General features: G+C 36.5%; 2 protein-coding genes across 3 annotated transcripts; both read left to right on the plus strand.

The window, feature by feature from the left end:
* Window positions 1–9250: 9250 nt before the first annotated feature.
* On the plus strand, window positions 9251–29824 carry LOC132305254 (protein FRIGIDA-ESSENTIAL 1-like). 2 transcript variants are annotated; one of them, XM_059802927.1, is made up of 5 exons: window positions 9251–9554; window positions 26877–27378; window positions 27545–27780; window positions 27865–29456; window positions 29538–29824. In XM_059802927.1, exons 1-5 carry the CDS (start codon window positions 9311–9313, stop codon window positions 29565–29567), a joined length of 2604 nt encoding a protein of 867 aa, XP_059658910.1. In that variant the 5' UTR covers window positions 9251–9310; the 3' UTR covers window positions 29568–29824. The 2 variants fall into 2 exon arrangements, with proteins under 2 accessions (XP_059658910.1, XP_059658917.1); XM_059802934.1 differs by having other exon boundaries at window positions 27554–27780.
* An 8522-nt stretch (window positions 29825–38346) lies between these two features.
* On the plus strand, window positions 38347–41231 carry LOC132306739 (dormancy-associated protein 1-like). The gene is made up of 3 exons (XM_059804312.1): window positions 38347–38563; window positions 39465–39687; window positions 40901–41231. Exons 1-3 carry the CDS (start codon window positions 38458–38460, stop codon window positions 40935–40937), a joined length of 366 nt encoding a protein of 121 aa, XP_059660295.1. The 5' UTR covers window positions 38347–38457; the 3' UTR covers window positions 40938–41231.
* The last annotated feature ends 30858 nt before the right edge of the window (window positions 41232–72089 follow it).

Here is a 72089-nt window from a genome sequence, read left to right on the forward strand (position 1 = left end):
AAACCCTAGGCAACCGTATGACTTGTATATTTATAAGCAATTCCAAACTTTAATTCTAATTAAAACCCTAGACTGTAATTTAATCGGCCCATAGAAAACCTAGGTTATAATACATAATAGATACCTGTATGCCATCTCTAAGAAAACCCTAATAAAAAAAACGTATTTAAATCCTTATTTATCTTCATTACATAATTAACTTATTCAAAATCAATAATTTACAAATAATTCAATTAATAAAAACAATAATAAATCCACGTTAGATAATTAAAACATTCAATTAAAATAAACACAACAATTTAATTAAACAAAACAACTAAATAAAAATAATCAAGGAATTCATTTAACTCAAATAATTCAAATAACTCAAATAATTGCAAATAAACAAGCAACCAAACAATTTAAATAATTAAAAATATAAGTAAATACTTAATTAAAATACTAGGACTATCCTCTTAAAATTAGTGGTATTATAGTGAACACGTGCAATGATGGAGACCCTTGGAATCACCAAAGAACCCTACATGATGTAACTAGATAAGAAAATAAAGGTGTGTGATAGGGGAGAGAACTCAGGTAGAGGCGTCAAAAGTGCATGAGGCACTTGGAACTTTTATTTATAAAAGTCTTGAGATAGGTGGGAGAGATCATTTCAAAGTCTTGCTTATGCACCTTAGTAGATCTTCTTTAAAGCGTGTCATGCTCTTCGCTAAGGTTTTAGGCTAATAATTCATGATTAAATGACCTTCCCAACTAGCCCCTAATTCAATTCAACATGTCATGACAAACTTTTTATTTTTTTTTGGATTTTAAAGCGACTGAAATAAATTAGTATAAAGTAGGAATTTACAATGTGGGCCATTAGGCCATGCCATGAAGTCCATTTGGACCGAGAAAACAAGCCCAAGAGGGCCAACAAGAGAGAAACCCAACCCAAAAACTAATAACCTACATTAACAGTTTTAAGAAACTGTTAAAAAAGGGTGTTAGTGAGCAAATTCGGTGACTAAGCAAGAAATCCCAGCAAGAAGGGGACCAACCAAACGAGAGCTAGTCCGGAAGCCTTAGAGGGGGGCTACAGCGAGAAGGGGACATATTCCAGTCGGTAAGGATCCTTCTGGACACTGAGCAGTCTTTAGAAATCCCAATTTCAGAATTGAAGTCACAGTATTGCAAATTTTCTGGAGGACGATCCTCTGTGTGAAGTGTTTCTGCTTGAAAACCCTTTCGTTCCATTCCTCCCAAGTGTGGTAGACCATGGCTGAGAAACATATCTTGCGAATGAAGTTCATAGGAGTCTTCCTCTTCCAATTGCTGCTAATCCAAGAAATTAAGGTTTTCCAATCTGTGATTGAAGTGTTGAACTTGCATTTGATCTTAAGGAACCTCCAAATTTGGGATATGAAACAACAGTTGATGAACAAATGATCGTGTGATTCGGGGCTATTATGGCAGAGATAACACAGATTGTGGTGCTTTGCCATAGATTTGTAATCCAATGTTGGGAGCCTACCTTGCACTACCAACCATAAATTAAACTTCATACGAGGGATTGTAGAGGAGTGCCAAACAAGGCTGAACCATGGAACAGGATCAAAGCGAGGAGCCAAGAATAATGATATGTGCTTCAAGTGGAATTGACCTGAGGAAGATGCAGTCCAGTGCTTTGTATCAGACCTTGAAAGACATGACTGGTGGAGAAGGAGGAGCTCAGGGATGGCAGCAATGAATGAAGGTGGGAAGGACCATGATGAGGAAGTTAATAACTTGTCCACTGTGCTATCCTCACTTATTCTAGCATCTGTGAGTAGTGCAATTGGGAATCTAGAACAAAGAGGGCCACCAGGTGCCCAGTTGTCCCACCAGAAGTAAGTATCTCTACCATTACCAATGTTGTGCTTGATTAACATTCTTGCATGGTATCTAAGTTGTAAAATTTTCCTCTATCTCCATGAGCATGGAGATGGGATCCTTATAGTTTAGAAATTTCTTGATCTGATTAGGTGAGTTTTACACCATTTGATCCATAACCTATCATTATTATCAGAGTGTTGCTCCCATATGAGTCTCAAGATTCCAGCTTTATTAGAGAGTTCAAGATTTGGAATGCCTAAACCCCCCAATTCCTTGGGCTTGCAGACCTTACTCCACCTCACCTTAGCTCTACTTGCTTTCATTTCTAGCCCTGACCATAGGAAGGACCTGAAAATCTTGTTGAGTTCATCAATAACAGCCTTTGGGAGAATGAAAATTCCACTCCAGTAAATTTAAGTGGACACAAGGACTGTTTTAACAAGTTGTAGTCTCCCTGCATATGACAGTAACCTAGAAGTCCAATGAGAGATTCTATGTGTAATTTTTTCAATGAGAATGCTACAATGTGAAGCTTTGAGACTGGTTGTGATCAAGGGCACCCCCAAGTATTTGACTGGGAGAGAGCCAACCCCAATACCAAGTAAATCTGATATTAATAACTCTGTATGCGGATCAATGCCTGAGTAGAAGACTATGCTTTTTGTGAGGTTGATTTCTAGGCCAGACATAGAACAAAAGTGGTCCATGGCACATTTGAGTATTGATACAGAAATAATGTCACCATGGCAAAGTAGAAGTAAGTCATCAGCATAAGATAAATGGGTGATTTTGTGAGCTCCACATCTCCAGTGGTACTTGAAAGCAGTGGCTCTCTCTACATAGTTGTTAATGATTGATGACAAGGCATTTATAACAATGACAAATAGAAAAGGGGATTTAAGATCACCTTGTCTGAGCCCTCTTCTCCCTTTGAAAAAACCATGAAATTCACCATTAATAGCAGTGGTGAAAGAGGGTAAGGAAATGCAAGCCTGTATGAGCTGGATGAATTTTTGTGGAAAATTGAGTAGTGTAAGACATGAGATGATGAAATCCCATTTTACAGAATCAAAAGCGTTCCTAAGATCAATCTTGATTGCGCATATGGCAGGTGAAAAATCCTTGTGATAACCCCTGAGAAACTCATGTGCCAAGAGTATTGGATCACTGATTTTCCTCCCTTTAATGAAAGCTACTTGTGAAGGGTCAATTATATGTGGTAGAGTGGCCTGCAGCTTGGTTGCCAAGAGCTTAGCAATGCATTTATAAACTATGTTGCAACAGGAAATTGGTCTATAATCATGGATGGGGAGGGATTTTGGCATTTTGGGACTAGAGAGATGTAGGTGCTGTTGGACTCAGACAATAACTTTCCATTCCTGAAAAATTCTGAAATTGCAGAAAGGATAGATCTTCTAACTATGTGCCAAACTTTGTGAAAGAAGGATGCATTATAGCCATCAGGGGCAGGAGCTTTGCCTCTGTGAAGCTGGAACATGCAACTTTGTATGTCCAAATGAGAGGGGATTTTTTCCAAATAGGAGAGAAGATGATGGGGAACATGTTTGGTGAAAAACTGCTGCAGATATGATGTATGATGAGTTGATGGTGGAGAGCAACCAAGCAGACTTTGGAAATGTGCAACCACCACTTGAATAATTGTATCCTAGTCTTCGATGACTTGACCATCCTCCAGAGTAAGTGAGATAATTTTGTTCCTGTTGTTTCTGGATGAAAAGCTTTTGTGGAAGTAAGAGGAATTACAATCTCCTAGCTTCAACCATATCATTCTAGACTTTTGTCTGAGAATATCTTCTTGAGTTTTGGCTAGCAACAAAAATTCATTGGTTAGGGCTCTTTCCATCATTCTAAGGTTACAATCATTGGGATTGTGATCAAGATCAATTTGACATGAGTCCAGCTCCATTTTGACAGCAAGTGACTTAGAATCAATATCGGAAAATTCTTTTCTACAGTTGAGCCTGAGTGAGTGCTCGAGGAGTTTGAGTTTCTGTACCACTTGAAACATGGTTGTACCTCTGATGTAGGTGATCCAAACACTATGAACAGATGGAAAAAACTGAGGATGTGAGCTCCAGGCATTGAAAAATCTGAAGGGTGTACATATTTTTGGAAGGTTGAGCTCCATTGTTACTAAGATGGGACTATGGTCAGATATCCCAGGAGTGAGGAAGCTACATTCTGAGTGTGGAAAAGCTGTAGTCCACATTTGGTTAACTAAAGCTCTATCTAGCTTTTTGGTAACACATGCAGGTCCTATGCTCCTATTAGACCAGGAGTAGAGGATCCCATTGAACTTTAAGTCCTCGAGCTTAGCTTCTTGTAAGCATTCCTTGAAGGCAGTGATTGCTGGGCACCATCTTAAGGAACCACCATAAGTTTAACCCACATTAGGGATGATATTGAAGTCTCCCATTAGTAACCAAGGAGAATAAGAGAAGATGCCAGCATGGTGTATAATGTTCTCCCACAGGTGCTGCCTTTCATTAACACAGTTAGAAGCATATATGAAAGTAGTAAAAAAGCTGGTGCTAAGACCAATGATGCTAATGCTGCAGTGAATGGCTTGACCATTCATGTCAATGACAGAGAGATTAATAAGGTCAGGATTCCACATGATCCAAATTCTACCCAAGTGTGAGTAGTCATAGTTGTGAACTATAGACCACTTTGGGGCTATAAATTTATGAATAGAGTCAACTTTAGCAGGGGAGACCTTTGTCTCTACAATTGAAACTATATCAAGCTTCTTATCAGAGATAAGCCTCTTGATCTCTAACTGCTTAGAGGGTTGATATAGCCCTCTAATATTCCATGCGAGGAGAAATAACATAAAGGGGGAGGGTTCGGGGAACCTTTATGAGATCTGTGATCTAGTACTAGACCTTCAGATATCAACTCAATGTTGCTGAGAGATTTCCTTCTAGCAGCTTCTTTCATGCTTCTGACAGTTAGATTGTCCTTCTTCTCTATTGAAGATGTTCCACATTCAGCTGGAGAAGTGACTGGGGATGCAAGGGTATGACATTTTCCCACAATTCTATGATGCAGCTGTAATTTACCCTTCTTTGTGTAGTATGGAAATGTGGAGGGAGAGCCATTCCTGGAACCAGAAACTGTGATTAAGGATGGAGGGCTGCATTGTGAGAAATTGAGTTTTTTACTGCTGAGTGGTGAATGAGTAGGTGTATGAGGTGAATTAGGGTTGGGAGGGGTTGAGAATGTGTTGTATACCACTATGCCTGATGAGGGTGTAGTGAGATCATGGGAAGGTGAAGATGTGGTGTTTGATAATGGTGAGAACTGGTTGGTATTGGTGATGATAGGGGCTACCAGTGGTGAGGTTTGTAATGTGTGTGGTTTAGCTCTTTTTTTCTTTCTCACTGTAATCCAGTCATTGGTTGTGGGGTTTATAGCTGGGGTATTATCTTTGGGAGATTGTGGACAGATCCCTGGAGCAGTAGCTATGTTCTTGCCTTTGTGGTTGGGTGGATTGAGAATGTTGAGTGGACAATGCTCCTCAGTGTGGTTCAGTTGGTTACACCTGGTGCAAAGCTTAGGGAGCCATTGGTATTCAATTGCTATCTGTTCCCAGTTATTGTCCTCTAACTTGATCTGTATTTCTTTCAACAAAGGTTTGGAAAGGTTAAGGTTTTCACAAATCCTTGCAAATTTGAGCTTGGTTATGGACTCTGTAGCTTGATCAGCATAAAAGGGCTCCCCCACTGAGCTTACAATGAGGCTAAGACCCTTGGCAGTCCAATATTGTATGGGAACATTGTGGAATTTGATCCATGTAGGGATACACCCATGCTGCTCAAAGTTGGATTAAGACTGCTGCTTCCATTTCCTTAGGGAGAAAGGGTGACCAGCAATGGACCATGGTCCCAATAAGAGAACATTATCAGCTTCAGAGTTAGAATTGAATCTGAAAATTTAAGAATTTTTGTCTCCTAAGATGGTGTGTGTCAGGCCATGAGTTTTCCAGATTTTTAATGCTGCAGCTTGGATGACTTTGAATGGTATTCTTTTATGTATGGAGATTCTTATAAGGTGGTTTGCATTCCAGAAACTGTGGCATTCTTTTGCAACCTTAATTGGGGGTTCAATGAGGGTAGGAGAGTCAATGGGAGGAGGTAAGTATTCAAAATTCATTTTTGTTTTGTTATGCGTGACCACTTCAGACCAAAGTTTTCTTTTCTGAGTTATCTCTTGAGGTTTTGTCTGAAGGGTAATGGGGTGTTCAGTTGGTAAATTTGTTTGTTAGGTAGTGAGTTGTTCAATAGGTAAATTGGCAGATGTGCCATGTGGTTTTGTTAGGTTGGGGTTGACTAGTGATGTCAATGGTTGCTGTAGATGAATAGGGTCTGATGTAAAGGTGTGAATATGTGTGATAGGAGTAGCCATGTTTGGGTTATGTAAAGGGGTGTCCTGCAATGCTGATGCACCAATGCCAAGAGTATTCGAATTCAAATTTAAATTTAAATTCAAACCTGGGTCCACCATGGTAGTCTGGCCGTTGTGTGTGGTGGTAGGAGTGGCTGTGGTGGTTGTTGAGGGTGGCTGCAGCCCCTTCTGAGTTCTGCCTGTGTTGATACATGGACCTTCAATGGTTGTAATGCCAAATCGACCTGCACTTGGGAGTGTTTTCTCTGTGACCAAATGAGTTGTAGATGTGGATACTGCATTGAGTTGATTTGTGATGGTGGTTTCTGGATTTGTGGTCCTTGTGGAAGTCTTCTGTGCTTTGACCATTTCAAGCTCTGATCTAAGCTCAAAAATTGTTTTCTTCATATCATTGTACATATCAAGAGCTCTTCCTAAGTTTTCATCCTTCCATTGTAATTGCTCTGTGAGTCTTTCAATCTGATGACCTGGTGAGCTGTAGAGTTTTGGATTGAAATTCTTTGGTATGTATCTACTGTTTTTGTTTGGGTGTGGTGGTCTGTTAGCTGGTGCATGTGATGGCTTAATTTTCTTTGTAGTGATAGTGTTGTGGTTGAAGGTGGATGTAAGTAACCTGATGGGCTTTGTGATGGGTGGGGGGAAATGAGAAGGAGCCTTCCCATTAAAAGAAGGGAGAATGGGGGGAGGGTAAATTTCAGTAGATAAGTTTGGAAGAGGTGGTTTAGGATTATGAACCTTGTGAGTGCTGAACTTTTGAGCCGAGGAGACTTGCGATGAGCATGGTGGATAGATAGGGTTATCATGGTGCTGAGGGAGTGGTTTTATATGATTAGGGATGGGGTTTGTCACTGATGGAGAAGCTTCATGGTGAGTTGGTGTCTTAGATGTTGGTGAGTTAGTGTCTTAGGTGTAGGCTTACTGAATTACCCAACCTCAATAAATAATCGATGTGATTCATTGTCTATCAGGGGCAATAAATTTTAGGTGCCGGGGGTGGCAGATTTGAACTATGTAAAATTTTATAAATGGATTGTACTAATCATACTACATATACCTCGAGAAAAATCACATATGAGAAAAAGTACAACTTAATAAATAAACGAAAAATTGTAAAAAGAAACAATAAGTTGCAAGTAAAAAAGATAAAAAAAAATTTACTTTATCAATTGTTTGGATATTTTTAAAATCTAATTTTTTGAAAAAAAAATTGGAATACTTTGTTTCCACTTAGGATAGATATACTTAGATGAAAGATTAAAAAAAAAAAATTGATCTTTAACCATCCAAAATATTTTAAGTTTAAATTAAACAAGATTATTATAAAGAACTTGTCGTTTAGAAAGTGACAATTAAGAGTACAAGAATATATGATATTTTTATTGTTATTAAAGATCTTATCTTCCTTCCCACTATTCATAGGACTCGCCAATAAAGATTGTTATATAATTTTATTACTTTTTTCTTGCACACAACATTTTATATAAAAATATCTGACAAAATTTCATACATTTTTATTAACATCAGACAACATTAGTATTTTTTTATCTTATTTTTTTTTTTTCATTATAGAAATTGTACATGTGTATACATATGTAAATAAAATAATAATGTGTTGCGGTAATGACTATAATAATAATAAACTTAAATTTTTATTTCATAATATTTGACCTTTCAAAAGTACAACTAAAGGGATCCAAGTTGAAAATTTCGGTGAGATACAAACTAAATTAATTTTCAAAATTTATATTTTGGGGACTAATTTTAAACTCTTTATTTTGAGTCAATATATAAGTGTTTTAGAAAAAACTCTCTATAAGTGTTTATCTCATACAAACTGAGGATATACTTGCCATGTTTTACTTGTGCGAAGGAACTTGATCATGTGATACTTTCAATGTAATATCGGGTTCTATTTCTATGACGGGAATTCCTTTCTATTTCTATGACGGGAATTCCTCAAAGTTTTTAAATAATTATCTGAATTTGTTTAACTCGATCTCATTAACATTCCTTTTATTTATAGGAGATGAAAGTGCTGGTTGATACTTGATAATTCTATTTAGTACTTAATTCTTAATTAATTATGTGGTCGAACTACTTACAGAATAAGTGTCACTTTAAAAAAAAAAAAAATACATAAGTGAAAAAAACTTCACTTATTATTGAACACGGAGCCCTTAAATTTCATTTTTAAAAAAAATATTAATTTATAATTAGCACTTAAAACTTTAATACATAAAATTTACCAAGAGCCTTGTAATATGATTGTACTTCCTAAAAAAGTGGAGGGTTCAGGTCCATATAAGAGTTATGTGTGAACATATTTATTGATAATGAAAATAAAATTTAAAGTTCAATTCATAAAAATTTCTCTACCATATATACTCAATTTTACTATTAAACATCAAGTGTTTGAGTCCTACATTTTTTACTCCCTACATTTTGTTTTAAGCGAAAAACATTATCTGTATGTATATATATATATATATATATATATAGAAGAATACACAAAAATTGTATCATTTTACTTTCTTCCTTTTCGTTTTTACATAAGTAATGTTTAACAATTAGGCTCCGTATTTTTAAAATTTTTTATTTTTTATTTTTGGGTATTTAATTATCGTAAAATATTTAGAAAGAAAAAAAATATTAAAATTTAACAACAATAACTTATTTATCAATTTTCAATAAGTTATTTTACATGTCAATTAGAAGTAAACTTTTGTCAAATACCGATAAAATAAAAATAAAAAAATATTTTATCCTAAAAAAAAATAATTAAAAAAAAAATATTTTACGCCAAAACAAACACAAATAGAGCGTTAATGTTTTAAAATTTTCACAATATGATTTTACTGGTCTAATAATCTTTATTTCGCTCAATATTCAATAGATAGGAGACGGCAAATCAACACTGCACACATAGATATAATATACAGTATATTATATACATATATATACCTCACTCCACCGAATAGCGTTGCCTCAAAGTGCCAAAAGCTGTGCCCCAAAACAGGGCTAGAGCCTAATGCCTTCATCGGACGACAACCGCCGCCGCCTCATCGCCGCTGCAGATCCGCCGGAAAAGGGCTCCGATTCTAAAGCCGAGCCCGAAATCGATGATGATGATGACGATGAATATGAATATGAAGAAATAGAAGAAGAAGTGGAGGTGGAGGAGGAGGTAGAAGTAGAAGTAGAAGAAGAAGACGACGACGACGACGAGATAGGTGAAGATTTATCAGATTCACCCATCGATGAAGATAGAAAAGGTCAGTTAATCCATCGCTGAAAACGCCTGTTCTTTTTCTTGAGAATTCGATTATATATCAAAAATTTATGGAGGGATTTTATCTTATTTTTTGTTTTGTATCATTGATTATGCAAAATGTTGTTGCTATAATCTATGTTTTTTTTGTTATTTTTTTTGATGTTCTGATTTTTTTAAGTCCACGATTATTTCCTTGTCTAGCAAGCATGTGATATATGAATTTGTTTTGGAGAACAATGAAATGCTAACATACAAATGCCTATTTGATTTGGAAATTTGAGTCTGTTTGGTTCAGAATCATGTGCAAGCTTGCTACTTAAGCAAATTGGTTCATATTATACTGTTCCTATTTTAGCTTGATTTACTTGAGATTTGAAATGAATTTGTTAAGTAATCTGACCAAATCGATTTCTGGAGTGTACTTACATTGACTCCACATTTTGAATTTTGAATGTTGTATGGTGGAATAGCTAATGTGCATTTATCAAGTTGGTTTGGCTAGTGTAATTGGGAAGTTTTTGTCTGTGTTTTATCTGTCTCTAGAAGAGGCTAATTTTTTTGTCCTGGTTATGCTTATTATCCAATCAGTTTTGGAATAATCCCATCATACCAAAAATAAAATAAAATGGAGCCTTAGTTATTTTAATGGACATTCCAAGGAGAGACCCCTCTCTCTCCCCCCCCTCCACCCCCCAAAAAAAAAAAAAAAAAAAAAAGAGGCAGCTGAAGAGTGACAATTCTTGGGAAGAAGAGATGTTCCTCGATTGCAGCTTTTACTATTTGACTCATTCCGCTTCTTGTTTTAGATAAGACACCTGGAAGGTGATTGGCGATGGAAAATAGACACATTGAAGGTAATTGGTGATGGAAAATTAGACACATGGAAGGTGATTGGCGTTTGAAATTAGACAGATGGAAGGTGATGAGCGATGGAAAATTAATGGATGCAGCAAATTTCTGTGGTCGGCTTTATTGTTTATCAAAGTCCTCCTAGCAAGCAGGAGAGAGAGAGAGAGAGAGAGAGAGAGAACCAAATTCTAGAAAGTACCTTGGGAGAGAACTAGTTGCGTTATCTGTTCTATAGATGTACACGTTTTTTTATGAGTGATCCCCATGAAGTTAGAAAGCTATAAAAGTTAGGAACATTCTATATGGCATCTGATATATTCTTATACAAAAACTTGCATTAGTTACTTAATATTAATTGAAACCCTAAAGGAAAAACTTTTAGGTGTTTCTTTTATTTATAAAGTGGTCTCTAACTGCATTTTTTTTTTTTTAAAAAACCGATCTAGGTTCAAAATTATGATCCTTTATTGAGATAATTGAACTGGCGTTTCCTTGTTCGGGGAACTTTTACCTTGTTTTGATTCTTTTGAATTATTGGATTTAGATGTTTACTTTCTTGATCCTTAGTCCTTCCAGAACGGTCATCCTTTATTTTTTTTTCCCTGTGATTTATTTCTTTGAAAATGAAAGGTTGATCCTCGCATGACTCTTTGGATTGAAGGAGTTCCATTAATTCCAAATATTTTTCCTTTTGAAGTGGAAAGTTGCTTCAATTGCATCTTCTTGATTTTTATTTAAAAAATATACTTAAGAAGTTTTTCTGGTTTATGATTGCAATTAACCCTAGACCTTCCCATGTGAAATGAATCAATACTTTCTGCTTAAGCTCAATCGTAGAATATTACATACAAGTTTATGATTCAATTAGGAAAAGAGGAGTTTTAGTGGAATAGAACATCTGTTTTTGAGCCAGGAGCACCTTCTCTCCTACGTAAAATGATTGATTATTTACCGAATTGAATAAAAAATAAATGAAGAATAATTTGAGTTGTTTGGCTTGTATTTGGTTGGGATTTGAAGGGGCAAGAAAGATGAGAAGTCCGCCCCCCCCCCCCCCCCCTCTCTCTCTTCCTGATAAGTAAGATTAAATAAAATAGTGCTCAAAAGGGGAGTGCGTCCTGAGAACAAAAGCGAGACAAAGAATCTAGAAAATGCACTATATCCCCTACTGATTTACAATTCCATCCCTGAACCAAAAGAATAGACTATAAAGAACAGAAAACTTTTTTTTTTTTTTTGATAAGTATAAAGAACAGAAAACTTAAGCACCCAAATCGGAACCCCAACGCCCTCAAAAGCGGGCATGCCATCTCACAACACACCCTCTCCACCACCTCCCCTATCTGGCAGCCTCAATGCAACCATACTAGGGCATTTCATCATCTTATTTGGTAATAAGCTTGTGAAGTATTGTAGATTAATGCTCGTGTGCAGATGATTAAATAGGGAAGAAATTTTCATTGATATTTATGATTAGTTGTAAATAGAACTGAATCCAGAAGAAAGAAGGAAGAGTGAGAATGGTCTAAATACACATATCAGCATACTTGATTTGAATTGTGAGTTTTAAGTTTGTGAATTGTGAGTTTTAAGTTTGTGAATTGTGGTTGGATTCTAGGTAATAAAGACAAAATCTTATGCTCCGTTTGGTTGGAGGGATGGAAAAATAGATGGAAGGGAGAGGGGAGGGATGGGTGAGGCATATCCCTAGAGAAGGGAAGGTGTCTTACCCCACTTTTTGTTTGGTTGAATGGAATAGATAGTAGAAAGGATGGATGGGGTAACACTTTATTCTTGTTTGGTTGGAAGGAAGGGAAATAGAGTTTTTATAGTCTTTTTACTAATATACCCCCATTCTATACAATTATAAAAAGTAGATATTTATTTTAAAATTTTGGGAAGGTTAAAAATGAAAATTACATATTTGTTGGTAGTTATTCTTTTTTTTTTTCCCTCCTCTCGTCCTCCCAATTTTGGGCGGATCCCTCCTTGCTTCCTTCCTCTTTTCCCTTCCCTCAACCAAACACTATGGGCAAGTTTGGTAGGGTGGAATGGAATCAAATAAGAGGAAATGAGAATGCTTTTTATTCCATTCTTGTGTCTGGTGCATGTTTTTAAAGGTGGAATGGGAATCCCAAGCCGTTCTCCGAGAATGGTGATTTCACCAAATTCATTCATTCTCTTGACTAATGGAATGGACATTTCATTCCCGCATGGAATCAGATTAAAAAAACTTATGACCAAAAAATCCCATCGTTGCTAACATCACCACCGCTGCAACCATCACCAAACCCACTTTTAAACAACATCACCGTTGCAACCACCACCAAACCCACCCAAAACCTCCATCACCACCAACAATACCTTCGAATATAACTTTACTCGCCGTTGTGGGTTCATCTTTGCTCACCTTGGATCCGAATCCCGCCATTTCAACTCACTACCCTTCGAACTCCATGAATGCCGGTGAGAGCCCGGAACTGAGCTTGGAAGTGGATTTGCTGATGATAACTATAACAGAGCTTCAAAGTGGGTTCGCGGGTGAGAGCCTCTGTCATCGTTGCTTGTCGCCGAAATCGCGACTATTGCAGCCGCTTCCGCCGCCGTTTCAATCCTCCATCCTCGCTGCTCGTCGCCGCCAATCAGATCCTCTTGCTAGTCACCGAAATCGCGACTTACCCCTTTCTTTGTTCACTACCGTCCTTTCTTCTTTCTTCTTTCTACTTTCTCTCCTCTATCAATTGCCCTAATTTCTTACTAGATCGAAAAGAAATTGGGTAGAATTCGGTGGTGTAGATTTTTCGGCATCGGTGGCACTCGTTGTAGCTGGAACCCCTTTCAGTCCGTCCAGCTTCAAAGTGGAGTGAGTTAAATCTGGGTTTATTTCTCCACATTGGAAATCATCAAATTCTTCCACATATGAAACAATTTTTTACTTGCTTCATCAGAAAATTGGTGATGGTGATGGTGATGGTGTGGTGGTGGAAGAAGAAGAAGGATGAAGGTAGTGGTGGTTGTGGTTGTGGCGGCGACAATGAAGGTAGTGGTAGTCATGGTTTTTGTGGTTGTGGCTGTGGCGGCTACAAAGAAATGGTTCTCTGTGTCTGTTGCCTCCAAATTCATTCCACTCCAACTTTTATGCTAGCCCAACCAAGCACATGAATGGGAATCATTAATACAATCACAAACACCATGATCACCAGTACCTTCATCCTTCTTCTTCCTCCACAACCACAAACAGAGAGACTTATTTCATCGTCGCTGCCACAACCACAACCACAACCACAACCACAGCCACAACCACAAACACCACTACCTTCATCATTCTTCTTCCTCCACCACCACCACCACCACCACCAATTTTCTTTCGAAGTCAAAAATTGCTTCATATATGGAAGAATTTGATGATTCCTAATGTGGAGAAATAGACTCAGATTTAACAGACTCCACTTTGAAGTTCGCCGGACTGAAAGGGGTTCCATTCTACCCAAATTCTTTTCGATCCAATGGTAAGAAATTGGGGAAAGAGATAGAAAGAGAAAGTAATATTCACGATTTCGACGGCGACAAATGGCGAGGATGAAGGACTGAAATGACGGCGGTGGCGATTGTAATAGTCGCGATTTTGGTGACAAGTAGCGATGACAAGGACAGCGGTGAACAAAGATGGGCTCTCACCCGCGAACCCACTTTGAAGCTCTGTTCTCATCGGCAAAGCCACTTCTAATCTCAGTTCCGAGCTCTCATTGGCGTTCATGTAGTTTGATTCAGCTCATCGGCGAACCCACTCCGAAGGGCAGTGAGTTGAAACAACGGGATTCGGATTGGAGGTAAGCAAAGATGAACCCACAACGGCGAGCAAAGTTATGTTTAAAGGTATTGTTGGTGGTGATGGAGGTTTTGGGTGGGTTTGGTGGTGTTGTAGTGGTGATATTGTTTGGAAGTGGGTTTGGTGGTGGTTGCAGCGGTGGTGTTGTTAGCAATGATGGGGTTTTTTTGGTCATAATTTTTTTTAATTTGATTCTATGGGGGAATGGAATGTCCATTCCTTTAGTCAAGAGAAGGAATGAATTTGGTGGAATCACCATTCTTGAGAATGGTGAGGATTCCCATTCCATCTTTAAAACTATGCACCAAACACAAGAATGGAATGCAAATGATTCCATTCCCACTTATTTCATTCCCATTCAACCGCACCAAACGTGCCCTAAAAGATTCTTCTATCCGCCATCTCATCCATCCCTCCTCAATCCTTCCCTTAAACCAAACATACTATTAGGGAAGTGAAGTTCCATCCTTTTTGTTTTCCACAAGTTTGGAGCAACTTCTTTGAGTATTTCATAACACTTCGGCGATTCCTGTTTTTTTCATTTTGAAAAGAGAGAATAAAATTGGGATCTGGTGGGAGTATCATGGTGTGTTTTCCTTTTAAGTGATCTTCAATGAATTTTACTCATAAAAAAAGGGTAATCATGATTGTAATCTACACTGTCAAATATTGAGTGGAGTTGATTTACTCTGTGAAATCAATGATCATTGTCTTAATACATAGTAAATTTATAGATAATTAATGGTGCTATTGTCTTAGGATAGTTGAACAAGAACAATCTTTTGTATGATCTCAATCATTAATTTATAGGTAGTTTATTGGTTATGCATGGTAGAAGCAAGTTTTAAAAACAAATACAAGTTACTTATAAAAAAAAAAAAAATTGAATACAAGTCTGCAAGCCAAAGTTGTGGAGTTTATTATAAATTATGCACCACCGTAGGTAAGTTAAGTTTTTTGGGAGTCATAAGTGAGTAAAGACCACATTATCGATCTTTGGTTACACTTCGGGGTGCTAGTGATGAGTAATGCTTTGGGGTGTTAGTGATGATGACAGGGAACTATTAGTGAGTTACCAAGTGGTACTTATGATGGTTCATGGTGGGGAGGTAAAAGGCCACGTAGGTAACAAAGTGTGCCATGTCGGTGCTACAAATGGTGTTTGTGTGGTTTTGATGGTTGGTTCTTTGCTGCAAACCACAGTGATTGTGTACTGGGATTGTTTCGGCTATTGCTGCCAGCAAGATTGGTTGGGGTGATGATGGAATGAGAAAGTGTGAAAGAAAATAGAGTTAGAGGAGAAAAAGAGGATCTACCTATGAAAAAGAAAAGAGAGGAGAAAAGGAGGATCTGACATTGTATATAGAATTAAGTGCTGATGTGGTATTTTGTTGTGGTTTTTTTTTGCCTTTTCACATGCACTTTAGGGAGAAATATGCTATGATATTTCATAATCCAGTGGGGGACTGAAGAGTTTGTTGGTTTGGGCTAATGGCAGGGGAAGTCGGTGTCTATTTTTGAAAATGGCGGCGGCTAGAGATTTTTAATGAGAGCTTAGAAGTTTGCCCTTTCTATTTTTTGGTTAAGCTGAAATATTATTATTTTATTTTGTTTTGTAAGGAAGTTAAATTTGTGGCAAGGGGTGGTAGGTTTAAGAACTGGATCGTCATTTTGTTGCGTTGTAAAAAAATTTTTAGGCTGTGCCTTTGTTTGCTGTTTATGTATATACCATTGCTAGTTTGCAATGTCGCTTAAGCTAGCGATTTCCTTCCATACAAATTGCAATATTCTTCTCTGCGGTTAAATCTTTCAAACATAGTGGTCGGATAATAGATGAAATTGTGAACAATGAGACAGATCATGCTTTTGTTAATATAATTGATTAAAAGGAACTATGAGTTGCACGGTCAGGAACGAGGATTGATGAAAATGAACTAGGTGGAGAAATATTAAGAATGTAATTTGTGACTGAAGGTACAAAGATCACCGTGTCATTGTATATGTTAATCGTCCAAGATATTGATGAATTTGGCATATGATGAATGCTTTCATGACATACCAGTCATGTGATGAGTTTCTCCTACTTTAATCATCTTGGATGGTCTAGTGGCAAAGATGTAAAGGTACTTTAATGAGCAATTGTATAGATGGTAGTAGGGTTTTAACTTGTGTAGGTTCAATCAGGTTGAAGGCCAATCCAAGTCATGTTCTAGGTGTTAATAGTATTGCTTATGGCCTAAGCTAACCCCAAGTTCAGGGGGATGGTGTATAATTCTAGTTATCCCCAATGTTGGTTAAAGTAGATATTTACCTGATATGTGCATCTTGTAGAAATGGTAAAATATAGGGTTAATTGCATTAACCCCCTGAATTTTCACCGGATTGCAAGTAACTCCCCTGAACTACAAACTGCCTCCCTTAACTAAAATAAATACACACTTAAGGAGTGTCAACCAGCCGTTATGCCCTTAAATTAAATGACCTCCGTTGTAGTGCTATCCAATTTCAGGTAATGACATTGCAGATGTAGTCCCAATGCCCAATAAAAAAGCAACAACACATCATAACCTTATCACAATACTTTCGGTTATATCTTGTGCCAAATAATCCCCCCTTCAACTGTATGTACGAAGTTCTCACTCTCTAATTAAACCCACGCAACTCCAAACCCTGAGCTCTCATTCTTGTTTGAAGTTGGAGGGGTAAACTTGATGGTAATTGCCAATTGGGAGCACAATTGATATGCATAGACAAAGCGTTTGTTTTGGTAGCCAGGAAAATGGTTGCTCTTGAGAATGGTCTTCCAGCCTAGTTTGGATCCCCCTCTTTGCTTCATGACCGGCTCCGGCTCTGGCTCCTTCTCCTTTGGTATCGACATGGTCCGGTTCTGATCTCATCCGCTATGGAAACGATTTCAAATTACACCCTCTTCTCCCAAAAACAAACTCCTCACTCACTTCTGTATGATTTTACTTCTTTTTCTGCGAGGCTACCACTTTAGGAGTACATTATTAGTAATCCACGGTCAGGATAAAACAAGCGTAAAGGAGAAGCCAGACAACAATGGAACTGATGTCCAACCAAATAAAAGAAATAATTGATACCTCTTTTCTTTCTTGACTAGGAATAAAAGAAAGCACATATTGTGGAAGATGGATGGAGACAAATAATAGATAATTAATAAACTTGGTGCGCATTTACTGATATATAGGACAATACTTGCCTCGGTCCATATAAGAAGTTCCTTCTAAAGGTGATGTGGCTTAATGAAAAATCAACACGTGTGGCATAGCAGTATCAGGCCCTTACTTCCCAAAGGAAGGTTAGGGGTTCAAGCCTCAGTGGAGACATGTGAGTGTGAGTACCAACTAAGAAAAAAATAAATTTAAAAATGGATCAGACCTGTTTTTAACGGGCTAAATGAGTTAGAACCCATCTGAATACTGAATCTCCAATTTTCTTTCTCTCACTACTCCCTCTCTCTCTCTCCCCCTAAATTCTCATCTCCACTAGCTTAAGAACAGGAGCTTGAATTTCCAGCAAAAATCACAATAATGACCACCAAATAGACCTGTCAATGGATCGGATTTTGATTCGAATCCGATCCAGTAACCCAGATATGGATTGAAGATTTAATCCGATAGCCCGTTAACAATCCGAATCCGATAATCTGTTAGCTAAACAACGGACATGGAATATGGTCAATCCAATCCGACGTTATATTTATATAATATGTTAAAATATATAATATAATTTTATGATATATAATATTTACATATTATAAAAATATTCTTATCATTATTTTCTCCTCTTCTTTTTCCCTCTCTCTATTTTTCCATTAACAAAGAGTAAAGAATCTAATTTTTTTTCCCCTTTTTCTTCCATATTTTTTAATCTTTATTTTCTATCATTTATTTATTTATTTATTTTAATCATTGTTTGTCATTCTCTTTTGACATTAATTTCTTTTCTTTTCTTTTTATTTTTTTATGTTATTTATAAAAAACTACACCCCTTAATCCTTATCCTATCAGATTATCGGAATGGATATCCGTTTAATTACAAATCGGATATCATTCACAAAATATCCATCGGGTTCTCGGATATGTTCGGATTGAGAAAAAGGCTTATTGGATTCGGATCGGATCATGCCAGATCCGATCTGTTTATAGGTCTACCACCAAATATATACCCATTCATTTTTCTTTCTTTCATAGCACATATACGCACAATATACAAAAGAAGGTATGAGGTTTTAACTATGATCGTATGATGGCAACAATACTGTGATATACTGGAGAAGTTTTGAAGACGAAACCATGTCTCACTTCCTTTGAAGCTATTCCCCCTGTCAAACCTAGCCATTGACATCTTCGTCGTCTATCTTGGAGTTGTCTTCCGTGGTGATCCATGGAGGGTTATTGTCGACATTTTTGTGGTCTTCTTCTTGGATGTTTAGCTGTAGCTTTTTCGTCTTTGTCTTCCATCTTCAGGAAAAGAGGTTTATGGGTCAGTCTTGGAGATAACCTCCTTGACTATCTCTCCAATGACAGAGACGCTGGTGATCTGTTTGATTTCTCCAATGACACAGGCAGTAGTGCTCTGCTTGATTTCTCAAATCTCGCTGTCAGTAAATGGTGGTGAGTGTACTGTGTGTAGAGTTGAGGAACCTTTGTTTATCGAGCTGGCGGTGGAGAGAGTGTGTGGAGTGGCTGTGTTGGTGGCTGCAGAGGGTGGGGAGGAGGGCTGGCGATTAGATTTTGGAATGGAAGTTAGGGCTTTGCTATAGAGAGGGAATTTTTTTTTTGTTAGATGGGTTATACACAGTTAACCCATTTTTTTATCAGGTTTAATTCATTTTGTAATTTTTTAATATTGTAAATTTTTTAAGACATGTCAATATTTGATTGAGCCACATCACCTATCAGAAGGAACTTCCTTTTGATATGGGCTTGAGGCAAGTATTGTCCACACACACACACACATTTTTCTAAACCCTAAACACACACACGGACGCACACAGATAGTGATACAGAGAGAGATTAAGAGAGAGAGAGAGAGTGTGTGTGCCAACGAGCTCAATAATGGTTAGGGTTTGTTGCTGAACACAAATTGGGGATTTTAGAATTTTAAATTGTATACATATAACATGTGTTGTATATATAACGCATATAACAGTCATCAGGGTCATTTATCACATATGTGTCACGTGGCATTCTTTACTGTTAGATTTCAAATGGCCATTTAAAGATGTGTTTTTTGCCAAAAAAGGGGGGATAGTTGAGGGGGTTAAGTGTCAAAATAGTAGTTCAGGGGGGTTTATTGAGAGAGAAGGCAGTGCGCGTGGGGGAAAGGGGTGGGTGGGTGGTGGTTAATGCAATTAACCCTAAATTATATTTGCACAAGTGTAATTTAGGAATTGGTATTTCAACCTAAGAATTCCATTTATACTACCAAATGTTGTAAGAGGAACTTTATCGAATGCAACATGCGAAATTATAAATGAATTTATAGTACTCTTTTGTTTAATGTGATAATTATTTTGAGTATATTTTACAGAATGAGATGCTATTGAAAGATGAACTATTACATATATCTAGAAACTTTTACAAATATTTTTTTTTTGTGGAATCAAATAAATGGTACTGTTTCTATACTCATCTCAACAATGCATTAAATCCTAATTACTTGGGTTTGGCTTAGTGAATCTTTTATGCATTCAGATCTATTTAGGGGTTTTTTTTTTGGCCAAACATTGCTCACATTCTTTCTAGTCTTGCTCTGTTTTGTATCATCTGAAACAAATTAATCCTCTTTGCAAGTCAATTTGTTCATCCTTTTTACATCATCCGTCTCAATGCTTTCATTAGTGCACATTATCTGACATGTAAGTTCTTTCAGAAATCAAGTTTGCACCCTCTTAAGGCCGTGTTACACATTTTCCCTATAACCTGGTCAGTATGTTACAGTCATAGGACAATCTGAAAGCACTCTTCACTCTCCTCCATCACATATTGGTTTGCCTTATCCATCTGTCTTTTTCATTGTCAATGTTCCTTTGGTTGTCCCTTCATCATGGATCGCCCATCCTGAGTTCTCTCTTTACCATTGATTTTTGCAATTCTATCACTTCTTTTCCAAATTTGCATTGCATATATTCTCTCATTCACATTTCTCTTGAACCTTTAGATAGATTTATGGAATCTGTTACTATGTGTCAATCTCAAAAAAGAGATAAACCCAATTTTTCTCTATTCTAAATGAGTAAAAAATACAAAATTTGTCTGTAGATCTGCAATAAAAGCTTTCTGATTTTGTGAATAATCTGCAAGTTTGTAACTTCTTGTTTGTTTTACTGATATTCACTTAGATCTTAAATGAAAATGATGTTTTATGTTAGATCCGTCATGCTTGTTTGTGGATCTAGATATGAGTTTCCCAATGTGTCAATTTTTCTTATGTTCTCTTATTTTTTAAGGTGTTAAGTGAATACATTCATGCAACATGTACATCATACTTTTTTTTTTTGGTTGTATATTGTAAACATGATCTTATGTTTAACTTTAAGAGTTATTTCTATTTTTGAATTTTCTATTTCTTTTAATTTTCTGGTTCTGTCAACTTAGTTTTTTAATTTTTTGTTTTAATTGTTTTAAATTGTATAGGTATACTATTAAACTATTTTGTAAATAACAAAATATAAGTGAAGAGAGGAAAGAAACAAGAAAAACACAAAGATATTACGTGGTTCAGCCACTAAGGCTACATCCACGGCACAAAATGTCCAAAGGGCTATATCACTTTTATAATGTTCTTTCTTAATCTTTGTAGACAATGATCACCTCTATTTATAGATGAAATACTACAAACATATGATAAATATGATATAGGAAAGATTTCTAAAATTACTCCCATGATTCACTCATAACAATATTTTGTGGAGGAGTGATTTAAGGGCTTAAATTACTCCTATAATGATATTCTCTAAACATAACATCTTCCAACAAACTACAAATATATGTTATGACATATACTTAAATATTTTATATTACACACATATTAGTCTACATTAACATGTTTCTCATGAAATGGGAAAAAAAAAAAAAAAAAAACAAATAACAAAGTGATTTAAAAAATCAGAAAATCCTTAAAATTGACAAGGAATATTAAAAATTAAAAAAAAAAAAATTTCATAATCGAATAATTACTTGATACCACAAATAAATTAGTCTACATAGATTGATTTTGATAAATAAGAAACAAATCTTGAATTAAAAATTAGAAAAGTTGCATAGATATTCATTTATATGCCTCAAACTAATATTTGTAATATCTATTCAGTAAAATCCATTAAAAATCATTAATTCACTTAACTATTTCGAAACCCACTTCTTCAATATTCCAGGTTTAGATCATTTCTAAGTCCTTAAATATCCTCTAGGGCTTTATCTATCTTGAACCTTATCAATCAATCACACCAAGAAGATAATTACATTCATAATTGATCTTCTCACCCTAAGAAGAAAAACTACATCCATAATTGATCTTGTTGAAGGATCACAATTTATATGATATCCTTATATTATGTCCCACTATTTGTTAGGTCATTAGGACCTAGGTTGGCAACATTTGTAAAAAAACAGTCTGTTTTTGTATTTTTAGTTTGCTTGTTTAAAAAACAGTTAGTTTGGTTAGTTAGCTTGGTGTTGCCTTTTGATTTAAAAGGTCTTCGATGGATGAATTCAAGACTTTAGCAAGGGTAAAAAGATAAAATCTCTTACTCAAGTACCATCTACCAAGTTGGCATTTTATTTGAGCATTCTCATAATTTATCATGATTAGATTGCATTGTGTACATGATTGAATGCGTATAGTTTTAATTTTATTTTTAAAGTAAAATTTCAGTAAAGAGCGCTCAAGAGGGGGAGTGCATCCTAAATACAACTCCACAAAGGTCCAACAAGGCCCGCTGTACTGTCAATGTATCCATAAAATTCATTATATCCCACACAGATTTACAATTAGAACCCTTTACTAAAACAAATAGAGAATTAAGAATAGAGAAGTTTAGCACCCATGTAGGAACCTCCTCTCCATCAAAGGATCACTTGTTCTGCTCCTGCCATAAGCCCTACCACATACAAAGGGTTGCCACCCTCCAAGCTTCTTGGACTTGCCTTCGTACTATACAATCTCTCCAAGCCTCAAACATCTTCAGGGACTTCTGAATAACCCACTGAACATAAAAAGGGCAAGGATCATAGTTCAACTATCCCCGGCCATTGGGCAGTGTAAGAGAAGATGACTAACTGACTCCTCACCTCTTTTGCACATGTAACACCAATTGATTACAATATGACGTCTTCTCTTCAGATTGTCGATTGTCAAAATCTCCCCCAACAACATTGTCCCCCCAAAAAAAAAAAAAAAAACCCCACTTTGAGAGGAGCCCCGGTATGCCAGACCTCCTTCCTTGGAAAAGGAGGCTCGCAAGCATCACCAATAAAATGAATGCACCATAAACAACCCACGACTGGTGTCCTCCAACACCACCTGTCAAGCTCCATCCCATCCATGTCCTGGTGGTACAACAATGCCAGAAACTCATAAACACCACCCAACTCCCAATCCTGAAAGGATGGTGCTGTTTGATAAAGCTGAATTTTAAGCGCTGAAGCTTTTAAGTGGTAATTAAAAATTAAATAGTTTTAACTATCTTTTAAACATTTCAGCATTCAGTGATAAGTGATGTACATATCACTTAAAATTTTACCTCATTTTAAGTGGCGCTTACCGTTTTTATGATATTCAAATTGCGTTATCAAACGCACTTAATTGGATAAGTGCTTAATAAATTCAAAATTAAACAATGAATTGAGTTATCAATAGCACCGATCTCTCAAACTGTATATCCCATGACATCCTCCCACTATCAAGATGATAGCAGTAGGCAACCACAACCTCCTTGTCCATGACAATCCAAAAGAGGCTCGGAAATGTGGATGCTAGTGCTCAGTTCCCACACCACACATCCATCCTGAAGTCAACACACCTCCCACTCTTCACCCGAAACTGAATGTGCTTTGAAAATTCATTCCATCCCATCCTTTTTTTTTGAAACGTAAAATAATTCATTGCATCCCTTCTGGATGAGTTTTCAAATACCCACCAGTTCGGCTCTAAATGTTTTCTGCGTGCCTGAACACGCTGCTATGGCAAGCACTACTCTTCGGCTGTGAGCGCGGGTGGATGGGATTGACCAAGTTTTCGTTTATTGCGTGATTCTTTGGCTCCAGTGCGACAAAGGTTGGTTTCTCTTTCCAACATGGTGCGAATTAGTATCGACCACTTGGTGCTGCAGAAAGTGTTCGGTCCAAAGGGCGGAGCCTTCGGTCTCAGACCTCATTTGGAGGGTGGTGTGTGTGCGCGCGCGCGCGCGCGGGTATGCGAGGACCTAAAAGGATCCAAGTGTGTGGATGGTGAGTGTGTGTGGGGCCAAACAGCATCCCAAGATGACCAAGGTTGGTCGAAGATGATCAGACGATTGTAAGAAGGGCTGGGAATAACCCCCTTCCACAAGGTTCTTTAATGCTTTGGAGATCCAAAGACTTTAAGACACAGTACAACTCATCAACGAGAATATGCAGTACCTCTGTGCGATCAAAACTTCATTAAATGAGCTTTCGAAACAACATTGATTACAAGATATGAAATGGAGAACAACAAACCAAAAGACACCAATCACGAGGGTTGGTGCTAATGATTGAACAGAACCAAGAACAGACCTTGAAACTTCAATGAAGAAGCATCAATGGGTGCGGGTAACCAGCTAACAACCATGCTAAAGTTACACTACACTGCACTAAATTTAACTAAGCTAGGCTAGGTTAACTAAGCCAAGCTAATAGTTACATTAAGGTAGTGTTGTGTGTGATCGGGGACGCCTCTCTCTCTTGCAGATACCTCTATTTATAGAAAAAGTTGAGAGGATGGGGATGAGACAAATGGGGGGTGTTTGGCTCTTATGTCTAAATCCAAACAGTTATGCTTTCTTCAGTCTGTTTGTGGAGCTTTGAACATTCATTTTCCATGCAAGACCCAACGCTCCTTTCCAATGTGCGAAGTATCTTCCTTTTCCATGCAATTGCGGGCTTGCCTCATCTACGTGTCTTGCTCTAAAGCCCTTGGATTAGAATGTTGTTGGGTGACAGCAAGCAAGACAATATTTAAAAGTCATTCTTTGGCTTTTGCATAGCTATTCTCATCATTGGGCCTTCCAAGACGTCTTCCGAATTGACCTTTTCTGCTGACACCACCAACGACACAGTGTATAAAAACATGTTCACCTCCATAACCATTTCTGCAACAAAGCCTTATTGAACACCTTCAACCTCCTAACTCCCAAGTGTATAAAAGCTATTTTCAAATTAAAAATTCAAGGTTTTTGTAAAATACGGAGTTTGATCAATTGATCTTATCAATTGGTCCTCACTGCCCTAGTTCGATTGATCAACCCAATTGATGGATTAACCAGAGTCTGTGAGTTTTGTTTGTGAACATGTTTTTAATACTGAAGCCTTTTTTTTTTTTGAATAAGTAAGATTTTATTAAAAGAAGCTCAAAGGGAGCGCAACCCAAGAACAAAAGCAAGACCAAGAGGATCTGCTATATAATCTATGTATCCACAAAAGACACTATATCCCCCACCAATTTACAATTCCATTCCTGAACCTAAAAAAAATAAAGTATAGAGAACTTAAGCTCCCATGCCGGAATCTCAACACCTTCAAAGGACTGCATGTTCCGCTTATGCCATAATCTCCACGATAAACAACGGGTCGTCAACCTCCAAGCATCTCGGACTTGACACTTCATTGCACACCTCTCCAAGCCTCAAGCATCTCTGTGGGGACTCCGGCATAACCCAATGGGCGCTATAAAGCATAGCCCAACTGTCTCAAGCCACCGGACAATGCAAGAGAAGATGGATAGAGAGTCCCGCTGCCTGCGTTTTCAGATACGAGTGAGTGAGCGCTTTTTCTGCTATGAATGAATGACCTCTCCATTTATCTTCAAGCTTGCTCTTCAAACCGGCCTATCGCTCTCCTCTATGAAAAGTTTCAACCAAAATGGCCACCTTGAGCGGTGCCTTGGTGCACCATACTGCCTTCGAAGGGAAAGAAGACTTGTGAACATCCATCGTACTCTCATAAGGTTTCAAAACTAACAACTTATTGTCATTAGATCTTCTTAGCATTCTTACAGAACCCATAGGCTTTAAGTGCATTGCTTTTTGGCTTTTCATCATCTTTGCATACTGCTGTAGATGATTAGTTATATTTGAGTGTTGACACTGAGATCATACAAGTTTCAAGTAGACTAATCAAAAAAAAAAAGTTTCAAGTAATTTCAGCACCATGTTCCACGCAAAGAAAGGATAAGAAGACCGGATAGCTAGCTGAAGGAGAACAACCAAGGAAAAAGAAGCAAATCGTGTGGATGGACAGTAGTAGAATTCGAGCATACAATCTTGCGTCAATCTGAGTTGATGCCAACTTTAGGTGCATTTAAGATTTGTAACCTTTTCGCAGTAGTGATTGCAGGGATGGACACGGGAACTTATGTGTTGGGGGAAGAAAAGGGGGGGGGGGGGGGGGGGGTGGGGTGCAGGGCAATAGTGTAAGTTTTTAATAATTTCAGTTGGGGCGATGGTATAATTTTATAGGTATATATATATCAAAATGAATAAAATAGCAGGGTATATTACTATAAATTAAAAAATAATAATAAAATTCAGTGGGGGCAATTTCTTATACATCCGTACCTGAGTGATTGTTTCTACCAGAACTAGTGCCTGGTTTTTCTCCTATGGGCTTTTTGCGTGAAGTTGGTGTTTCTGTGTGAGGATGCTCTTAGTTTACTATATGCTTTAATTTCAGTTATTCGTTATTAACTTATTGCTTAGATTGGTTAAAACTCTAAAGAATTTTAAATTTATGTTATGGTTAGTTAAAATATTACAAAAAACCTGCCCATCCCTCTTCCGGGTCTAGTCTGGGACTTAGACATACTCACATACCAAAACCTAGGGTGCTGGTCTGACCCTTCACCATTTGCTTACACTCGCTCTTGAAATTTTGTAATGGCTCGTTTACTGCCACAATAGTGAATTGACCTTGAATATTCTATAAGCACTTTTCCTCTATTCTACGGGCATTAATATAATATTGGAAAGATCAGCTTATCAATCTTTGGATTTTAAAATTTGGAGAATTCACACCAATTCTAATTGTTGACTTTCTTCATATCTGGATAGCTTTTTTCTCTTGAGAAAATTTAGTTTCCTGCCAACAGGCACAGTCTTTTATATCATGGCTTTAAGAGTTCTGTACCATGACATCCTCTCATTTCCATCGATGAGGTTTAAGAGGTCATGGCATTTAAGGTACATCTCATACAATCAGTACAAATTCTTCTTTAAATTAAAAATACTTGATTAGGTGATTCATTGTTGAGTGTTGTTTAGATGGACTCCTTAGAACAATCTCTTAGGACCCAACCTTTATTATATTTGGCTGCAAGCATTTGTTAGGAGGAGATGTTCACTTTGCTTCTATTCTTGATTTTTGTATCTCTTCCATGTAGATGATAGCGAAGGTATGGAGTCCGTGGGGCATGAAGAGCAATTAAGATCACTTTCTTCTACTCCAGAAAGACCTATAGCAAATCTACAACCATATGGCAGTCCGAAATTTTCTGGTCCAGGTGAGACAAGACAAAAGGAAGAACCATGCATCAATATTGAGGATTCCAAGTTTCCAAGGATAGGAAAGCACCAGGTTACTTCTGATGACAATGGACTTCAAGAATCCACTGCTGATAAGAATGATTCTGGAATGCTTCCAGGAAAGGGAACCCCTAAAAACCATGATGATGCACATTATGATAGCAAGGTTCATCTGTGCAATAGTAGTGTTATTAGTTCCGAGAACACTAAGCCCTTCAGTGTTTCTGGTAAAGAAGTGGCTGCTTCAATTTCGATTAGAGATGGCTCCGGTGAGGAGGATAAGGCCATTATGTATTCTGAGGATGAAATTATGGAAATGAGCATGCAGCCTAGGGAGGATATGGAGCAAAGGACATCAAGGTGTGGTGGTCTGATTTTAGCAAATTATTGAATTTTACTTATCGTACAACAAAGTGTAGGCTTACACTAATTTCACTTTCTTTTGCGGTTGTAGTTTATTTTTCCTTTTCCTTTTTTTTTTTTTTTTTTTTCCCACGAATTCAAACCATTTCCTAACGACTGCTAGGTTTTCCAGATTGGCTGTGCGCCAGATAAGGCCCAGAAATTTGTCCCCTGGTGCAGAGTTTAAGGATGAAAACAAGCGACCAGCAGTTATATGTGACTTTTTTGCTAAAGGTTGGTGCATTAAAGGGAATTCATGTAGGTTCCTCCATAAAAAAGATTTTGCGAATGTCACTAGCCAAAGGCCTGAGGGTGATGTAACTGCTGGAAATCAGAAAAGTGAACTCCCGGCTGATGAAGGTAACATGTATTTTCTTGTAGAATATAGATGCCCTAGTACCTTCTTTACCGTGATGATTCTAATAGCACCCTCTCCTGTATCAGGCTTGGGAGATGGTACTGAGAGCTTGGGGCTACCTGGTTTCCCTGATGCAGCAGTTTCTTCGGTTACATATAGTACTTCATTTTCTTCGGAAAGGATCCCGTCACTGGAAGATCGAGAAAACCAAGGGTTGAACCAGTCTGGTGAGATGCACAAGTTTCTCTCTCTTCAAAGAGAGGAATCTTCTTCTGGGGTTTCCCCTGATTCCCGAGAATTGCTATTACGTAAAGATAATTCTAGGTCTATCTCTCCTCTTAAGGATGGTGGAAGAGGGAGTTTGAGACAAAATTGGTGGTCCGATGATTATGGAAACTATGCTCCACCTATTGTTAAAGGCAGTTCTCCAGTCCGTGGGAGGAGCTTGGTACTTGAGCAAAAATCTTTCTCAAGTAGCTCAAATACATGGTCAGATACATACAGAAGCACTGGGGTTCCCTCTTCTGCAACAAGTTTGGAAGAAATGACTGGTAAGAGAGGCCTGTATATAATCAATGATCGACAAAGTTCGCCAATGTTAAGCCATCTTATGAGTTCAAGCTTAAGCACTTCTCTACAGTCTACTGGCATGTTGCCGTCACAACATATTTCAGCTTGGACAAGCTCATCTTTGTCATTTAGTTCTTTCAATATGGATCCACTTGGTGCTCAGAAGCCTTTGGACAGTGATAAAGAACATCATGCTCTTGGATCTGCTTTCTCGCTGCGCAGTTCCTCGTCATTCTCTGGTTCTAAATCAGATAACTTTTCTCTAACCAATAGTTCTGGGGATTCAATGCTCTTAGCTGGACGTAAAACAAATTTTTCTTCCAATGACTGGGAGCCATCTGTTCCTTTTCGACCATCATTTTTTATTACTCCTCAAAATAGATCATCTCCGGGAAGCCAGTACGACCCTATTCGTGATAGCATTGAGCAACCCAGCTTAGGAGATGGGTTCCCAAGATTTTCCTTCTCTAGTCAAGGGACATCCCTCCAGAGTGCACATCAGCATGTAGATGATGATCCTGTTTTAACAGGGACCCTTGGCACAGATTATAATTCTGAAAAACATTCTATATCTGGTCATCAGAAATTCCATGACAATGTGATGGACAAGAACTTTTATAGAAAGGATTTGCTTACAAGTGAAGCAGAAACTAATGGAACTTCTGCTGCTGAACAGAAAAATGGAAATACCTTTCCCATTGAAGAGAAGCTCTTGAACCCTGCTCATGTTAAAGACACTATGAAAGCAAATAAAAAAAATATTGATCATGGACTTCAAAACGATAGGCCGAGACACAGGAAGGAAATAAAAGTTGACCGGAGTAGAGCAAACAATGAAGTTGATGTTGACCTTATGATAAATGGGGAAGGGCACAAGGAACCAAAAGCACTTAAACATTTTCGTGCTGCTCTTGTAGATTTTGTGAAAGAATTGGTGAAACCAACTTGGCGTGAGGGTCTTCTGAGCAAGGATGGTCACAAAATGATAGTTAAGAAAGCAGTTGAAAAAGTCCTTGGCACATTGCAACCCCAACAGATTCCAAGTACTGTGGAATCAATTAAGCAGTATCTTTCTTTATCCCAACCGAAAATTACGAAGCTTGTTGAGGTGAGTGTCTCAATGTCAAGAGTCTGTATACTAGGGAAGACCTCGATGTGGTGTTTGACACTGAAATTATTTTCTCTGCAGGGATATATTGAGAAGTACGGCAAATCTTGAGCGGGCTAGGCCTATTGGCATTCCATTGTATGGTGTCCTATACATTCTACCAACTCGAAAGTCATGGACATTTGCTCTACCAACTTGAAAGTCATGGGCATTCCTTTCGGGCTATCTTCTTGACTATTTATATCTAGGATTGAAACTTGTGTGGACTATTAGGAATTTTTCTATGAGATGTTTTGTTTTGTGGATGATATCCCCTTTTTAGCCTTTGGAATATAATGAGAATCATGGTTTGTAGTTGCGGTTTTTTAGATCCCATGTATTTAGATGGCATGTGCATATTTTAGGAATTATATAATTTTTACATTCATATACATAAAATGGAGATCTCTGGGCAAGGTACTTTAGATACCATTTTGCTTATGACATGCCTTGGATTAATTAATACGTTGTTGACATGCTTATTTAGTTGTAAGCTAAGAAGCACGGATACAAATACGAAGATGGACATGACACGACAAATCCTAAAAAAATTAGAAAGGGCACGGCGGAGACACGACAAATAATATATATATATATATATATGTGGTGCTGATATTGGCACTCCAATAAAGTACTCAGCTCCACTCTTCTTTTTTTGCTATAATAAAATTACAAAAAGTCCCTAAACACAATACTTTTTATTCTTGCATCTTTTAATGCCGTAATTGCCCTTCATCTTTTATGTCTTACATTCTCTCACTATCCATCGTACAATATATCTCTCCAAGTTTCTCTCCCTAAAAAGCTCTTCATTTTCTCTCTAAAAAGCTCTATACCGCTGAGAGTCATAGCACCGCCCCTGCCTCGACTGATCCTCGAACTCTTGGGAAACAACACAATGGATGCATTTCCTTCACCCAAATTTTGATATACTAATTCGAATTTAGATCATGCACACAAATACATACATACATATATATATATGTGTGGGTAAATTACACTCTCACCCCCTAAGGTTTGCCTTCTTGACAGTCATATACAAGTTGACCCATTTTTAAACAATGACACCCCCTCAAGTTTGAAAAAGTTAACAAAGACACTCTAACCATCACCTGCAACATTTGGCACATCATGAATTGACATTATTGCCCTTTGACTTGTGAATTATGGAATTACTAATTTACCCTAATTAGATTGTTTACATGGACAAAAATTCCCCTTCATCTCTCTTTCTATATGCCCAAATCTCCCTTCTCTCTCTCTCTCTCTCTCTCTGTGGACTAGATGAAGATGATCCTCATATGTGTGATGTTGAGGCTCGAATTTGGTGCCAAGTCGCAGTGCGATAGTGACCCATTTGTTGAGATTTGTATGGAAGGAAAATTTTTGACGTGGATTTGCTCATGGTTCGTGGATCCTAATTAGTACTCTCTTGTAGTCCCAATATATAAGAGCGTTTAGGGTTTGGAGTGGGTGTGAGAGACATTGAAATTCGTAAAAAACTGAGAGTGAGGTGCTGAAACTTGTAATCTCCGATTGTACCCATAGTGAAGACTTTCGCCGGATCTCCACCGTGGACGTAGGCTTTGCCGAACCACGTATAAATCTTTGTGTTTTGTGTGATGTGTTTATTTTTCAGTCGTGTTTCGTTATGCTTCAAGCCTTGACAATCACCGAACCAAAGCATTTTATTGAAAATTTCTTTGAAGCCTTGGCATATATTCCTATATTTTCCATATGCATCAACCAAAGCATTTCCAACAGTCACTTTAGCATCCAAACCTACCTTCACAACATGACAATGAATCCTCCTTGCTGTTACCTCATCCTCAAGCTCCGTGCACACAGGAAACACATCCATAACAAACCTTTCGGGGAAAAAAACGCACACATAACAGTAACATAATTCGGCATAAATCCACACCTCAATCAATCTCCCAAAACAAATCAAAAGCCTTACCACAATCGTATTCCACGACATGACATCCCTCTCAATTATTTCATCAAACACTCTTACTACATCCCTCAAACCACCACAACCACCATAAAACAACAAAAGGGTACTACCCTCAAACATATCATAATCAAAACCCGATTTGAACACCAACCCATGAACCTCTTTGCCTTTATGAACCTCCTAATAATCAGAACACATCTTGTGAACAAAAGGGAAAAGCATGATCATCTTGCTTAACACCTTTCCTCACCATCCCATTGTAAATTTCGAACCGATCAAGAACTCCACCAATCGGGTCATGAGGGCTCCGTTTTGGTGGATAACTGTCGCCTCCAACTGTGAGCTTGTCAATTTTCTTGATCCCGAGTGTTTGCTTGAATTATTTGACAATTCACGTTGTTGTAGAGGAAAATCTAAGCTTTGTGTATTCAAATTCACTAGTGACAAGGAATATTGGGTTTCAGAACTGTGGGTGGAGAAGAGTATGGGGTTGTGGAAGATGTAGTAGGGGTGGGATGTACTTCGCAAACCAGACGAGTGTATGCGGAGATAGGGCGTCGAGAAAGCAGAGGAAGAGAGGCGGCAGGGGAGGGTTTCTAATTTACAGATGGGGGAGATGAGAGATTAGAGAGAGAAAGAGAGAGACGGGTGAGGTGTCATTGTACATGGGTATTTTTGTCATTTTATAGTTATGATTTTTTCTCATAAAAATAAATTAAATATTGAAGGACAATGTAGGCATTTCCATTTTTTTAAAGGCTGTTTTGGATCCAAAAATTGACGGGAAGTGTCATTGTTCAAAAATAGGCCAAGTTGTATATGGTTGTTAATAGGGCAAACCACAAGGGGTGTCACTGTAATTTACCCTATATATTTTTTTTTGTGTGTGTGTGTGTACGTGTACGTGTACGTGTATCTATGTGTGTGAATAGGATGTGTTTTAAAGCTTTATTGGGTTTACTTTTGAGAGAGAGGGAGAGCCGTGCAAGCTCTAGAAACTAAGAGATTCAGGTGTGCGGGGAGTGTCATTGTTCAAAATTAGGCCAAGTTGTATATGGTTGTTAATAGGGCAAACCACAAGGGGTGTCACTGTAATTTACCCTATATATATTTTTGTGTGTGTGTGTGTGTACGTGTACGTGTATCTATGTGTGTGAATAGGATGTGTTTTAAAGCTTTATTGGGTTTACTTTTGAGAGAGAGGGAGAGCCGTGCAAGCTCTAGAAACTAAGAGATTCAGGTGTGCGTGAGAGAGAGAGGGATGCGATTGAGTTTAGAAGGATTACTAAAATTGAGAGAGAAAAAAAGAGGGGATGTGATCCATTGCAACCATCAACTGTCTACCTTAGATGGTATCTCCCACCCATTCCTTGTGAAAGGTGCAGGGTTCAAATATTGATTGAGGGATGGGGATTAGGAGAGGTAGGTATTGTTAGGGGAAGCTCTACCCTTTTTTTGTCACCCGTGTTGCTGGACATAAAAAGTGGATTCATTACAATACACATAGAAATATCAAAGCTAATTGGTTTTCCTAGATGCCATAGCCCGTATAAGAACTCTAATTAAGAATGGAAAGTCATACTTCAACTAAAAATGAATTGTAGATATTTCTATTTGTTGATTAATTGCTTGGTGCAATGGGAACCGTATTTGCTAACTTAACAAATATAGCTCTTGATTCATAAAGTTGTAAAGTTATTGTCTAAATATATATATCTGGATAGATAAGAATATCAGAGAAATAGGTTAAAGGGGACGAAACTCATATACACATGATGTATCAAAACGAATCAAACAAAACTGAAGATCTTATTGTGTAACCGTACAAAAATATAATTTCAATCTTTATCAAAACGAAGCAAGCAAAACTGAAGATCTTATTGTGCAACCGAAAGAACAAGGAACACTACCTGAAATGCTTTAGCTTTAAAATGGGCAACTCCACCCATAGAAGAAAAGTCCGTTCCTGTCTACACCATTATAGATGTTAGGGTTACATCTGAGTAGGTTTGATTTTGGTTAGGAAATGCATTCTTTCTTGCTGCAATTCTATAAAGATTTGGATAGGGAGGTTTCACTAAACGCATTAATAGAACTTCGCTTCATTTCAACGATTAACCTCAAATTTGATTTCTTATCTCAAGAGGTACCAATTTTCTAGAGTTTCTCAGAGCAAGTAAACTGGCATTTACTTCTTGTGAATCTCACCATTGCTGCTAACCCCATAATCCTCAGAAATCACCCATCCTCGATGACTTATCAGCTTTTCAAATCTTGAAGGCCGCTTGTCCACATGTTGGATGGTATTTGACCGAGTTCTAGTAAGCCCTCCATTTTCAGCTGGCATGCACCTTATACTGCTTTGTAGTCTCGAGGGAAGTAATTTCGATGAACTGGTAACTCCATAAATGGTCTCTTCGTATATGACGTGATCCAATTCAACAGAAATATTTCCTCTCAACCAAACTGATTTTGAAAATTCTTAACAAGCCTGAGAATGAATCCAAAAACAGATTTTTTATATTGTAAGGAGTGTATTTAAATGAAAGATTAGATGAATTAAACACCATAAAGCAACGAGCTAAATGAGTTGCTTCAAGGACCAAGATGGAAATGTTAGAGGCCTGGAAAGGGAGACCAGTGGGCAGCCGTGTTAGAAAAGCTTGGAGGGTAATCCCCCTTTGTATATGGCGGTGGCTGTGGCATGAGTGGAATAGGAGATCTTTCAAAGGCAAGGAGTCGCCGGCGTGGGTTACTAAATTGAATATTTTGCATTCTCTTTATTTTTGGGTCGTTGGGAAAAATAGTTCGTCTTTGGACAACTTTTTGGATTTTGTTGACAACTTATTGTTGTAGTGGCGCCCATGGCTTTGTTTGCTTTGTTAAGGGTTCGCTCCCCTTTTGAGCGCCTTTGTTTATATATGTTTACTTATCAAAAAAAAAATAAAGCAACGAGCTACAGCCTTAGGTGATTAGTATCCTACCATAATAATTGGAATCATAGCGAATCGTGATAAAATTCTGCAAAACAGTGATGGAACCAAAAACATTCAGATAAACAATTGTGAGAACTGAGAAGCATTGCTATGCACAATCACCCAAAGGGATGGCCTGATGTAGTCTTCCATGCCATGTGTGGTGACATAAGCTTGCTAACACATGCTGTGGTTGGAAGGGTAATGGGCAAAGGTAGAGCTGGGCCAGCTGGCAAAATATAAGGTGGGTAAATGGCTCTGAAGCATAAAAGAGCTGTTTCCGGGTGTTCTTAAATCCAAATCAGGAAGTGCTTATTTGTGCTCTTATAAATGAGATGTAGCACAATTATTATTGGTCAGCTTGTGTTCATTTAGACTTACCCTCAAATTGCCAAGATTTATGATACTCTAATTTTATTCATAAGTTCAGGGACTCAGGATCAAATTCAAGGCAAGCTTAATTTCCCCGAATTATTTGATCAAGATATTGTATTCACACTGATCCGTGGGACATGGGACAAGATGACAAGAGTCGCAGGTTTAAATTAAAGGGTCAGAGAGTTTCTTTCGTGTATCAGATAAGTGTAGATATTTTGTAAACCTTAGCTTTGGATCTGGATGTTTCTGGAGAGCTTCTATCATAAACATAACATTCTTGTAAACATGTCATATGATTCATTAAATGCATTGATAATAGTACATAAACTTAAATGTTTGAAGTTCTGAAATCTGTGGCTATGTCTTAATATGCAGATGTGACTACTGGGGTGCATTTTGACAGAAAGTTGATCTACACAATAACGGAAGAAGTTAGAGATGCAGCATTGCAGCAAAGCACTGAAAGATTAATTTAGTTATCGAATTATTAGTGCTCGAGTCATTAACAAACTGTTAAAGAAGACCCGCTGGAATGCAACTCTGAATGGTGGCTGTTAACAAGCCCAAACACTTACACAACTTCAAGATTAATAATAGCCGAATCATGATATTAAAAATTAGTCTAGTGCTGAACTGAAGAAAAATTGACCCTGGAGTTACTGTAACTTTGTATTTGCTTGCTGCAGCGTGTGTACTTCCGTGTATGGCGATGGTTCGGAAGCACGGCAAGTCCTACATGGGGTTAAAAACGACTGAAACATTTTCTGACCAAATGATTGGCCTGCAGTGGTTCGTTTCTTATTTGCCTTGTCTCTCACATCATTGTTTGGTTTTCTAGCAGCTTTGTCGGGACTCAACTCACTGTAATCTGATCTCCTGCTGCTGGTGCGACTTGGTGGTGATGAGTGTTTGAAAGTAACACGCCTGGAAAGTTGTGGTGAATTTGATTGGAATGAAGCTGCTTCTGGTAAGAGCTGACCATTGGTGACCAACACATCAGCCAGTGAATTCTTATTAGAACTGTCAGCAGTTGAGCCTGGTGATGCATTACCAAATTCAAATTCTGTGTCTTGTTTCTGAATTTGGGTAGCATTCTTTGGAAAAGGTGGAGGGACTACATGTCCTGACTCGGGCTTCGAATGCTGGTCCTGAATGCATACGAGGCCTGCAAAGGAGAGCGAGTCCCCTGAACCAATATCAGCTGCGACATCCGAATACATGTTTCTTGGGATGGTGGTTGCCATGGATTTTGTGACAGATTGGATTGCTCAAATCCTCAGCTTATATATAGTCCAAACTTGGGAGGCTGTTTGGATGCTCCTTCTTGTTCTATTTTGTTGAATTTTCTATTGTACTTCAATTGTCCTGTTGTGCTGCTGATATATATGTATTTTTTTACTTTCCCTTTTCCTTCTTTTACTTTTCCTTTTTCCTTCATGCTAAATTGAGATTGTATTTTTGCTAATTCTAGTTTGGCTAAATATTAAATGTTCATCATGTAGAAAGGAAGGTGAAAGAAAAATGCTGCTTTCTTTTTCCGAATTTCATTTTATTTATTCCCAGTCGTGATTAATATACCATATGTTGCCTACATCTTAATTTTGTTGTGCTGAGAAAGTTCGGATTTGGGGTGTTTTCTGGCCATATTTGATATGAACTGATGGAACATGATTCCATAATTATTACCTTTTTGAATCAAATACACACACACACACACACACACACAGAAATTTGGGACTAAAAATTATAGTATGAATTTATGAGATTGCAATTGGCCGGGATGTACGTCCAAACAGTGTGGAAGTAGCTGATAGGTACGATGATGGAGATGTCGGTCCCTTAAGAAGTAACAAAATTTGATATTACCAATGGTGATCTTACTTGCACCAATGGTGGTTTTGGTCAGGTGGATATACCAAAGAAGTGAGTTGTATTAAATTGATGGAATAAATGTCAGATGTATTAAATTGATGTATTAAATGTCAGATGATGTAAAGGACTGTCACATTGTTTCATACTAAATTGCCTATTCATTTGGTGTGCCGTCCCCGTACCAAATTGACCAAAACTTTGGATATCATGACAATAATATAGAATTAATCATATAATTTTAAATCAATTTGATGTCTTTTCTTGGTGGCAAATTGAGGCCACCATTAAAAGTATCTTATACCCCTTTAATATACTTCCAAACAATGTGGATGAAGTTAAAAGCATTTTAGCTCCCTCCCATGGAACTAGGTTTATCCTAGTCGGCTAGTCCTCCAATGTACATGTTACCATAATTATGACATATTTTAATAATTTAAATGATTCGATTTTAAAATTATTGCATCGTCAATCACTCTCAAATCACATAGTAACGTATAAACTTGAAAATCGTAAACCTTAATATACAAAAATCAAGTTTAAATGATTTCAAACTACATCATGGTCATTACATTACATGCCACACATAATCATCTTCGTGCAAGTGCAAAGATGGCAACCGAAATTATGCCCAGTCTTATGCAAGTAGACCTGAATATACAAAATTCAAGTTCACGTCAACTTCAAGCTACATCATGATTATTGCATTACATGCCACACGGAATCATGTGACTGAAAGGATGACAACCAAAATTATGCCTGGTCTTATGCAAGAGAATCAGCAAGTTTGAATCATACCAGATCTCTTGCTCTCAAATTTAGTAAGGTGAAATCATTCTAGATTGTGTATTATAATTCTTGACATTTCTTTAGTACAAATATGTCATTCCTTGATTATGTAAAATTTCTATCTTGTTAGAAAATTACTTAGAGGGTGCACACTATTGTAAATTTTTTAATAATTAGTGAATAAAAGAAGCCGACCGCGGACACCAACTTAGGTGAATAAGTGTTTTATGTTGACTGCTGATGTGGTCCAATCACAAATAAATAAATAAAAAATGAATCATTCTACCTAACGCGACTTAACGCGACTGTGTACTAAAATTCAACATTAGTCAATACTCAATAGTAGTGCTAATACATATATGTACTTAATAGTAAATTAAAGAAAATGAAAAAAAAATAAAATAAAAATCACATCAATTGTCAATTTGTGATTCATATACTATATTAATTCACTACACACATACTTAGGTCTAAGAATGTCACTGCCAAAAGCAACAAAACCCTTTTATTTTTTATTTTATTTTATTTTTTTTGGTGTTAAAAATAATTCAATAACTTGTTACTTATATTGAGCGGAAGAAGAGGACAACATATAATCACAAGTGGACACGTGGACATGAACCCTTAACCCCCTCTACCCTACTAATATGATCTACTCAGATATTTTCTCCTACGATCACACGTTTTTTTACGAAGTCTTCCATCTTTATAAATCAACATTGAAATTTTATTTTATTTTTTATTGATTTATCTATTTCCACTTGCAAATTTTCTTTTCCCGCGATTTTAGTTGCTAATATATATATATTTATGGCTTGAAGTGAGTTAATTAGAACCCACCTTGAAATTGCATTTTCTTTTGAGATAGCTCTGGATAATAGGAGATATTTCAGCACCGTCCTCTATTTAATAACTTTATAAGCAGAAGAACCAAATCCATTTAGAGAGAGAAATAGAACCAAACCGATTAAGAGAGAGAAAGTGAGAGAGCAAAATGGTTTTGCTAGACAAACTTTGGGATGATGTTTTAGCCGGACCACACCCAGAACGTGGCCTAGGCAAGCTCAGGAAGCTCACCACTGGAAAATTGAACATCAAAGGTACACACATTAGTGCTTTTTTATTTTTTATTTTTATTTTTGTGTGTGTTTGTTAATGCATAATAGCCTCTGTTTAGGGATTAACGTGAATTCCACTTTAATGCATCAAGTGGATGGAGTTGAAATCCTTATGCTGTAATGGGTTCTTGTTATAGCATGTTGTAGAGGACAGAGAATCAAACGCTATGAGGCTGATTTGGTTGTACACTTTATATATATTACCTTTGTCCCATATTAGTAGTCCACTTTTTCATTTTTAGATGTTCCAAATTAGTTATCCACTTTGAAAAGTAAGGCAAATAAACTTTATATTTTCATCATTATCCTTTATATTTTCAAGGAATTTCAACATTGCTAATTATACATATCTAAACTAAAAAGGATAAGTTGATAATTTTAAAAAGGGACAATGCATTAATTGTATATCTTTTTAAAAACTAGAAAGTATATATATATACAGGCATTAGTGGATATGTCACTTCCCTCATGTTTTATGCCGTGTCTACTCCTCCTAATATTCTTAACTATAAAGGCTACCTTGGTATAGTAGAATGGAATAGTCATTCATTTTATTTAAAAGTTGAATGATTTTGTGTCTACTCCTCCTAACATTCTTAACTATAAAGGTTACTTTGGTGTAGTAGAATGGAATAGTCATTCATTTTATTTGAAAGTTGAATGATTTTGTTAAAATGAAAATAGCAGAGAATGATGATTTCAATTTTAAAATTGATGCCAAACACGGGAATGAAAAAAAAAAAAACTCATTCCATTCCACTTTCTTTTATTCCATTCAACCTCACCAAACTAGCCCTGAGATTCTTAGCAATAATATGCAGAAACACATACACATTTATGTAGCATGTGATTGTTATATGTGATGGTGTGGTTTGTGGGTCAGATGGAGAAGGAGAGGGGAGCAGGTTCCAGAGGTCCTTGTCGATGCCGGGGAACCCAGGGACACCGGAGACACCGATGACGCCAACAACGCCGTCACCAACGACGGCGCCCAAGGACAATGTGTGGAGGAGCGTCTTCAATCCTGGTAGCAACCTCGCCACCAAAGATATTGGTGCTGGGGTCTTTGACAAGCCAACTCCTAACTCCCCCTCTGTTTATGACTGGTACGTACGTATAATGACATATTATATATGTACCAATTGCATGGAATAGTGTATACTGGATCGCTTGTACAAATGTGTTTTTTCATGCACGTACATATATATATATTCCTGAGAAATTAACACTTGGCTAATGAGTTATAAATTAAGAAAAATGACACTAATAATCAATCAACAATGGTGCGCCATCCATTGCCGCGAATTGGAACCTCCCTAGGTCATTCTTTGATGCCTCTCAAAGGAATTTGTTTTTCTCCTTTCGAATTGCTCCATTAGAAAGCCTTGGAAGCCATAGTTGATCATGTTTCTCACCTGTGTGATGGTAGTTAATTAGTTACCCAAGTGGTTGGGGGTTCAAAGAGATTAGGCCTTATACTTCTTATATTGCGCCTTAGTCTGTTAGGTTTCTGGGGCTGCAAACTCCTTTTCCAATGTGTTTTTTTGTTATGGTTGCCCAAGTCCATTCTCATCAGATCTGGTACAGTTTGTAGATCAATAAATTGCTGAACTTTCAAAACAATGATGGGGCCTTTTTATGCTATATTTTTTTACTACTACAATCTCACTCATTATATAATTTTACAAAAATTGATGAAGGATAATAATGTTATTTTACATAACATACCATAGTTATCTTTCTCTTTCCACTGAGAATGAAATGATAAATATTAGGTACGCCGAATGCACGGTGCACCGGCTCATCGAGTTGTACGTGCACACGACTCGAATGAGTCCGGTGCATGGTGTATCAAGTGCACCCAATACTCTCTCTTCAAGTAGGTACAAAGCAAGCCGAACATACCATATCATTAGTATGCTCAACCAATGAAAATATAACAAATAAGTAGTTTCAAACAATTTTTTTTTAAGTTTTGAGATTCATTTCACTATACAATGATATTAGTCGAGCATATTAATAACATGACATGCATGGCTTATCCAATATCTTATTACTTAATACCAACGCAATCTACCGGCTAAACAAGTATCCTTATAATGCAAAAAAAGGCTACATTTTTTAATTTTTAAGCAAACTAAAATATGGCTACATCACACACACGCAATATCTTGTTTCATTGCAATTAAAACCTTTTGATCTTAAAAACATGTACCATTGGTGAGTCATTAGTTGAAGATCCTTAAATCGACGGCTTGGATCTTTTCTAAGTGATTGATTTCATGGCACTAAGATGACGCGGGTTTTATGTGATCGCAGGCTCTACAGTGCGGAGACCAGGAGCAAGCATCGCTAAGGTGACGATTACCGTACCGGGGCTTGCATGTAAATAGTGTCCTTTATATCTCAGTGTCCGCAACGTGTCCTGGTTGCATTACGTTTCCTTTTTGATGTGAGAGCTAGTGAACCATAATAAGCTTTCACTTTCAGTAGGGTGTTGAGTACTGACACGATTGATGTGAGTCTTTTGTACAGGTGTGATCTGGACGGTGGTGATAAGCTGCTTTTATTATTATTACGGAATAAATAAATGAAGTGTCTAATTTGTTTTTGTTTTTTGCTATTTATAAATAAAATCTTCACTTTATCAAGCTTATGTTGTTGAGTGTTCGTGTTTTGAGAAGGAATTGTGTTAAAATTAATTACAGGGCAAGTTGATCTTAGTCAATATATATATATATATATATATATATCATGTAATTATACTTCAAAATTAACTTTGGTCGAAGTTTATTTATTTATTTTTTCATCACTCACCTATACTCATAAATTGGATAAAGTTGTTTATTTTTTGGGGATTTTTTTTTTGAAAGGTACATTGAATAAGTTACCTACAAAGAAAATAGAATTAGAAGAAAATGCTAAACAAAGGTAATATTTTAAGATGGTATTTCCATAAGGTTTCTTATAATTATAAAGTTAACGCTTGACACTCCAAAATAGAATATATATATATATATATATATATATAAGAAAATAAAAAATTACAACTTAGTCCTACTTTTGCACCTTAAAGGCAAATAAAGTCCTATTAAAATTTCACTCGGACAAAAAAGTCTTGACCTATTTTCAAATAAATTCAAATTTGATTTTTTTTTTTTTTCTTTCAATATTAACCTTATTCTTAAAATAGTGCAAAACTCATCAGTTATTTCTTTTATTCTCAGGCTCAAATCTATCCCTTATGTAGGGTGATTCTCAAATTAGTTTATTTATTTATTTTGAATGGTAAAACAAACTCACACAAATATTGAGTTTATTGTTGCTGACCTTATACACATACTTGTGGGATTGGTAAGTGTGGAGGGAAAAATCTCCCACCAAGAATCAGCCACGTCATTAAAATAAGATATTACCCCAATAGTTCTCCGATAGTCCATCAAAGCCCAATTTTGATCAAGCCCAAATAGAGTCACTATCGACCTAAGGTTATTAATGTTAACCTCTCGGCCTGCTAAAAAACACATCCGGCCCATTCACATTATTATCTAGGACTAGTTCAGATTAATCAAATCCTGCTTAACAAAGGATCCCTCGTATAAGGAAACTCTGCATAAGAAAAAGTCATGCATAGTAAAGAATCCTATATGGAAAGAAGCTCTGCATGGGAAAAGTCCTGCATGGAAAGAATTAAAAAAGGAAAGAACCTTGTTTGTAAGGAATTGTATTTGGAATGAATTTTATACAGAAAAACGTGGAGGACAAGTATAGCGAATCCTACCATAATTCCACTATCATTTTGTATATAAGTAGAGGCATAAACCTCCAATAAAGATCATCGAGCATTACAAGCTTTTCTCGAATTGTTCTTGTTATTAATTGTTTTTTTATTTGAGTGAGTTGTATTTATTCTTTTGGCTTTTTCGTTAAACGAATTTTTGCACTTACACTTTGGCGCCGTTTGTAGGAAACGTATAGAAATATACCCCCATGAGTGATTTGAAATATTTTTTGCTACTACGATCCGGAATGTCAATCGGAGGAGCTGCAACCATAGTCGATTAACAGATAGAACTAATGCAAAAGATGCGAGACGAGTTTTTGCAGCAGTTCGAGACCCTCCGTCAAGCAAACGAGGCCAGTACGGCTCAGATTGTTTTGTTTCAACAAAGGAACGACACTCTTTAGACAGCCATGGCGCAGATAGCACCACAACCACCACCAGGCAATGTAATAGGAGTCCCCCTCAACCACAATATTCCTCCTGAAGCTCAACCCAACGAGAGTCGGCAGGAGCAGAGGACGAGAACCGAGGCAGTAGCTTTAAACAACCACCCTCAGCGCACACAAGATGAACATGTTGAATCCTACCGCAAGCTCACAGTATGGACAAATGACGTTCAAAATGATGTCCAGGAGGTCTTTGATGAAAAGAAGCTCTTGAAGATTCAGATATCTGCCGAGATGGCCAAGGAGCATAAGGCCTCTCTGGTGAAAACTCCATTCACTGATCAAATATACTATGTCGACAGACCTAAAAAATTCACCATGTCGGTCTTCACTCAGTTCGATGGCACGGGAGATCCTTCCCGTCACCTTGATAACTATTCTCAGAAGATGACTCTGGATAACCACAACGACACATTCATGTGCAAAGTTTTTCCAACTAGTTTGACAGGAACCGCACTGGAATGGTTCAAGAATAGGTCACACAAGTCCATCCCGAACTACAAAACTCTGTGCGCAATGTTCTTAGCATAGTACTACGGAGAAACAGAAAAAGACAATCGCTAGTCTCTTCACTATAAGGTAGAGAAGAGGAGAAACGTTACAACACTTCCTGTCCAGGTATAACATGGAAGCTTTGGAGATAGCGGACTGTCACCCTGAAACAGCCGTCGAAGCATTCAATATCGGTATGATCCAAGGGACCATACCGATTAGTCAAATAAGTCAGTATGCCTCAGCACCAGTCGTCCAACAACCTGAGAAAAGGCAGAAGACCGAGGAAAGGTTAACACCTCTCCGTACCACATTGGCTCGATTATTCCAAGAAAATAAAGCAAGATTCACAGTCCCTCAACCAATACGACAACCTCTGGAACAAAGGGACAAAAGCAAACACTGCGCCTACCATAGGGATTATGGGCATACCATTAACGACTGCAAATCCCTTCGGCGACAGGTGGAAACCATGATAGCCAGAAGAGATCTAATAGATTATCTCGGGCCGAAGGAACAGACAAAGCTGAGGGAAATACATCCCCGAAAAATGGAAGGTCACCAGGTGAAGGTCATTCATACAATACATGGAAAGTCGGAAGAAGACCAAAAGTCAGAAGAAATGTACCACTCCAGACTAAGGGCTGTCAGGTGGTATCAATATCGGGTTCGGAGATGACAATCTGTCTGTAATACCCCTAGTTTTGAAAGGGATATAATCGAAATTTTATTATTTATTTTATTTTTTTTCAGTATTTATTTTATTATTTTTAGGTGCTTATGTGACTATGTGTGAAATTTGAATTACGTGATGTGTGAATTGACTGGTTGGTTTAATTTAATTATATATTTAATTTGTATTTAATTGGCTTACTTGTTTATTTGTTTTATTTTGATCTCACTGTTTTGTTTTATTTTGATCTCACTGTTGTAAGGAATTGTTTAATTAGGTAATTAAGTTAAATGAGTTTTTTAAAATACGTTCAGTACTTAGGGTTCTTTGAGAAGTCACGTATGTTGGCCGACGTAGATTTTAAATAAGGTTTTCTATAGGCCGACTAGGATTTAATGTAGGGTTTGAATTGAACCTAGGTCTTGTGTAAGCCTATAAATATAGGTATTAAGTTTTGCCTAGGGTTTTAGAACCCTATTCACGACAGTGGAGGCAGGGAAGGAACATAGGAGGATTTCCTAGTTCGCAGGAGAAACTTAGGAAGACGACGTTGAGGTTTTGAACTAAAAACTCACAGGCAAGTTCTAATCGTAACTCTATCCCGTTGACTTGTGTTCTTTACATGTCTAATGCAACTCCAGGAATGTATAAGAATTAAAAGTAAACTGGATTACATGTCTATGTTATTTTTCACTGAAGGTAGCCATGAGTTATACTGCTTGTTTTATGGTTTTTCGTTTTCAACTCATAAAATAATTCATGTAACGGGATGTATAATGCATGTGAAGTGATATACAAAGAATTAAATTAGCTTGTAACACTGGAAAGTATGAATGTGAATTTGGTTGGTATGTTTAGGTTTATCTGCAACTGTATGTGTTTGCTTATTTCGTATTTGCTTATTTTATTTCTTTCCTGAATTTTTCAGTTCTAAATAAAGTGGATCTAGGATTAATGGTTTTACAATATCTAGGACATTGGAAGTTAGTTTTATTCATTAAAATCATTAGAGCTGAGGACTGATCAAACTAGACGTCACCAGAGAAGACGTAGTTGAAGAGAAGAAGCATAAAGGAGGGGAGGAGGTTGGAGGCGGCTCCAAGAAAACATGGAGCCGGCTCAAAGTGCCTTGGAGGCGGCTCCAAGTGGTTTAGAGCTGGCTCCATCTTGGTTGGAGGCGGCTCCAACTTGTTTGGAGCAGTCTCTCTTCAATTCTTCAGTTTTCTGGGTTTTTGGGCAACTATTTGGGCTGTGGTGCTCGGATTTTGGGATTTTTAAATTCTGGTGGGAGCTGTATTGAGGTGTTTTGAGATGATCTAACTCCATATTATAACTTCTAAGAGTTGATTACTGTGTATTAAAACACCATTGTTCAGGGTGATACAGAACATAAGTTGGGATATGAAAATCCGGATACTGTCATTGGAGATGAAGAGTTTAATTGCTTAAAAACTAATTTAGCAGATTACTATGGATGATTACACCATGTTAATCATGGACCAGTGGTAGGAACAAGTATGCTTAAACTTTAACTACTGCTAGCTGCAGATTAATTGACATATATAATTTAACTTGTTTCAGTTAGTGTTGGTTTGGTATAAAAGTAAGCATGTGAATTGGTATATTCTGTTGTGTTATCTTGGAGTTAAATTGATATTTATATGAATGACATGAATGATCAATTACTGGAACTTAGTTGCTCAGTTATGCTTAATGGCAACCTAGTTGCTAAATATACAGTATTGTGTCTTATAAACTTACTGAATATCTTGGAATAGTTTAAAGTGAGCATGTTAATTTTAATAATGTTATTATTATGCTCATAGTGGATCACAAAATGGATTATACTTATTCTCCGTATTTTAATCTTATTGGAAAATCAGGTTACCGAATGGAAAGAACTAAATTGTTTAAATTAATTTAGCAATTGTTTGGACTATAACATGATTATAAAACTTACCTAAATGCATGATAGAGTTGTTGATTTATTAAAACTGATCTATACATGCTCTGGATGCTGGTTGTTGAACTATTAAGTCATTTCTTGCAATTACATGGTTTATATCTTGGATTTAAATTACTGAAACTTTAATCACTGTTCTGCAATGATATGGGTATTTGGTTTTGGACTGTAAATTACTTGCTTATTATTTATATGTTGTAATTTACATGGATATGGAGGATTGTATGCACCGGTATGGGATGGTATGGTTTAGCTCAAAATACTAGTTCCTACCTTATGGATTTTAATTGGTGAACAACTTTACCTGTTCTATCAATTATGTAGATTTTGTGGATTGTATGCACCGGTATGGGACGGTGGCATACTAGGGACAGACTGATTCAAAATACTCAGTCCTACCTATTTTGGAATAAGGGTACGAATTATAAAAACATAATTTTCCTTATATTTACGTATGTGCGGTTGAATAAGCTGAACGACTTATTGGATCTCTTATATAAGTCTGTGCGGTTGAATAAGCTGAACGATTTATTGGATTTCCTATGGATGGATATGAAAGGATTTTAAATATATTTTTATGGTACCACGAGATGAGCTTGAGTCTCAGACTCGTTGGTTAGGGTGTATATATGCAGTAAGATGCGTAGCTGGATATGAGAGGTTGAGGTGTTCCCTGTTAAGTTTAGGTACTCATGCCCACCTATAGGTGCGTTTTTGCATGTTGCCTTCTATTCAGGTTGAGACCCTCTCCATAGTCCAGTGAGAGTCCTGTAGTGTGAATATACATACGTACGGACTATTAGCTATTGTTGAGTTGGTTATAATGTATATGCATATCGAGTCTCTGCTTGGATTGTAGTACGTTAGAACTTGTTCATGGGCCTGAGCCACCTCTATTTTTTAGGTACTCGTCAGTTCGAGACTTAGACTTGATCGTACTGAGCATAGACTACTACTCACTCTTCCGATGACGTAGGACTTTTTTCCATGGTTTACTCTGGATGTTCTTTAAGTAACTTTCATTTCAGTTTGGATTATTATTAGGGGTCCATTAGAGATAGATTCCCAAGTTGTATTAGAATTGGAGAAGTTGGATGTATCAGATTAATTATTTATTTATAAAAATTTTATTCTGAGGTTTTCAGTTTTGGTTTATCATTCTAGTTTCTTTTCAGCAATTTATTTATTCCTGTTTTCTTAATTGTATTCTGTATTCATTTATTGCTAATTGGTTTGATATCCTCGGGTAATCAGGCGTGGGCCTGGCCAACCCGCATCCAGAAATCCGGGGGTATCACATTATCCAGAGTACAGCTTCCTCACGAAGATCCACTTGTCATTAGTCTTCTGGTAGCAAACTACATGATTAAAAGAGTCCTGGTGGACCCTGGCAGCAGTGCCAATATTATAACTAAGGCAATCTTTAAGCAATTAGAGATCCCATCATCATCAATTCGAGCCACTTCCAGTCATTTAATGGGGTTCGATGGAATGAAAGTAGACCCTATTGGGATAATCGATTTATCAGTCATTGCTGCAAAGAGGACACTAAAAGAAAACTTTGTTCTGACGGAAATTCACCTTCTTACAATCTCATTATGGGAAGAGGTTGGATTCACCGAATGAATGGAGTGTTGTCTACTCTACATCAGGTGATCCAATGCTTATCTCCAGATGGAAAAGAAGTCATTAATCTTTGGGGAGATCAAGTTATTGCAAAAGAATGCTACATGTTGACATTGAAGGAAATAAAAAAAAGAGTTAAGATATCCAAATCAGATACAGCCCCTGAAGGTGTTACTAAATAGCAATTACAGGTCCTCTACCCAAGAATTTGGAAGCAGAGGCAGAAGTATAAACAACAAAACCCACCAAGGAATCTCTTGAAGTTGTCAAAGTTATCCTCGATAATCCACAGAAAGTCACTTATATGGGTTCTTCCCCCTCAGCCAAAGAGAGGAAGGTGTTTATTGATGTCATTTGAAGAAATGCAGATATGTTCACCTGGATCCATTCAGACATACCAGGAATTAACCCTTCAGCCTTGTGCCATGACCTAAGGGTGGATCCTTCATTCAGACCAGTTAAACAATAACATAGAAGGTTCGCTCCTGAAAGAAATCGAATCATTGCTGAAGAAGTAGACAAGTTGCTTCAAGCAGGCTTCATCCGGGAAGTACATTACCCTCAGTGGCTCACAAACATAGTGTGGTCCAAAAAAAGAATAAAAAGTGGAGAGTTTGCATAGATTTCACCAACCTTAATAAGGCTTGTCCCAAAGATAGTTTTGCATTACCGAAGATAGATCAGATAGTGGACGCAACAACAACCTATAAAAAACTCACATTCCTCGATACATACTCAGGATACAACCAGATTCCCATGAATCCCATGGATGAAAAAAAAAACATCCTTCATCACAGAGAAGGGAACTTGTTGTTACAAAGTTATACCCTTCAGACTTAAAAACGCTGGGGCTATTTACCAACGTCTCGTTAACAAGATCTATGATGAGATGCTGGGGAAGACAGTCGAAGCTTACATTAACGACATGGTTGTCAAAAGTGAAAAGAAGGAAGATCACCCCAGGTACCTCCAAGAAGTCTTCAACACTCTGAGAAAGTATAATATGAGATTAAACCCTTCTAAATGTTCCTTTGCAGTCTCTTCGGGACAATTCTTCGGCCATATTATCAACAAGAGAGGAATAGAAATAAGCACGGTTCAGGCCCAGACCCTCATACAGAATCAGGAGCCAAAAACTTGCAGGGAAGTATAGATTCTAACCGGCAAAATAGCAGCCCTCAGCCATTTCATATCCCGATTGTCCGATAAGTGCAAACATTTCTTTGATGTTATAAGGTCAAAGAATAGAGATACATGGGGACCTCAGCAGCAAGAAGCTCTTACTAGACTAAAGTATTACATGACTAAACCCCCAATTTTGTCTACCCCAAAGCTTGATGAAACCCTCATCATGTATTTAGCAATCTCCGGTATAGCTATAAGTATTGTATTGATACGAAAGGAAGGAAGGAATCAACATCCAGTCTTCTACATAAGTAAGACAATGATAGATGCTGAAACAAGATATACCAAGGCAGAGAAGATCATACTTGCCTTAGTAGATGCAAAGATAAATATTCGGCACTACTTTGAATCTCATCGCATAATGGTCTTCACAAATTATCCTATGCGAGCCATCCTCTCCAAGCCAGATCTGTCAGGAAGAATTACAAAATGGGCAATCGAGCTTAGTTCTTTCGACATAGCATACGAGCCGAAGGTGTCACACAAAGGACAAGCTATGGCCGATTTCCTCTTGGAGTATGAAGACAAATCCGAAGAGCTAGAACTTCCAGAACCACAGTGAGAGCTCCATGTAGATGGTTCCTCAAACTTAACTAGTGCAGGGGCAGGGATCATCATCACAACTCCAGAAGGAACAAAATTGTAACAATCAATCCATTTGGATTTTTCCGCCACCAACAATGAGGCTGAATATAAAGCCTTGCTAGCTGGGCTTCGACTGGCAAACCAACTCCAGTTAAAGTGTCTAAAAGTTTTTAGTGACTTAGAACTCATTGTGAATAAAGTAACAGGAAAATATCAACCAAAAGAAAAAAGAATAAAGGCATACAAGGAGGCTGTCGAAGGTGCTACACGTGGATTCGATCAAATCAAATTTCACCAAGTACCAAGAGAAAAGAATTCTAAAGCAGACAAACTAGCTACAATGGCTTCCTCCTCGGATGAAGATTTGATCCGGATCGTGCCTATCAACATCGTAGAAGAACCTAGCCTGAATCCTCAGCTACAAGTAATGGTCATCCCAGAGGATCCAAGGGAGCCGTGTTGGATGGATCCACTGGAAACCTATCTAAAAAATAGAATTCTTCCGAATCAAAAGGATCAGGCTAGAAAAGTAAGATTTGCAGCAACCAAATACTCAATTATTAATAACCGACTATACTGAAAGTCATTCTCAGACCCGTACTTGAAATGTTTAACTCCCACGGAGTCCCTCAAGGTGTTGAAGCAAATACATGATGGGGACTGCGGCAACCCCTCCGGCGGAAGGTCCTTCACCTATAAGATTTTAACTCAAGGCTATTTTTGGCTGTACCTGGCTAGAAATGCCGAGGAATATGCCAGGAAGTACGACAAGTGCCAACGTTATGGTCCAATGAAACACCAACCGGCTGAAGATTTACATGCAATGGCAAATCCAAGGCCATTCGCTCAATGGGGAATTGATATGGTTGGTCTTTTACCAAAAACTCTAGAGCAAAAAGAATATGTGTTACTGGCCACGGATTACTTCACAAAGTGGGTAGAAGCAGAGGCTTATTCAAGTGTGACTCATGAGCAAGTGAAAAGGTTTTTATAGAGCAATATAATCTGCTGATTCAGAGTGCTAAAGGTCATCATAATAGATAACGACAAGAATCTGGACAACAGGAGCACAAGGAAGTTCTTCGCTGAACATGGAATCAGGCAGAAGTTGACCGCGGTGAGCCATCCACAAGGGAATAGGCTGGCTGAGATAACTAACGGGACCATCTTCAACTGTTTGAAGAAAAAGTTAGAAAAACTTAAGTCTAAGTGGTACGAAAATCTTCCCAATGTGCTTTGGGCTTATCGAACTACTCCTCGAAGGCCAACAGAGGAGAGTCCCTTTACAATGGCTTATGGTTCTGAGGCCATCATCCTGACAGAATCAGTAGTCCCAACTCTTCGGACGCACTTACTACTCGAAGAGGACAATGATTAGCAACTAGAACATAGCCTTGACCTCTTAGAAGAAAAGAGGGATGTTATGGCGATAAAGTTCGCCTCATATCAACAGCAGTTGCGAAACAGTTACAACAAGCGGGTCAGATTCAGAAGTTTTGTAGTTGGAGTTTGGGTACTGAAGCAGAAGATAGCACACTTGAAGAAGTTACAACCCAATTGGACCGGACCCTACAGAGTTACAAAAGTAGTGGGAAAAGGAGCTTACAGGCTAGCTGAAGCCGATGGGCGAGTGATTGCAATCCCATGGAATGCAATACACCTCAAAATGTACTATCACTAGAAAGTTAACTCAATTTTTATATTTTTCTTTATACGAATAAGGCCACTTATGGCCCACCTAATAAAATTCTTTATTTACTACATCTTTTTGCATAATCTTTTATAAATATGCGATGTAGTGATTTTCCAAAAATGGAGAACGTCAGATACACGAATGGATCAATGGTCCCGTGTATCTAACAGTCTCCATTAGGATATAAGAGTATTCAACCCACACAAATATATTGATTATTCTTTGGTTTTATTCGATGTGGGATACTGTTTATCTCAATTCAATTATATTTTCTTTCGTAATAGGGGGCAAGACTAGTACCCTAAATAGATATTACGAAAAGAAAATACTCTCTCCTAAAAAAGATGTGTAAGCTGTCCCACATTGGTAAAAAATAACCTGACAAATCCCTTTAAACAAGGAAACACTTAAGTATGCAAGCATATTGCAAAGTGGGCCAACTGGTGGCAAAAGCGGCCCAACACAAATTGTGTCTAAACCCTAGTACTAGCGGGCACTCTTTGCAATAATTTACTCTTTTGCGAACATCTACTTTTTTCAAAGCCCAAAAACATTTGGCCCAATACGTTAACTCTATTCTATTTTTGTCCCACATCGACTAAAAATAAAAAACAAATATGATTAATATAATCATATCTCATTACAAGTAAACGCCATGAAACGAGTCTCCGAGACATATAGACTCCCAATCACATGAATGGAGGACTAACCAGTCTCGGTGATTCGTTTTCTTGGCCTCATCCTTTTTTTAAAAACTTCAGACCTCAAGAGTCCAAAGGTATCAAAAAATTCCTCTAAGGCGTATACCACTGCCTCGGACCTTAAAGCCTCGAACCTCAAGAGTCCGAAGGTAACGAAATACTCCCATAAGGCACAAATGACTGCTGAGGAACTTAAAGCCTCGGACATCAAGAGTCTGGAGATATGCAACTTCATATAAAATATATATAAATGGGTCTAAACCCAAATAGGGGCAAATATTCTTTATGGATATCCCACTCTGAGGCCTCAACTCTTGGCCTAACAATGCTAAGCCCATTGAAAAAAAAAAAAAAAAAAAAAGGATTTAAAATATCCTCGGACCACAAAGAGTCCGAAGGTCTCAATGGAAAATTTTTCCCCAAGGCACAAACGAGTGCCGAGGAGTAACACGAAATTTTGGACCACAACGAGTTCGAAGATATAAAAAGAAGAAGAAAAATTGCTCTAAGGCATAAAACAATTGCTGAGGAATAATAATCTTTGGATCTCAAGAGTCCAATAGTATGCATAAATTCCTTTTTTCAGACCATAAAAGGTCCGAAGTTCCCAAGAATAAGCAATTACCAATATGCAGTAATCTTCGGACCTCAAGAATCCGAAGGCCTACAGTTTTACAAAAATTAGGTATAAGCCCGACTGGAGGCAAATATCCTTCACTCGGCGTTTTACTCTCAAGACTAATGTATTTGGCCAAAACAGTACTAAGTCAAGTAACTTGTCCTATATCGAAAAAACATAAGAAAAAACGAGTATTGATATACCCGCACCACATAAGTTAATGCCAAGAAGGGTTCCCTTGATAGTTAGATCACCAAGTGGTATAACAATCTCCAGTTATTGACTGAACTATCATGGAAACTCCCTTCTTGCTGCCTTTCCTTTTTATCTTTGGACCATAAGAGGTCTAAAGTCCCCAAGGAAACCAAAGTTTCTTTAAGGCACAAGAGAGTGCCGAGGAAAAAACGAATAACCTCGAGCCCTAAAAAGAGTCAGAAGGTTTCAGAGGCATAGAAATTCTTTAAGAAAATGTAAACATAGAGAATATGCCAATTAAAGAGATCATATTACATCAGTTAAAAATAAATATTGTTAAAAAATAGAGACCCACTTGTTCAGACAAAATTACAAGAAACAAACTTATTTCCTTTTGGGATCAAAAAGGAGCTGGAGCAAAGGTATCTACCACATTCTGGCCCAAAGTTTTAGCTGAAACAACTAAAGAACTTGAAGTTGGAAGATTCCCTTGATGACTCTTCACCATCTCAGCAAACAGAACCTCATCCTCTTGGGCTTTGGGACCCTCAGTGTATGGGAAAGATACTTCCGTATCCTTGTTGAATGCTTCTGGATCCTTCAGCTTATCACCCGAGCCTTGTGCATAGCCAAATCTGAAAGCCTTAGCACTAGATAAGCGCACCAGAGAGGAGTAACGATCTTGCATCTGCTTCCCAACAGTTGTGCAAGTGTTAACCGAATCCCTTCAACGTAGATTCTCACCCTCTAATTCCTTCACCTTGGCTTCAGAAGCTGCAAGGTGACCCTTGTATATATCTCTCGCATCATAGGCCATCTTGACATCTATAAGTGCATTAGAGAGCTTCTTTTCAGTAGCAGCAAGTTCCTTCTCCAATTTTTGAATAGAAATAGACTGAGCCTCAGCAGTCGCACACAAGGCTATGGTGTGATACAAGTTCTACAGAATCAATCAGGGTATAAATAAAATGAAGTGACAAGTAAAAGAAGAATGGAGTGAATAAAGAAGATAAACCTCCATGACCTAAACAGGGGCAGAGGGAAAAAGCTGCTCCAACCCTATATTTCCTATTATCTCTTCATCCTTGGGTAGCTACATCCCTCGGGCGACTGCCAGTGCAGCAGAAGGATCTATAACTACTGAATCACTAGAGTGAAGGACTGATTTATCAGCCCTAGAAAAAGTGGGCCTCCAAGCTTCCCCTGTCTGTGCTAAAACAAAAGCCTTAACATTTTCCTCTGCTTCGGCTTTATCAGCCTTTTTCCCTTTATTTAAAGGAAGTTTTTCAACTTCCTTCTCCTGCTCAGTAGAGCGCACAACTGCAAGAGGCTAGTTCTCTGTAGCCTTCTTCTTAAGAGCTTCAGCCCTCTTATTCTCTTCATCAGTAAAAGGAAAGTTGCCAAAAGAAGAGAGTGACAAATCCATGAGATTAACTACAGAAGCACTGGATGTAATCTTTTTAAGGGAGGACGAAGAAAGAAGGTCCTCTGCAGAAGGAAGGTCATTCTAAACTCGTTCATCGAGGAAAATAAGCATTTTCTTAGCCACAGAAGATGAGAACGTTGCTGAAAAAACACCAAGAAATTCGTAAATATGACGAAAAAGCAAAACCTGACATGGGAAGCAACCAGTGCACTCTGGATGAAAGGAAGATAGGATCTTCTATACCTAATATCCCAAATTTGCGAGGAATAGGAAGTTTGTTCGATTGAGGCACATACCATTTTCCCCTAACGATAATCTCTCTCTTATCATCTCTTTTCGGAAGTAGAAAGATCTGTGCATATCCACTGTTGAAGAGAAGAAGTGAAATAATAACGGCCAAGTTCGGTCTGATGATGGGAAATAGTATAGGTGGTCAATAAGTCGGCAAGATTCAGGTCAAATCCTTCTAACTGTCGACATACAAGAAGAGCCGATATTATTCTAAGAAACTTAGGGTTTACTTGAAGTAGGGTAATACCTAACTTGTTGAAGGCTAAGTGATAGAACGATGAAGAGGAAAACGAAGAGCATTAAGATGGCCAACAGATAAAAGCAGTTCGTTCTCACATACCCTTTCAGCAGAACTGAAATCGGGATCATTTGGGTATTCAACAATCTCTACCCCCTCGGGGATTTCAAATTCTTCCATTACGGAATCGATGACAAATTTGATACGCCGGACTGATAAAATCATTTCTTTTTCCTTTTTTATAAAAATATCATCCAATCCAGAAGTGGATACCTCTGCTTGAGGCGAAGAATCATCTATTCGCACAACAAAATCGTTTGCAATCTCGAGAGAATTAGAAACCCTGGGAGGAGGGACTCTAAGAAGAACAGGAGCTGATGAAGGTGTGGTCTCGAAATCCATAACCTCTATGTGATCGTGGGTGGATGAGATGCTCATGATATGAAATCAGAAAGATAAACGAAGAACTAACCTGATATCACAACGAAACAGTGAATGCAGTGAAGACATGAGCAAACTTTGAAGAAGTTCTTTAGTTAGAATGTCGATGGTCACGTTTTAAACCGCCTTTTGCAAAAATTGGCAACCATGCAAATTCAATTCCTTTCTAATTAGGAGTCGTAGTTCAATTTATGAGGGAATTGGGGGCAAAGTGTAGAGGGAAAAATCCCCCTCCAATAAGAATCAGCCATGTCATTAAAATAAGATATTACCCCAATAGTTCTCCGATAGCTCATCAAAACCCAATCTTGATCAAGCCCAGATAAAGTCACTATCGACCCAAGATTATTAATGTTAACCTTTCGGCCTGCTAAAAAATACATCCGGCCCATTCACATTATAATCCAGGACCAGTTCAGATTAATCAAATCCTGCTTAACAAAGGATCCCTCATATAAGGAAACTTTGCATAGGAAAAAGTCCTGCATAGTAAAGAATCCTATATGGAAAGAAGCTCTGCATGGGAAAAGTTCTGTATGGAAAGAATTGAAGAATGAAATAACCTTGTATGTAAAGAATTATATATGGAATAAATTTTATATAGAAATAACGTGGAGGACAAGTATAGTGAATCTTACCATAATTCCACCATCTTTTTGTATGTAAATAGAGGCATAGACCTCCAATAAAGATCATCGAGCATTATAGGTTTTTCTCTAAATTGTTCTTATTGTTAATTGTTATTTTATTTGAGTGAGTTGTATTTATTCTTTTGACTTTTTAGTTAAATGAATTTTTGCACCTACAACCTAATATCCCAAATTTGCGAGAAATAGGAAGTTTGTTTGATTGAGGCATAGACCATTTTCCCATAACGATAATCATTCTCTCTTTCCATCTCTTTTCAGAAGTATGAAGGTCTGTGCATATCCTCTGTTGAAGAGAAGAAGTGAAATAATAACGGCCAAGTTCGGTCTGATGACGGGAAATAGTATAGGTGGTCAGCAAATCAGCAAGATTCAGGTCAAATCCTTTTAACAGTCAACGTACAAGAAGAGCCGATACTATTCTAAAAAACTTAGGGTTTATTTGAAGAGGGGCAATACCTAACTTATTGAAGACTAAACGATAGAACAGATGAAGGGAAAAACGAAAAGCATTAAGATGGTAAATAAATAAAAGCAGTTCGTTCTCACGTACCCTTTCACCAAAATTGAAATCGACATCATTTGGGTATTCAACAATCTCTACCCCCTCGGGGATTTCAAACTCTTCCATTACGAAATCGATGGCAAATTTGATGTGCTGGACTGATAAAATTATTTCTTTTTCCTTTTTTGTAAAAATATCATCCGATCCAGAAGTGGATACCTCTGCTTGAGGCGAAGAATCATCTATTCGTACAACAGAATCGTTTGCAATCTCGAGAGAATTAAAAACCCTAGGAGGAGGGACTTTAAGAAGAATAGGAGATGATGAAGGTGTGGTCTCAGAATCCATAACCTCTATGTGATCAATCGTGGGTGGATAAGGTGCTCATGATATGAAATCAGAAAGATAAACAAAGAACTAACCTGATATCACGACGAAGCAGTGAACATAGTGAAGGCAGGAGCAAACTTTAAAGAAGTTCTTTGGTCAGAATGTCAATGGTCACATCTTGAACCGCCTCTTGCAAAAATTGGCAACCGTGCAAATTCAATTCCCTTCTAATTATGAGTCGTAGTTCAATTTAGGAAGGAATTGGGGGCAAAGAGTTGAGGGAAAAATTTCCCTCCAATAAGAATCAGCCACGTCATTAAAATAAGATATTACCCCAGTAGTTCTCCAATAGCCCATCAAAGCCTAATCTTGATCAAGCCCAAATAAAGTCACTATCGACCCAAGGTTATTAATGTTAACCTATCGACCTGCTAAAAAAACACATCCAGCCCATTCACATTATAATTCAGGACCAATTCAGATTAATCAAATTTTGCTTAACAAAGGATCCCTCGTATAAGGAAATTCTGCATAGGAAAAAGTCCTGCATAGTATAGAATCCTATATGGAAAGAAGCTCTGCATGGGAAAAGTCCTGTATGGAAAGAATTGAAGAATGAAAGAACCTTATTTGTAAGGAATTATATATGGAATGAATTTTATTTAGAAATAACGTGGAGGACAAGTATAGTGAATCCTACCATAATTCTACTATATTTTTGTATATAAATAGAGGTATAGACTTCCAATAAAGATCATCGAGCATTACAAATTTTTCTCTAAATTGTTCTTTTATTTGAGTGAGTTGTAGTTATTCTTTTAACTTTTTAGTTAAACGAATTTTTGCACCTATAGTAAGCATTCACTAGCTTCACTATGAATGTAAAGTAAAGCCTATTCCTCTTTGGATGTGAAGAAAAAATAGGAAATCCTAAACCTAAAAATCTGCAAAAGATAATCAAAATCTGCATATAATCATCAAATCCCCAATTAAAATTAATAATTGTGTTCAGTATTTTATGAATTTATCTGCTTTCCATGCTTGGTGATCTTAGGCATATTGAAAAAACATATAGAATTAAATACAAAGTTGTATAGTTTACCTTTAGTAGATACTTCACTCATATCTTAACTAATTAGAATGTACATAATTTTTACAATAATGATTGAAAGAACTGCACAAAATATTATGTGCATAATTTTAGAATGTTAACCATGATACAATTAAGAAATAATACAATAAATAGAATGATATATCACTTTTTCAATATGAAATGAACGCATAAATTAAAAACGATACAAATAAATGGAGCTTTAACACAATGAATAATATAATTACATTCATAAAATAAAGTAAAATTAAATTATATAAAAGTAAAAAAAAACTGAAATTTGAGATAGAGAGGCATGTTAGGCATTGCCCTAAAGTCGGTATTTTTTATTCACATGCGGGTGTTAACGGTAGTAACGATTGCAAGATACAACTCGCAGTCTTCCTTCCAGACACATCCAAATGAAGAAGGGTAATCATGTCATGCCCATAAACTCATCAAATATTACAAGTAAAAATATATAGAGAAGATAAGAGAATATAATAGAGATACGCTTTAGATTATGGAGAAATAATTAATAAGATATATCTTTTCTCACCCAACAAATGATATGACCAATATATATATAATGATTTAGTTGTAACCTCGTCCTATGGTCAAATAATGATAATAATTAACATATAAAGGTAATAAAGAATAATAAACTACACTAAATAATATTTTCACTAAAATATACTCGATAGTGTATAAGTATATATAAGTTGCGTTTTTGGGGCTTTCTTTATGCTATATTTTTTTACTACAGTCTCACTCGTTATATAATTTTACAAAAATTGATGAAGGGTAATAATGTCATGTTACATAGCATACCATACTTGTCTTTCTCTTTCCTCCTAAAAGGAAGGAATAAATATTGGGTGCACACGGCTCGAATGAGTTCGGTGCATGGTGTGCCAGGCACACTCAATACTTTCTCTTTTAGTAGGCATAAAACAAGCCGGACATACCATGTCATTAGCATGCTCGACCAATAAAAATATAACAAATCAGTAGTTTGAAACAGTTTTTTTTTTAAGCGCTGGAATCCATTTCACTATATGATGACATTAGTCAAGCATATGAATAACATGCATGGCATGCATAGATCATCCAATAACTCATTGCTTCCCTAGACACAAAAGCACCTAACATAACTTTTTGACTAAACAAGTATCCTTATAATGTAAAATATGGCTATATCACACACACACTTTCACACAATATCTTGTTTCATTGCAATTCAAACCGTTTGATCTTAAAAACATGTACCATTGGTGAGTCATTTGTTCGAGATCCTTAAATGGATGGCTTGGATCTTTTCTTTGTGCTTGATTTCATGGCACTAAGATAAGTGGGTTTTATCATGTGATCACAGGCTCTATAGTCTACAGGGCGGAGACGAGTAGCTAGCATCGCTGAGGCCACGATTACCGTACTGGTGGTTGCAGCTGCTTTTATTATTACTATTATTATGGAATAAGTAAATGAAGTGTCTAAGTTGTTTTTGCTATTTAGAATAAAATATTCACTTTATCAAGCCTATGTTGTCCCATTAAGAAATGAAAATAGAGATTTAATGTTGTGTTGTATAGTTTGACAACTCATCTCATCTTTTTACTTTTTTTTTTTTTATTTAATAATAATAATAATAATAATTAGTTAAATTTTTAAATAATAAATCAGTGTTTAACCTTGTTCATCCAATAATGACTCCAAACTCTTCTCATTTTTTCAAGTAAGTATAAAAGTCATGCAAAAATTTAGCTAATTGAGAATGCCTTGTGCAAGTAGTTCAAGAAACTTCTTCGTTTCAATAAACTTCTTCGTGTTTCGATAAGGAATTGTCTTAAAATTACAAAAAGGACTAGTAAATATTGATAACAATTTTTCTTTCCTATTACCCGTCGATCAATAACGTAAACTGATTAACTCAGCTAGTTGATTTAGAAAAATATTAATTATGAGTCAGTCTTTAATATAGAATGAAATTATAAATTAATAATGATACAAATAAATTGTGATTTAACGCAATGAATTTTATGATTATAATCATAAAATAAAAGTAAACTTAAAGTATATAAAAGTAAGAAAATTTATCCTTTGAGACAGAGAGACATACTAGACACTGTCTTAAAGTCAATATTTCCTGTTCACGTGCTAGTATTAGTGGTAATAACGGCTCCAAGATACAATCCAAAAACTCGCAAGCAGTATTCTCTCTAAACATGGTCGAAGGAAGACACGGTAATCATGTCAACGTATCATTGTCCATAAATTCATCAAATATTATACGTGGAAATATGTAGAGAAAAAAATAGAAATATTATGTAGACATTGGATATATCTTTTCTCACATTCAACAAATTTATATGACCATGTATATATAATGATTAAGTAGTAAAGTCAATTGATCAAATAGTAATAGTAATTAACATACTAATAAAGTTGATAATAATTTATAATAAACATAGTAATAAAATAAGTAATAAGGGATAACAAATGACTTTAAATAATATTTTTATTAAAATATCCTCAACAGTGCCCCCACATATATAATTTAATAAAAATCAAAATATATATAATTGAACAACTTTATTCCATGCAATGTGCGTACGTACCTTTCGGGTTTGAACCTACACTTAATGTTGATAGTTCCCATTTGAGAAATATGAGTGAAGAATGTCTTAAACCCAACCCCTTAAACCAAATTAATGATCACGTGCTTGTATCGTGCTTCTCACGAGAGATCTAAAGGACATCCCAATTCCCATAGTGGCGTCCTCACGACACCTGTCAGTTAGATGCTTCATCTAAGGGTATATGTGACTTATACCCTGCGAAAGAATGCCAACCTCAAATTCATGCAGGGCAATGCCCTTCCTAATGTCACATTGAACAACATTTAGGATGGGTAGGAGAGAATCTTCTTGAAAAATTCCCTACATAAAAAGTGTGTTGTACCCATTGAACCTTCTTTATGAATCTCCAATCACAAATGTTAGATTACTTTCGAAGGGGACTCCGTTGGGGCTTAACCCATCCCTTCCTTACGAGTAGTTGGAGAGATGACAAAACCCTCTATATTAATTTCAATGACTCGGCTCTTACAATTTTAAAGACACTTGGTCTCTTTTTTTTTCCCATACCCAGGGTTTTTTCTTTTCTTCACAACCCAATGCTTGGGTGTTCTCTTTCTTTTGTTTTCCTTTCTTTCATCTTCAATACTCTTTATTCCACCAATTTATTATTATTATTTTTTAATTCACCCTACCACTTCCTTCTTTTCTCTCATTTCTTTTCCTCAGTCCATTTTATTTTTCTCTTCCATTTTTTCCTCCCAAAACTTTTTTCCATCACCTTTTTTCCTCCATAAAATAATTCACTCGTTGAAAAACCTAAAGTTAGATTGTTTGCTTTGTTATTGTATCAGGATATAATTGCATTTAAATGCTTTCGTTGCAATGTTGGAAATTGAAAGTGGTATGAGAGAAAATGCAAGTACAAAGCACTCCCGCAATACAAACACACACATGGACGGAATCAGAATTTTTTTTCAGGCGGGCATATTGTAATATTGTACACCATAACATATATTATAATATAATTTACATGTGTGTGTGTGCGTGTATATATGTATATATATATATATATAAAGAGAGAATGATATTTTTAGGATGAAATTAATTTACAGAAATAGAATATAAGGATTAAGGAAACAATTTAGGAGAAAAAAAATATGAAACATATATAAAATTTCATGAGGAATGAAAAAATCCAGGGGACACGTTCCCCAATACAAAATTTCTTATTCAAATAAATATACATGTTCAAAATACAAGTTTTATAACATGAACTTAAAAGAATACTTTCAATAATCAAATAAATAATACAGTAGTATCAAATAGTTGAATGTACATTATTTTTACAATAATAATAGAAAGAATTGCACAAAACATTATATGCATGATTTCATAACAAAAGGTTAATAATGTATTAATGATACAATTAACAATGAATAAAATAAGTAAAATGAAACATCACTTTTTCAATATGGAGTGAAAGCATAAATTAATAATGATACAAATAAATTGAGATTTTGGACAATGAATAATATGATTACTGTGATACCCCTCGATTCTAGAGTCAAGGGTGATCAAGTCCGAGCACAGATCCGAGGGATATCAGACAATTAATATGTAAACAAGCAGGAATACAAAAATGAAATAATTTAATACGTTGAACAGAAATCTAAATATAAAAATACCCCGAAGATAATATTATAAATTTTATTTGATTTAATTTTCAATCCTTACAACTCGGGAATCCATCCAGTGGACCCCTAATAATCCCAAAGGAATAATAATAACAAAACCAGCATTCAAAGCTAAAATAAGAAATGAAATCCTATGTAGTCGGAAGAGTGAATGTCTATATCTGCATCAACACGATCAAGCTCTAAGCCTAGTACTAATGAACACATGAAAAATGAGAGTGAGTCAGGCCCACATGCAAGTTCCATCTTACTACAATCCATACATAAACCCGATACGCAGATACATCCTAGATAGCTCGGTAATATCTAAAATAGTCCATATAGATATAGATACACACTACAGGACGCTTACTAACCTATAGTCATCACACCTGAGTATAGGTAACACGCAAAACGCATGTAGCGTAGTCATGCACACCTAGACCTACCAGGGAACGTCATTAGGTCCAGTTGTCCATCCAAGGCAATATAAGCACCCTAACCATGATCAAGAGACTCAAGCTCGTATCACAGTACCATAGTGATATATATATATATATATATATATATATATATATATATATATATATATATATCGTGCCTAATACAGAAAAGTAAAGCAAACATCCGTTATGTCGTTCAACTATTTTAGTTGACAGGACATGCATCCATGTAGGATTTAACTGTTTTAGTTAATCCATTCCGTATGTACGAAGAGGTAGGACTTAGCTTTTTGATCTAATCCATCTCCGATATGCCATCGTCCCATACCGGTGCATATTATGCACATGATCCATAAATGATGCACACTCAAATGAACATCAAGTACATCCAGAAATCAACATAATAGAAATCAGATATTAATAAGATCCTATCATGCATCCAGTATATGATTATAATCATAGAACTTTCGTTTAAATTGCTAAGTAATTATACACAATTCAAACTATCCATATCCGCAAGATTGACCGAACAGAAATTAAAACAGTTCATCAATTAACATCCATAACATGGTATAATGATATTTAGGATTATAAACTAAGCACATTATACCAGAATTTCCAAACAATACTTTCATACTAGTCCATTTAAATTACTAAAACAAAAACTAGTATTTAAATCCCCCATCGTCCCCAATAGCATGCCACTTAATATGTAAATTTCATGACATCCAATCCTACTCCACAAGTAGCATAAACAATGTCTAACATGTGTATGACCAATTTATGCATCCAATAAGATTTAAAAATCATGATCCAGTCCTTTGAATTGCTAGAAAAAGACTACACATTTAAACCCTCCAAATAGTCCATTAATTGATGCAATAAACCGTAGATTAAAACATCAATTAATCAAAACTAAGCATAACTATTTTTAGATAATTAACTTCACTATTACACTACTAAAACATGGTTGCTATGACGACCCTGGTTTTTAGGCCGCGTGTCCTGTGATGAACCGAAGATTGACCTGATAACGGATCCGATATGCGGAAGCGAAAACAGAAAACAAGACTCTAAGAAGTCAAAATGACCTTCCATGAGGTCGTGGAACTTAATGAGAACTGATGCGGGAGCAAAAGATCAAAAATATGACAAATAAGTCCCCAGGGGTAAAATAGTCATTTTTAAAAAATGTGGATTCGGGTGCCACCGAGCACACCATTAGAAAGACAACAAAAAAATAGTCAGGATGGACTCAAAAATCGCATGATTTGGAGTCCGGACGAAGGAAAACGGCTTGACGAAGAAAAACGAGCACTTAAGGCTAAAAGGGTAAACTAGTAATTATCCAGGAAGATCTGGGTGCAACCGAGCACACTGTTGGAAAGACAGCAAAAAATTAGTCAAGTTCAAAAAAAAAGTTCACTTGATTTAGAGTGCGGACGAGGGAGAAACGAGAGTTTGAAGTTGAGACGTCGTGGCGGCCCGACGAAGGCCATGGCGCATACGGTGCCCATGCACGAGCCCACCGGCGCCCAATGGCATGCACCAGCTGACAGCAAGAAAAAAAAAAAAAAAAGTGAGGTTCCAGAACTGAGGCTTGAAATGGAGGCCGAAACGAATTTTTCTGGAAAAACACGAAGAAGAAACCCCCCCTAAAATCAAGTTTTCTACCCGACTTCGGGGACGGAATCGAAAAAAACTCACTGTGAAATCTCCAAAATGCCCCTAGATCAGAACTGAACAAGAAGGTTAAAAGTTACTACAGTGACTGTCTGCAACTGAGAGCAAAAACGGGCTAGAAGATGAATTTTCTGGAAAAACACAAAGAAGAAACCCCCCTCAAAATTGAATTTTCTACGTGACTCTCAAGAGAATTCAAAAAAAATGTAATGTAGAATGCCCAAAATACCCTTCCATGAAATCTGGTCATGAAGGTCCAAAAAGCTGCTAAAAAAAAAAACAGAAAAACTGGACTTTGCGATCGATTTCCGGCACCAAAACGACATTTTCTAGAAAAAAACGAAAAAGAAACCCCCCCCTAAAATCACGTTTTCTAAGCGACCATATCAAAAGAAAAAAATAAAACTGATGTGAAAGGTCTAAAATGCCCCTAGTCAGAATATGCAACAAAAATGCAAAATGAGTCCGTAGAAGGCTCGAAACACAAACGATAAGGTTTTGCCCGGAAACAACCATGCACGCAAACGTAACTTACCTATTTAGACACGCTACAATGGTCCATGGCTTAAAAATATAGCCGATACAAAATCCGACCCCCCAACTGGCAAAAAGGCAAAAATGAACGTGGAATGAAAACTCGGAATCCAAAAATACAAAACGGGATCAAATGACCGTTTAGCCCTTGGCCACACTTCAAACATGATTTATGAGACCCTATGAAAGAATGAGAATGAAATTCCCACACCCGATGTAACCATGGTGAAACAATGACTTGCGATTTTTTAAGATTTTCACAATATTTCATGAAGTTAAAAAGTACATAGACTACAATATAATGGTTATTGGCTTCCGGCCTCATCTCATACATATCAAATACATTGAAAGGAGTGCACTTAAGTACACATTACATACATAAAATCAAATATACATATTTTAATATATAAGTCTACAAAATGACATTTCATGCTAACATTTGCATGAAATGGAAACTTGAAAGCTACACGACATCTAAGGAATGCTAGGCGTCATGAACCAAGTCTTCGTACCTAAAATATGCCCCAATATCGTAGGGGTGAGTAACATAAAGCTACTCGTAGGAAATGAGCATGCATCGACCTAGCATTTTACAAATTTATCACCTTAAGGTGAAACATGTTAAAGGGGTTCATGCCACCTAACGTCTATATTGAAATGAGACTCAGGGAGCATCCTAAGCTACCTTAGAGTGTTTCTAACATAAATCACATCATCTATGCCATTTAAACAATATAGAAGCATGTTATACAAAGCAACAAGATATAGGTTCTTAAAGTTATTAACTTGCAATCTCGAATACAGAAACAACTAAAGTGATCATGTCACCTAACGTCTATGTTCTAAATAAGTCTAAGGAATCATCTTAGGCCATGCTGAACAATCAAAACACAATTTACAACTTCAATGCAATCTAACCACATAAAAGCATATTATACAAGGCAAAAAAATACAATTTCTTAAAACTATCAGCTTAAAATCTAAAGCACGAAAACAACAGAAGTGGGTCATGCCACCTAACGTCTAAGTTATAAATGAATCAATAGGATCAATCCTAAGCTTTGTTAGAACGTCAAAACACAATTTTCAATATCAATGCAATTTAACCAACATTGGAACTTCCAATACAACACATAAAGCATAATTTCGCAAAGTTAACATCATGTAACTTAAAATGGAACGACAAATAAGAAACAATAAGTTACAACATCATCTAGTTATCAACTTGAAAATGAAATGCGAAATCAAACAAAGTGGATACTCGGACGTCACGCCGAATCAGACCGACAACATAGTTACTTTAGGGTTACTAGCCCATGGGTAACCTCCCTATGTGCGCACTAGACTACATAGAAGGACTATCCCCCATACTAGAACCACGTCCTAACCATAGTCAAACAACGACATCCCCAAATTTCCAAAATCAACAAGTTGTGCAACAACGCATATATCAACAGAAATATGCAAAATAATCAACTATCTACCAAGCATAACCAAATTTGGAAACCCATACAATACATGCTCTAAATCCACAACTAATATGATATGATGAATGTCGAATCTTCAGTGTGCGATTCGTTACACGCTATGCATGAAAGATGTTAAATACGAAGTGTGCAAGTCATTACACAAGGCAACAATATATTCAATAAGGAAAACATATTCTCATAAGTATAAACATAGCGACTATGTTATCCAATGTTCAAAACATAACCAAATGAATATACAACAAGTCTAAGTCCATGATTTGAATCTAGAAACCACTTCTAAAACACAACTAGATTATGGAGCAAATTGATAGAATTTAAATAGATAAACACAATTAAATTCTCTAGATTCCGATTCAATTCCAATTAACCTCAATTTAATACATGTTAAAGGACATGACAAGGTCATCACCTATATTCATTCTAAAACTAAATTAGGTTGTTAGAACAACAAAGTAGAACTTTAATTAAATCATGCTAATTTAAATCCCAAGGTTCTAAAACAATTTTAGATAGTCCCAAATTAATATATACTAGTGAACAAGTCATGGCCAATACAAATATCAAGTTAAAACCTTAATTAAGCTAATGGGACCACGAAATAAATTTTAATTAATTCTTTTAATTAAAATCTCTAGATTTTCAAACTTAACCAAATGCTCTCAATTTAACATATCTTAGAGAACATACTAAGGACTAATGTAATATCACATTACAAGTTTATTTCATTCAATTTAAAACCATGTGAATTAAACTTTCACTAAAGTTAAATATAAATTAAAAGTTGCAATTCTCATGCAATTAATCCCAATTTAATATATGTGAACAACTATACCTAAGCTTAATTTTCTAGCATGCCACAATTCAATTCCAAGTTGTATATCACCATGAGGATTAAATCTTAAACAAGGAATTTAATTAAATGAAAGGTTTGAAAACCTAACTGAATATTCTAAATCAAATATATGTGAAGTTATATGGCATATAAGTCAATAATATCAAGTCGGAATTTAAATAGAGTGAATAGTGCACTCGGGGTAAATTAATTAATCAAATTAATTAATAATTACTAATTTTCAAAACACCTCCGATTACTTTCAAATTCAACTATATTGAAGAGCATGCTAAGGCCTAATATAATATGCTAACACATATTAATTTCAAGTTAGTTAAGGCAACATGATTTAATATTTTATTCTAGTAAAATATTAAATAAAATCTTCGTTACTTGTCCAATTTCTCTCAATTTAGTATATGTTAATCAACATACCAAGGGGTAATATTCTATCATACCACATGTTTAAACAAGGCTATAGGCAACCGGGAAAATCAAATCACATGCTAGAAAATAAATAATTAAAATCTCTAAATTTAATATCCAAGCATGTAAACAAGTAGCATAAGCATCACAAGCATGCTATATAACAAGAAAGCAACCTAGAATACCTCCTACCTCAATTTGAGATGAAAACCTAAAATCCCCACTGAAAAAAAAAGTGTCCCGAATTCGCCGAAACCGAAGGGTTTTGTCGGGGACAACACGATCTACATGAATCCGAAGGAAGCCCCATGAAAATCACAACTTGACCTCAAACCCAAATTCAAGAAATGGTCAAAAATAAATTCTAATAAGGGGGAATGATAGAACACGTCGAGGGGAACAAAAAACGTGAAAGCGGAAGACTTTTCACTTAGGAAAAGTAAATCAAAGGAGGAGAGAGAAGGTGGCAGCTCCATGGACATCCATGGCTGCTTCAGGTCGTGCATGGAGAGTGGGGAAGATGAAAAATGAAATATTTCATCCCCCTTTTATAGAAATTGCCCCGAACGGGCCCCGCCGGATCCGGAAAAGTGAATTTTGAGCAAACACGCTCAAATGGCAAAACTCCGTGAACGAAAAAGATTCAAAATGAGAAAATATGAACAAAGGAAGAAACAGCATCAAAAACCTAGTCCCGAGTAGAAAGTTATGCCCCGAACAAGTTCAGTGGCAACCGGGTCTAAAAACTTTGAAACTGGAGAAAAACGACCAGAACGGAATTCTATGAATTTACGAATCAACGAAAAGTGAAAATGAATCACGTATGAGGATCCAAGCTACAGACGAGATATTTTGCAATAACTTTCGTTAATTGCACAATGCCCCTACAAAAAGGGTTAACTGCGAAACTGCCCCAAAATGAAAAAATCTTCAAAAAGATATTTTCTTAGATACCCATGAAATAAAATATCTTCAAAATATATTTACGAAAAACACCCCAAGAAATGAAAAAGATTATGAAGAATTGTGCATCCATACCCCTATGGACACCAAGAGCAACCAGAGTACTTTCTTGCAAAAGTAAAGATACGTATTTCGAGGAAACCACTCAAGATGAAGGCACGTGAAGTCAAAAACTAATTCCGAGCATGAGAAGTGAGGTTGTGCCAACAATGTGACAAATGGGGAAAAGACAGAATAGGGAAAAAGACGAAACAGGGAGAAGGACGAAAGACGCATAGTGTCCGAAAAGTGAAAATGCATAAATGACTCGGTTTTCAAAGGAAGTTGTCAATTCACATGAAAGAGTCTCAGAAACCAATTCCGAGTACTCGAGATGACACTAAGCGACACGAAACAGAGCTCAGAAAAGAAAATTAAACGAAAAAAATTCATTCGTAAAATTTCAAGAAAAAGGAAAGGAAGACAAATGACCGAGTCGTTACAGTTGCACAATATTAAATCATGTCAAGAACCAATTGCTACAGTTTAAGACAACAATTAAATCACTACTCGGTACTCAACATGCCGGTTTTCTATTTAACTTCATGTTGGTCCATTCTTTGAGATAATAATGTACTAACGCGTCCAGGTATTTCTATATGACTGGAACATATATTTAAACCATTAATCACAGTTTAAACAAGTTCGAAATACCCTAGACGGCCAAACAGAACCCTAAAAGTCAGTTTCTGAAATTTCTGGGCCGAGGGCAAGCTCCAAACAATTGAGAGCCTGCTCTTTTCTCTTGGGAGCCGCCTCCCCACATGAGAGAGTAGGCTCTTGCAGCCTTGGAGCCGGCTCCCTCCATGTGGGAGCCGGCTCACTTAATGTGGGAGCTGGCTCCCGCTTTTTAGAGAGCCAGCTTTCTCCCTCTAAGAGCTGTATCTTCTCCTTAGCTCATCCTCTTCGCCTCCGGCGATGATCACAGCCTCTGTAACGTTTTAATTAATATTTCTAGGATTCATTTTATGTCCCAAATTAATTATTAGAAGACACCATGTATCATCGACGTGAATTGAAACAAGTTTAAAAATCAACGAACATGAGATTTAACTATGAACAACAAGCAATCATAAAATAGATTTATTCCGTGCATTTAAATATAATTCGAGCATACTTAAAAGATGTATTTTAATCTTAATTTAACCCTGGAGTCTACCATAGGCATGCACAGAACACAGGTTTACAGAAATGAGATAGAATGAAACTTGCCTTTAGGTTTTAGTTTAAAACCTTTCAACGTCGTCTTTAAATTTTCCGATGAACTGACGACTACCGGCAACCCTCCTACTGCTCCAATTCTATCTCACCATCAACCTCTTCCTTCCTCCTTGGTCCGACCTTAAATTGACGGCTGCAACCTTAACCAGTTTCCTCTATTCTCCTTTGTTTCTCTCTGTCCCTCTGTTACGGGAAAAAAGGTTTTCTAAAACCCTTTCAGACATACAGCTTATATATATATAAGCTCTATAAAAAAAAACCCTAATCCTAATTCCCGCCTAATTATATGATGGCTAACTAATCCTCATAAAAGAAACCCTAACCTAAACTAAATACACGACCATATAAAATAGATACCAAATAAGTCATATAAAAGCACACGTTATCTAAAACACCAATTAATCACATCACTAAATTAAATCACAATTACACATCTAAAAATAGAACCAATAAACAATTACAGTTAAATAATTAATTCAAAAAAATACACCAATACAATTAAACAATTAATTTAAATAAACACAATTAATTAATTAAGGAATAAAAACACATAAGTCACATAATTAAATAAAAATGCAATAAAAATCAAAATTAAATTCCTATTTTATCCTTTTGAAAATTAGGGGTATTACAATTACAATCATAAAATAAAAGTAAAAATAAATTATATAAAATTAAAGAAAATTGGCATTTGAGATAGAGAGGCATGTTAGGCGTTATTTTAAAGTCAATACTTCCTCCCTACGTGCGGGTGTTGGTGGTAGTAGTGCTTCCAACATACAACCTAAGAACTTGCAGACAATTTCCCCTTCAAACACACATCTGAAGAAAGACGGAGTAACTATGTCAATGTCTTGTTACCCATAAAGTCATCAAATATTACAAGTGAAAATATGTAGAGAATATAATAGAGATACTCGTGTAGATTATGTAGAATTAATTAATTAGATATATCTTTTCTCACACCCAACAAATGATATGACCATGTATTTATAATGATTAACTTGTAATCTCAAATGGTCAAATAATGATAGTAATTAACATACTAATAAAGTTGATAATAATTTATAATAAGACACAACAATAAAATAGCTAATAAAGGATAGGGTAAAATGCAAAAAAATCCTTGAATTATGTCTAAATATGCAAATAACCCCCTTGAAGTATATTTTGTGCATAATACCCCTAAACTATCAAACTTTTGTTTCAAAATTGTCCAATGTCTAGACTATTTTTTATTAAATGACCATAATTCTCTTTCTTATTGAATTACACTAAAACTATTTTTCTTATTGAAGTAAATTATGGAAAAAAAAAAAATCACACTAATTTGATGACATATTATCAATTAAATTTGCATAAATTGACCTTTAATTTATTAAGTAGAAAATTTTAAAATAATTTAAGTAATTTCTTAAGTTTTCATGTATTTATTGCATGAGAAATAAGGTATTTTTTTTTACAATAAAAAATTTTAAGCTAGGTGTAATAAGTTTTATTATAAATAGTAAATTTATAATAAAAAGTTAATCATTTTAGAAAATGGTAGTTACAAATCTATTGTTATTTTTATTTTTATGATAAATTGATAATAATAATAAAGTTAAGATAAATGGTATAACTAACATTTAGGTAAGAGAAAATATATAAAAAAAGGGGCAAATTGAAAAAAAAAAAAAAAAAAAAAAAAAAAAAAAAACCTTTGCTATAACCCAGTTGCGAAAAACCCCTTAGGAATATTTTTGGCAAAAAAGTCCCCCTCAACTATCCCAGGGTATTTTTAACTGATGTTTGTTTAAGTGATTGTCTGAAAAAAAAAAAAAATTGGACAAAATTATCCCTTAACATATTATTGTTCAGACAATTTTTTTTTTTTCGTCAAACAAGTCTTTTCATTCCTTCAAACACAAAGCTAATAGTAGATCGAGAAACCCAATATATTGTTAAAATTTATCTTTCAACACTGCTTGGACAACATGATATAGCACATGTAAACAATAGTTGAGGCCCATGAATACTCAACTATATTCACTTAATCTATGACTTGTTTTTATTTATTTACTCTTATTATTGGATTTGTTTTTATTTTTTATTTTTTATTTTTTGTCATGATTTCATTCATGTAATTGAACAAATTATTTACATATAAAAAGTGTTACTTGTCCTTTGGTTTCTTACTATCTTAATACTAAGAATCTTTTTTTTTTTATTTTTAAAAACCATCTTAATAACAAGAGTGAGTAAACTTCTCATAAATTACTCTCTAAATTTCGTCCACATAATATGTAATTTTCATGTAATAGACAGTGAATATATAATGAGATGATAAATGCATTTCTCTAAATATTATTTATAATTAAGCAATGCTAACTGTAGTGGCCCGAGTGACTGTAGAAGCACAATTGCGGGACGCGTCAGCAGCTCATTGGCTGCTAATTTAAATTTTTTTTTTTTTTTTTTACATTTTCGAGGTCTCTACTCTCTCACATATCTTTCTCTCTCTAGCCTAACCCCATCTTTCCTCTTTCTCTCTCCCTGCGCAGACCCATTATGGAGCCAATATCTATCTATGACTTCCTCCCCTTCTCCTTCATCACCACACCCTAGCAGCAACCACCCACTATATCTAACCTGCAACCACAATCTCGCATCATCGTTGCCCATAGGAAGCAGCCACCGATGCCTACAAATCTCC

Source organism: Cornus florida, unplaced genomic scaffold (genome assembly GCF_030987335.1).
Source record: "Cornus florida cultivar Cherokee Brave unplaced genomic scaffold, ASM3098733v1 CherokeeBrave_3.0.0_Hap2_Chr01, whole genome shotgun sequence".
Classification (NCBI taxonomy): domain Eukaryota; kingdom Viridiplantae; phylum Streptophyta; class Magnoliopsida; order Cornales; family Cornaceae; genus Cornus; species Cornus florida.

Coding starts and splice junctions, on each gene's coding strand:
- LOC132305254 (XM_059802927.1), top strand. CDS start 9,311: ATGCCTTCATCGGACGACAACCGCCGCCGCCTCATCGCCGCTGCAGAT. Junction 27,781..27,864: donor TGAACTCCCGGCTGATGAAG/GTAACATGTATT, acceptor CTCCTGTATCAG/GCTTGGGAGATGGTACTGAG. Junction 29,457..29,537: donor AAATTACGAAGCTTGTTGAG/GTGAGTGTCTCA, acceptor TTTTCTCTGCAG/GGATATATTGAGAAGTACGG.
- LOC132306739 (XM_059804312.1), top strand. CDS start 38,458: ATGGTTTTGCTAGACAAACTTTGGGATGATGTTTTAGCCGGACCACAC. Junction 38,564..39,464: donor TGGAAAATTGAACATCAAAG/GTACACACATTA, acceptor TTTGTGGGTCAG/ATGGAGAAGGAGAGGGGAGC. Junction 39,688..40,900: donor TCCCCCTCTGTTTATGACTG/GTACGTACGTAT, acceptor ATGTGATCGCAG/GCTCTACAGTGCGGAGACCA.